The following is a 64,681-nucleotide window of genomic DNA, read 5'->3' as shown; positions in this document are numbered from 1 at the left end:
CCTTTTGGTGTTTGTGTTAGGTCAATTTTAACACAAGTATATAGCCAAACATAAAATGAAGATGGTCCTGACAAGTCACTCACTAGTTGTTGAGATGTCAATAGTGTGATCTGGATCAGTTTTACAAACTCAGAATAGGTTTTGGAGCTAGGGGAAGCAATCCAAATTCCAACGCCAACACCAAGGCCGACACTGGACTTGAAATCACCCAATTTTACCTTTTAAACAAAAAATCACATTTTGGAAATTCTTTCATTCAGTGGATTTAATCGAAGTATAACAACGCAAAAGGACAGATATTTAAATCATGGCTGGATCTCTGAAACGTTTCATATCAAAAGTGGTGCCCCTGTCACTACTTTTTATAATTATTGTTGCAGAAGTTTTGGCAATGAAAATTAAACATGATTGTAAAATTGAAGTACTCCATTTACCCATATTTAAATTTATCCCGTACAAATAAAATGTACTGAAGATCCAATCAAATACTTTGGTATATATATTGGGAAAAATGAGAAAGTTGAAGATTATAATTGGCAAAAAATAAACTAGAAAAGTATGATATTAGTAAAGTTTGGAAACTAAGAAATCTAACTTTTTTTTTTAATCATCAAAACTTTGTTGGTGTCTCAAATAATTGTTCCCAAAAATTGTATTAAATCTCTAAATAAAATGATATATGCTTTTATTTTGAATTCTACAAAAAGGTTAAAAGAAATGTTTGTATGAATAAAACAAATGAAGGTTTGAAACACTAAAGATTTTGTGGATGAGCAATTAGAGCACAGCAAATTAGTTGGAAATTTCTTTTTAATTACTGGTTATTAGTAAGATTTATGGAATTCATGTATGTATTGAATACAACAATATATCCTCAAAGGATATGAATTATCTTTGTATAAAAGCAAATCTACCTATTTTTTACCATGATTTTCTTTGTAGCTGGTCCGGGGGGGGGGGGCTTCCATTGACGAGTGGATACCAGGCACGAACAAAGAAACTCTTTAAAAAGATCTCTTTTTCAAGATTGGGCACGTTACGTACGTTACTTAATAAGGGTGTCAAAAGCACTAAAATACTGAAAAAGGGTATATATTTAGCTAGGAAAGCTGTGACGTGTTTACGGTCAAATTTGCGAGGGTATAAAAAGATTAAAAATGCTTTATAAAGAATGTACTTTTTGCCCCAACACGACGTGTTAGGAGTCCGATTTGAGGGAGGTGGGGCGGTACTAAACGCAATGGAAGTAAAGGTATTAAAGCCGACGTCCGTGACATAACAATTAAAATTTCATTGGAATTTCAGGGAATACTTGTCAAGGGTACCATTTTGTTTCCAATACTTATTAAGGGTAGGGTTTCACACGCCAATACAAATATGGAAAATACTTGTTTAGGGTGCTTTTCGAAACCCCATGGTCGCGCCTGGTATCCACTCGTCAATGGAAGTGGCCCCCTTTGGAGCTGGTCTAAGTTAAGGTACATTGATTTATTTGAAGTTAAAAAAACAAAAAAAACATTGAAAATGAAATCATTTGGAATAATAGTAATATAACATTTAAGAAATGGAAGCATGGTATGCTAAGAGTATAGGATGTTATAGCAAATTGTAAATGGATAGCACAGAGTATTGTGAATAAATCTATCCTCAACTTTATTTGATGTAGAATATGCTAAATTTAAGTCTTTCCTCTCTATTGCTTAAATAAGATGAGTTAGAAAAATTATTCAATTTAAAAAGTGAAGAAAAAAAATAATATTAGTAAATAAATGGAGTAGAAAAGTCAAGATTATTTGACTAGGATAAATTCAATATTATTTGCAGAGATATCTGAAGACCAGCTATGTATCTATTTGGTCCAATTTTTTTTTCATTGCCAGTTTCCTTTATTTGGAACCATGTCTTTTATTTTAGGATGCATACCATTGTAGATAACAGGATTTAGATTTAAATTTTTGAAGATTTTATACTCAATAGATAATCTATTTCAGTGTCACGTCGTAGTAAGTAACAACATATGCAATATCTGTGATAAAGTTAAAATCAATTTTTCTATATTGTATACATGCTCATTTATTTTGGCAGATTATAGAAAGATTTATATTTTTTATTTCCATTCATGAAAAGGCATTAATTATTGGTTGTGATTTGCAAAATTCCAGCTATGTTATAATGAATCTTTTTTGTGTTATTGCAGTATGAAAAGCATATTCAAAGGTAAAAAAAAATACAATGCAAATTCTTTATGGGTTGATTCCAGACTCACTATGATCGTTTATTTGGAAAGTATATGTAAACAAAAAAGCAAGTTTGGAAATTTGAAAATATGTGATATTCAAAGAATGATTCCATTGTTAAATTGAACTTTAATTTTTTATTGTTTGTATATGTGAATAAAACCTCAATCTGAGGATAAAAGGGAAAAAATATCTCAAATATTATATGTGTTATGTTGAAATATACACCCTCTCCACACAACATGTGCACTAATATAGGCGAGTGACTAATGAGTATACCCTCTTCCCGATTTTGGCAATTTTGATAGCCTTTTGAATTAATGTACATCCTTACATCGCCAATCATGAAATCCAACCCATTTAATGGGCTTTGTAAACAGGCATGTGTCTACTTAGTAATAACAGGTGCATCCCCCCCCCCCCCCCCTGGTCTCCAAAGGGCCAAATGAACACCTACTCGGGTTTGTGAGCATAATAGACAAATTTAAAACGGGAAAAACAATTGTTTTGAAATAAAATCACAAATTAACCCCTTGCCATTTCTCTAAAAAAGTGATGGTTTGGAAGTTAATTTTTAAAAATCTCCCAAAATCCCTCTAAACAATTACTAGTAGTCGGGGTTGTAATCGGCTATACAAAAGGAACGACAATTTTGTATTTTTAATAAAGTTATGAATTTGGGGGTTCGTCGAATAACTGCCCCAAACGCCCCTCTAAACAATAGGCGGAGTTATAATCGCCTTTCTGGATCGCCTTTCTGGATTGAGGGAGAATTGATAAACAAAATCATGAACTAACTTGCTATTTCTCTGAAAATTGACGATGAGGGATTTTTTCTGTAAACTGCCTTATCCCCGATCTAAACAATGAATCAGGGATGGAAAACTCTTTCTCAGATAAATAGACGAAAAATAAAGAGACTTGCCAATTTTTCAACAAAAAAAAGTGATGATTTTTTGGTTTGTCTGAAAACCCTTATACCCCCATACGCCTCTGAACAGTTGATTGGGGCTGTGACGGGGGCTTAGATCGTTGTTTGGAAGAGGGCAAAAAGAAAATTAAAAAGAGGACAAAGATTCAACATGTTTGATAAAAATCACTTCCCTTTGACATTTTCTCTAAGGAGTAACGATATTTTCATTCTTCCTATTTTTCTAACTGATCAACCTCTATATAAATAACTAGTCGAGGTTGTAATCGAATTTAGAGGAATGAGCAATTACAGGAGAACTATTAGACCTAATATTTTAAATAAAATCGTAAACACCTTGCCATTTGACGATTTGTCGTAAAACTTTCCCAAACCCTTTCTGAACAATTAGTCGGGGTTGTAATCATCAGGGGCGTGACAGGGGTCGGTGGCCAGGGGGGGGGGGAGCCAAAATTCTCCCGGTCATATCATGGTATGAACAGGATTTTTTTATCATTATGCCCCAAGCATTAGGGCGAAGCTCAATGCGTGATTAGTACAAAAAAGAGGGGTGCACATCATGGCGCACCCAGCAAAAAGTTGCTTAATATAAGTCCTGAGCGAGCGAGAGAGAAAAAAAAATCATCTTTTCATGAGAATCTAACTTTGAGATTGATTTTGACATGGTATTCAGAAAATAACATCATATCTTACATCTTCCTTTCCTTTTCTTTCAGATTTTCTTTTTTATTCTCGGTTGGTAGAACTTTTGGGAGCCAGTGCTATGCAGATCGGGTCCGGGACAATGACGGCAGCAGGATTTTAACCCAGGGGGAGGCAAACAAAATGTGGGGGGGGCAACACACAAATATTTTGCCTATTTCTCAAAATCGAGCGAGAAGCGCGAGCTATTTCTTAATTTTTTTAATGTAGACCCTACTGACTTGAAAAGGGACCTGTTAAGGATTAGCTGTTTGCATTGGGTCATGAAGATGATATCTCACCAAATAAATAATGCAAACGCGAAGCGCGAGCTGAAAATTTCTGATATATTGAGATAACTGGACGTTCTGAGCACTTTTTGTAATCATGAACTGGATAGCTATCTGATTAACAATTGATGGTAGCGCGAGCTAAAAAATTTTCAATTATGAAAATTATGAATACGCAGGATGTGTATCTCGCTAAAACGAATAATGAACACTCTAATCGCGAGAAGCATATTGACATGAACATTGGATGTTTAAGCCCCATGTGAACAGATAATTTACTTAAGCCAACAGTTACTGCGAGCGCGTAGCGCGAGCGACATTTTGAATTTTATATAATGACCTGAAAGATTTATCTTAGGGACAAAAATTGTTGGGAGCTAACAGTGAATGGATTAGAAAATTTTCAAAATTTAGAAGAACGAAAAAGCTGTTTTGATGCACATTGCAGCTTTAGTACAACATTTACTACACTTTTTTTTCTTCAAAATTTCGGGGGGGGGGCAACTCATTCCCCCGTGCCTCCCCCCTTGGTGCCGCCACTGGTCTGGGGCGGAGCACCCGGAACTTCGTGATATTTTAAATATTGCAGATGGCCACTTTTTTATGAAATCGCGGGTACATACACAACACAACTTCAACGCAGTTAAACGAAATATTTTGAGGCAGCAATATAGAAAAGCGAGCGAAGCGAGCCAGAAAAATTTGGCCTTTTAAAATTATTTTTACATTAAATTCTAATTGTGTGGTAGTAGCTTTGGAAATTTAGTCAAAGTAAACATTAAGAGGCTTTTTACGATAAATCTAGCCAGCGTAAAACTTTACGTAGGTTAGAACATAATATGGGGGGATAAAACTAGCCCCTGGCTTACTCTTGGATAAGGATTTTTTTTGTCCTGATTGCGACCATTATTGCACTTGCATACAGTTAAGCAAACTTATAGTAGACGCCATTTACCTCTCTTCCCGGTCTTTATATTTTTCAACCCTCGACAGCCCGGTGTGTTCTAGTCCCTTTTCTTCATATTCTGATTTTCCAATTTAGGCTTTGGCTCTACCTTCATTTCCCGTTTCTTTTTGCCTCTTTCTCCCATTTTCCCGCCATTCTTGCCCGTGCCATTGAGACATATCTTTTGATTTCATATCCCTCTCTTGCTAATGATGCTAATTTATTAGTATTTTAGGATATTTTGTACTTCCTTACAATGTTCTTCTTTCCTTCCTTTTCCCGCTTTCCTTCCACTTTCCCTATTTATGTTCTTTCTTTCCCTTTCTTTTCATTTTTCCCTTTCCATTTCCCCCTTTCCTTTCTTTATCTTTCTTTCCCTTTCCCTTTCTCTCTTTTTTTCTTTTTCCTGTTTTTTTTTTCCCGGTGAAATCCGCCAGGGGGGCAGCTTGCCCCCTGCCTGTTACGCCACTGGTAATCATCTGTTGAGGAATAATTGAGAAAGGAACGAAAAATTTCAGATTTTTGGTGAAATCATGAAGTAATTCCCTTTGGTATTTTTCTCTGAAAATGAATTTAAAAAATATTTTTGATAAAATTATGAACTTACTTTAACCAATTCCCATTAAAAAAATAGTTCATTTTGGTATGTTTCTGAAAACTACACAGAACCCCTATTAAGCCAGGGTTACACCAAAACTAAATTTTTCCGAATAAGGACTGATTGTGCGCGAATATGGCCTGATTCGGATGTATTCAGTATTTGTTTTTCTCTCTGCCTCTTCCTTGAGGATTTATTGTTTCAAAATATTTACATATACATATTTACATAGGAATAACTTTTTTTTTCAAGAGTCAAATGATATAATATTTATAACAGGAATTACAATATATCAATAATTTTCTTGACCTCTAATACACAAAATTGTTTAGATCCGTAATGATTTAAATAAAACTTCAAATATGAAACAAATTCCGTGATCAATCTCTTATTGCTATGATTTAGATTTTGAAGGTTGCATTTTACATAATGATTATAAACTACAAACTGGGCAACATTGATCGTCAAATTAATAAGATCAAATTTTGGGTTGTCTATTTTATACCCAATTAACAATGTTTTCATAGTTATCACAATTTCTTCTTTGAAAATAAAATAAATCATCCTCGATATGATTTTCCAATAAACTTTAATCTCTTTGCAAAAAACAGAATATGGCCAATGGTCTCGATTTGATTACAGATTTCGCATTGATTTGTATTTACAACTTTCCACTTGAACAAATTGTCTCTAGAAGGTAATATCTTATGTAACAGTCTGAAATTGAATTGCTTAATTCTGTTATCTTTTATCTTTTTGAATTTGAAATGAAGGATATCTTTCCAAACTAAATTTTCAGGCAATTTTAGTTGTTTTCCCCAGATGTCCAGAATATCAAAAAATCAACCTTCTTTTGTTGTAAAAACAACACATAATATTGTTTTGCTCTGGTGCAAGTTATATTAATACGTTCACCAACAGATGTATCAATTTCTTCTTCTTCTGGAGACTCATTTTGTTTTTCTTTCATCATACTTATTTTTCAAGCCAATGAGCAGGAAATGCATTTTTAATTTTAAAATCTAAAACTAAATACTAAATTATCAACATCAAAAAAGTTTCTAAAAAATGATATATCTTTCCATTTACCTTTATATACAACTTGTTTAACATTTAAAATACCAGCTTCTTTCCATTCCTGAAAATTTAAAGGTTGTCCATTTATTGTAATATTACTATTATTCCATAATATTTCACGATATATATTTTCAACATTCTGCTCATCTAAATAACGTAATTGAGCCCATGTATATAGAAATTCAATATAAAACATTGGTAAACCCTTTTTTCGACAAAGCTTTAACATGTGTTTTGGATGACAGTTCATTTGAAAACAGTAGGGGACTTCTCCTATGTAACTTAACCAAAACGAGAAAAGTGTTTTCCAGACTGCATCATAATTATTAAAAAAGGAATTTATCCAGGACAATATAAGTGATTTTGATTTCGAATATAGATCGATCATACCAAGACCACCTTCAACTATCGGTCTGACACAAATATTACGTTTAACTTTCTCACGCTTTGAATTCCATAAACATGATAAAAAGCAATATATTATCTAATGTAAACCCTTGCATATATAGTCTGGCATTGGAATAACCGTACCAACATAAACGATTTGAGGCACAATTAAACATTTTATAATAATTATTTTACCATAACATGTAAGCTGTCTCATTTTCCATGTTTTTATATGTTATTGACCTTTTCAATTTTCCCTTCCCAATTTAGCTTTCGTTTATGCTCTTCATTTTTTCCCACAAATATTCCTAAATACTTAACAGGATCATCTGTAAAATCGAACTCGCTTCTTTCTAAGTTAAATATCCCTATTTTTAACATCTTTGTCTTATTCCAATTTACTTTTGGACCTGCAATATTACCGAAATTATTTATCTCTTTCATAACATTATGAAGGGATTTAATCGAATCAATAAATATCGTCGTATCGTCTGCGAACTGTGTTATTTTTATCTCTCTGTGTGGTAAGCATAAACCAGAGGCGTCGATCCTGGGGGGGGGGGCAGGGGGGCGATCGCCCCACCAATAAAAATATCGTTTTGCACCCCCAATAATTCCGGATGTGCAAAAATAAAATAAGATTGTAATGTTCAGCAAGCGAGATTGAGATACACAACTCGTTCTCTATTTCAAATCGTGCTCAAAATTTCCGCTTTTCAGATTGGAATACAAAAATGTTCAGCTCGCGCTTCGCGCTCGCATCATTTCTGTAGCAAAAACCCATACTTTTCATGATTAAATAGGTGAATAGAATGTCCCGTTTTCAGTTCTAACCCTTAAAATAACTCCCGCTTCGATTTGCAATAATCTTTTGTTGGATATATATCTTGTTCTTTAAAAAAAAAACGTCCATTAAACTGTCATTTTTTCAGATCGAAATATCAAAATTTTCAGCTCGAGCTTCGCGCTCGCATCTCTTTAGAAATGCGAGCTGTTAGAGAGAGATTTGTTCTTTTAGATACCAATCTTAATCATTGGTACCAAAAATGCTTAGAATATCAAGCTTTCAGGCCAGAATATAAAGAAATTTCAGCTCGCTCTCGGCACTCGCATAATCTGTGTAGTGAGATATGTATCCTCCATATGAGTTACTATACAAACAGTCCTGCAGGTACGCTTTTCCAGTTTTAAGGTCAGTATACTAAAATAAATTCAGCGAGCGCAAAGCGCTCGCATTAATTTGTTGGTGAGATACATGTCTGTATCTCATGAGTCATATATACATATACATATATATATATATAATATGCCTATGTGTGTGTGGGGGGGGGGGTGTTTTGTACGATCGAGCGCCTTTGGAACGTTGATTCATGATTTTGCCCCCCCAATCTGAAAAATGGATCGACGCCCCTGGGATTCAGTATAGCTCGGAACAATTCGTTCCCTGATTCGGGGAGCTCCTCGAATCTATTCAGGAGGATTTGAGAGTATTCTCTTCTCCCTCCCCGAATACTAGAAAATTTGGGAGGGATTCGGCTCGTTTTGCCAATATTCAAAACCAGCCGAATATCCGTCCAAAATACTCCCGAATGTGGCCACGACAAATTTCATTCGGGCCTCATTTGGGATGTATTCGAGAATTAACAGACAAAGAACAAGGGCATTTTTCAGATTTTCGATAACGAACTAACACGAATAAGCTGAATAAGAAGAATAAGTAGGTTTCATATCTACCGATATAACCAGAATCTCGAACGAGCCCCCTGCCCCTTTTTTGGCCAGAAATGACTTTTTTCTTAATCTTGTGAAATCTGCTATTCGCTCTCTGAAACACAGTGTCCAACACTATATATACCGTCTTCTTAGCTATAAAGAATACTCCTCTTTTTAATTTTGGCCAGAAAGTGAGAATTTTATAAAGACTATTAAATATACATTGGAGATTGTTTCATTTCATTTAACGTTTTACAACTAATTTTAATCTCAAGACAAATATTCTTACAGAATATAGCTTCCTTAATTAAGTTCCAGAGCAACTTCATGTGGGCTACTTTCAATTATTCAACCCGAGTTTCGTTAATGTAAGTCAACGGGCATTATAATATATCAAGTTTCCTACATGCATTTCATTCACAATAAATTTTGATTAAAAGTCAATGTGCTCATGTACGTCGCTGATTTACAAACTAAGTGGAATATTACAACTGTCGTCCCCAATTCTCCCCATTTCTCTCTGATTGCTACTGTGTAATCCAGTGCTAAGCCATACAGCAGATCACTCCTGTACGTAAAATTCATTGGAAGAAATCCTAGCCTAATATATAGACCGGTTTTGAATTACCTCATGGGTAAGTTTTCTCAAAATGGCCCTTCCTTTCTTCAATTAGGATACTCAAATTCCAAAGCGAGATATTATGTAACCATGTCTTTACAAGTTGCAGAAACTATGACAGGTGACTGAACTAACACATCAATGAGCAATATTTATGAAGGTCATTGTGGCATTTCAACTGTTTCATTACAATGTACTTGCCCAACAAAGGGAAGATTACCAGCCATTAATTAACGCATTTAATCAGCCCGGGGGGGGGGGGGGGCAGTCAAATGTATTGCTGTACACACGCGTGGCCAAATTATTTCCAAATACCCCCTAAGCATAGCCCTAAGTGAGTTTTTCTCTGTGTGCAAAACAACCCCCTAAACAAGTTTTTAACGGGATTTATTTACACATTTTGGCCCCTATAAACAAGAAGAATTTGACCCCGGGGAAAAAGCTTGGGGGAAAAAACATACCCTAAACACGTTTGGCTAGTCTTAAAAAGAAAGCTTTGGAGAAAAAAAACATACCCTAAATATGTTTGACCCAGCGATTGACCATTGACCAGTCTTTCAAAACAACCCCTTTTAAAAAAAAAATCGGTGTCTTTGATACCCTTAACGAGTGCACGCGCGGCCCGCGTCCAAAATTGAAAAAACATCCCTTTCAACGCGTTTTTTTTTTGGTCACGCGTGTGTACAGCAATATATTTGACTGGCCCCGGGTTAATCAGGTCCGTGATTTTAATGAAGGCATCAAAGTTGGTGCTTGCCTCATTAATGTTAAACCACCTTGCTGTTTGAGTAAATTGATGACCCTCTTCTGATCATACGCTAAATGGAACTGCATGCAAACTGCTTTTTTCAAGTGGGCCTTATGTGGCATATGCCAGCTTCGTTTGCATTTTTGCACCTGGATATCTCATCAAACAAAAGCCTTATCCCTCGACTAAATGAATTAAGTCATACAAGACATGCAAAAAGCCACGTTTACATCTTAAGGGAGCGATTCCACACTAGAATTTCAAAAATATCATAAATTTCAACATGCTTTCAATAAGTCATAAGTAGTATAATGTTTTGCTATGATACCTAGATTTTATGAAAATAATGAATTTTAACTAAAAGTGAAGTCAGGTATATATATATATATTTTTTTTGGGGGGGGGACAATGGAATTTCAATTTTCAAAAATTTTGCTGATTAAATAGTCAAGTACAAACACTGCCTGAAACCATTGTTGGCAAAGCACGAGAATATTGAAAATATTGCAGGTAAATAGAATAATGTATCATTGATGGTTCCAAATAATATCTACATTTTCATGATCCATAATAGGGGTATGCAGCCCTGATTTTTCGAACCTATTTTTGCAACGTCCCGTACGACACATGAAAATGCAAAAGTTTTTCCTTCACTTTTATCTTTGATGATGCAATCTTACAATATCAGTTTTCTCTATCTTTGACCCATGGAAGATCGATTTATCCTATAAGGATCTAATTTCCTTCATTTTTCAATAATTCGTCCCTTATTTCACGAAGTGACGGATGAGCGCGCAACTTTTAAAAAGTTAGTTTTGAGTAAATCGCGTTCAAAGGTTTAGACCTCAATCTCAACGTCTTCCACGTATGCAGGGTGGATATATGTCATATCCTTGTATTGGGCATATTCTGGACAATATTCAAGACCAATCATTTGCATTTTACTTAAATATTTAAGAAGATAATGAGCTGTAAGCAGAACCATATTTTCGTGAAAAAAATATATTACGGTACGCGCTTAGATTTATTTTCACGAAGTGACGGATAGTGCTCCGCGCGCATAACCGTCACTTCGTGAAAATCCGAAATTCAAGGACGCGCTTCAATTTTGTTTTTACGAAGTGACGGGAAGAAGCTTCGCCTTAGTCCCACGTATAGCCTTGTCGATGCAATTCGATAAATAGGGTCTAGATATACATAATTTCTTTATTTGCTATTGTAAGAAAAATCAATTTCAAATGTCAGATCAATTAGGCCTACATTTACTTCTTTTAATAAAAAAAAATCACTTTAAATACTTTGATTTCATTTTTCAAGTAATAACAGGAAGACCAATTAACACACGTGTTATACTTATGCCTATTTCATTTCAATATTATCTTCATTTTTGAGAGATGAACTCTGATATAAGGAAAATTCCTAACAGGATATGAATAAAATGACTACAAGAGATACAACACATTTCGTCTTTGTAATTCTATGTTTGAGAAAGGACTATTAAGCACTGACTCCGTTGGAGTAGATAATGCGACATTACACATATTTGTCAGTTTACTAACCTCCCTACCCCCCTGAAAATATGAAATCCCAATTAAGTTTTTCTTAAATGTTGTTTATAATGTTAAAGGTATTCTCTGTTAAGGCCGAGTTAGCTATTCAAAATTATTCTTTGAGACTTAATTACCTCGAAAATGGTACAAAACTAAATGTGGAACTAACTTGTCAAAACGGCAACAAGAATTGTTAAATTATGACTGATTGTCACCCCCCCCCCCCCAACAACAAAAAATGAGAAGAATAAGAATTTGTCAAAATAAAGCGAGCAAATTTCGAGTACAACCACTCTTGCTCCCTTTCTTTCTCTCTCTACTCAAGTTTTCCCTTATCAAAATAGTCATGTATTCTCTCCTGAACATCATATTAAAATACCTTTATCATGCAAAATAAGAGTTATGACTTGTCATAAATCATTGAAAATACTAACTATATAAAATAAATTCTACAAAGTTAGCAATGTAAATAAATTTAGAAGAACTCTTTTAATTTTATAACATATGAAACCATAGCAGCAAGTGACAAATAGACAAGTAAAATATAACTTTTTTTCATGTCAATCATTATGATAATGGTTATGCTTAATAAATTCATTAAAATATCAATTCCATACAATGTTAACAATGGAAATATATTTTTGATTCAATAATATATCAGACCATAATCGCTAGTAACAAACACAACGACATTCATAATTATTATAAAGAATCTAATATTGCACTGTGAAATGCATAAGAAGTGAATTATCAGGTACACATTGACAGAATTTTGTCATTTTATATGCTTAACACAATCAGCAATCCTAGTCTGTGAATGCCACATTTTGAAATACAGAATTGCTAACTAGTACCAAATTCAATAAGTTACTCTACATTCAAAACATTCCAATGTCAAATGAATAAATTTTCCATCACAAGAATACTGGAATATAATCAATGCTAGTGGTGCAGGAAAGTTGTATTCTCTATGTCTATTTGTATTGACATACACATATTCAAGTAAAATGGTATATTTCTTTTCCATCAAAATAGAAGTAACATAATCACTATTACTTATTACATTCACTGCACTTTTTTTTTAAGAATGTCATAATTAAATCAGTCGACACAGTTGCCTTGAGAGTTATTTCATCTTTTTACACACTGTCAAGTACTAAAAAGTCTACTTGTGCTAAAAGATAATCTTTACCAAAGGAAACATGTAAACCTTTGAATAAACAATTACATGTATCAACTAATGAAACTCAAACATGGAAATATAATTTTAAATCAATTATTTAACTTCATATCAAACAGGATCATTTATTAACAAATTTATAATCAAAATCCCGAACGACAGCGTCAAAAGCAACAAAAAAATGCAGTAATAAAAATACGAATGACTAAGTAGATCTGTATTTTTTCCATCATTCTCAAGTTATTGGCTAAATACACTCATCAATACATTTTCCAATCAAACACTTGTTTTTTTAATAGCAAATTATGGCCCGGGTCCAAAAACAGAAAGATACAGTAAAATACACCTTAGTTCCAACTCTGAAAACTTTACAATAAATTGTCACGATTTTAGCAAGTAACATCTTTGAATTAGTGGGATCATGTAGAAATGAGTTAAATTCTTACTACAAATATACAGAAAAACATGTGCTGCAATCTATCTTTAACCTCAAGCTAATGTAAAATGTCTGCTAAAAATAATCATGTATTATTTCTTTCCTGAATATCATTCATTAGAAAATTCTAGAATAAAATGATGACACATCAACTGTAAAACTGCATAAACCAGGTGGGATGAAATTGAATGAGCTCTCAAACTATTGTACACAAAAAGGGATATCAAGCTGAAAATAAAAAACAAAAATAGCAGAAATCAGCTAAGAATTCTCACACCCCTGATAGACCAAAAAAAATTACCTCATGGAAGGGGGGGGGGGGTCTGTATTAACACATCTGGCTTTTGAAAATGAATTCATGAAAACTTAATATGATTTTCACCCTTACTAGTAATATATCCTGTAACAATCGAGTTTCACAATGCATGTCAGTCTAAATTGTATGGTTATGTTATTATAAGAAAGTATGAAGTATTAATACAATACATTTAAGCACAATAAAGCTAGTAACATTCTGTTTTACAAAAATGTAGACATATGCAGGATTTTTTTTTTTTAGATGGCACCAAGCAAAATGAAAACATGCCAAACAAAATGAATAAAGAAGGGTAATTCTTCTGCATCCATATGCGGACGATGTGTATTTATAAGCAATTTAAACATGTGGTAAGGATAGCAGATAAATGACTATTCTGAACTTTATATTTGACTGTATATATAAAACATATTTGAAGGAGTTCATAATTATATCACTGTAAGAGCACAGACTAGTTCAAGCAACATGGTTTCTTTATATAATACACTGCTCTAAAACTAAACTTATGTTGAAGTCAAAATCACAAGAAAGTTAAAACTGGCATCAGTTACCCAGCTGGAAACTAAAGAAAAAGTTAAGTGAGAGCCTTAAAAGGCCATGAGGCAGAGCCAATTCCTTCATACTTTTCACAAGTGTAGACAGAGTTTCATCATCAGAATCGCAGTCAGAGTTCTCAGAAGATGTTTCTAGTTTGGTTACTTCAACAATTCCAAACCAGGGCACACTGTTAAAATCCAGTCACTACCAATTCAACTGTCATGTCACCAAATCAGATCACATCTGCGGTGCTCAGGGAATTATCAATGACCCACCTGACAAGCATGTTGGCTCCTGGATCCAACCTAAGTATGTAGAATGAAATAATATACAAATCAACTGTTTGTTTTCAAAGTTTTTTGTCAATTCAATATCGAATTTGTAGAATTGATAGCAGACTCAATATTTTAAATTGCCCTTTCCAAACAAAACCTGCCCAGTCAGTATGGTACTACAAGATTATTAAGAATATATTTTATATACTCTATTTACCACTGATATTTACAGCAAATATTCCAATTAAATGTTTCCAATTTATAAGAAAGTTTCAGCTGAAAATATGATTACATGTCAAATTTCAATGCTCTAGGGCAGTACACAATGCACTTGTCAAAATAGAAATAATGTTCTTTTACAACTTAGAAATACACTTGTATCTGCTAAATGCTAACATATTCCCAAATTAATATTTTCTGGTTATTATAACTTTGAGTCAATATATTTTTATAACTTCATTATTTACTAGATTTGCAATTGAAATTAATTTTGGTAATGAGTGCAAATGAATGGATGGCTGATACTGACAGGATGTCATGTTGGATTATAACACTATGAAAATTCTCACCTGGAATTGTATTGTTAAATAGCAAGTGTACTGGTTCCAGGACTTCTCTCATTTGTTCTCTGAAACATTGCTTACTGTATATACTGCATCTGAAAAGAAATGAAAATATCTTCATCATGATTATGATCAGAACCGAGGTGCAGTTTATTTATGTAGATTCTTTCATTTTCTGTAAAATGTCATAGAGATAAGGGCGAGGGTGTGGCCACCAAACAACAAATTTTAAAGCTCTATCTACATTAGATGTAGACTGACTCTTGACTCGAGATGATTTATTTAAAACAGAAATCTCCAGTAATCCTCATTTTAACTAAGGACTCAACTTATTTGCACAAATGGGTTGGCCACTAACTTAACTGAATTAATTCATGATCTCAGCATTCTCACTGTCATTTATAGAAATCCCCCCCCTCCCCTGGGGAGGGGGTATCTTTCCATTACATATGTTTGAAAGTACTACTGAATTTAGATGATGAGTTAACTAACACTACAGTAAGGAAGACAATATAATCTATGTATTTATTTCAGATTTTTTTTGTGGAAATTTATTGCAAATACTAGGCACTTATGAAGACAAGTTAGAACATAACGAGTTAACATTGGACTCTTTTGGAGTCCAATGGCAATGCAATTCGTGTAAATTAATCTAGATCTAGGCCTAAACTAATGCCCCTGTAGATTTTTTAACCAAATCCTCAGCCTTCATTAAATCTATTTAGTCTTGATTAATGTTGGAAAAATATTCTTACCCTTTTAGTTTGACTAAACTTAACATTCAAGTTGAATTGAGGACAAAAAAATGACACGCAATACTCCATTCAATTTTCACTGACACGAAAATGAATATGTGGGGCAATGTATGGAAAGATTGGACGTTAATTTAAGGATTTTTGCGATCAGAGACGTTTAAAAGGGTTGAAATTACGCAAAATGACTTAAAGAGCTGCATTAAATTGATTTCCTTTCCTACATTTACAAAAAAACTCACCATTTCATGGTCTTCGGCTGTTCCAGACTTTGCCTTCCGTCACTTCGTGAAAAAACTCTTGAGTGATGAAGCGTATTCGTTTATTTTCACGAATTGACGGCTGCTTATCCGTCACTTCGTAAAAACAAGAAATCCTTAATCTGGGTATTTTCGTGTATGCACTGTTGTCATAGCAACGTAATTAGACATTTTTGTGATCTGAAACTTGTTGAGGTTCGAGATATGAATTAAAGATCTCCAAAAATGCAAAAAACTCAAAATTGAAAAAAATGCGATTTTTCTCGTATCCGTCACTTCGTGAAAACAGGGACGAATTGTCCTATTAAAAGTTGTCCCGTATACGACACACAATATATACTGCATTTCATTGCAAGATTTGGATTCAGAAAATATAAACAGTAGGCCTATTTTAATTTAAGCAATTGATTTGACATTATGTGAACTGATAAACGGTATTTTTTTAAATCTCCATAGAACATGAAATAGGTGATTCTAACCATTTTAATCGACTTCATGTAAGCCTATTCTTTTGTAAATCCCTTCAGCTAAACTGGTGATTTTCACAGGTCGTTGAGCATGAAAAGAAAACGTTTATAATTAATTCATCCTAGCATGGAAGATGATTTCCTCTTGCATACTATTGTGAAATTATTATAAGATGTAAAAAAAAAACGATTTCCATATTAATCACCTATTTGGACCTTCCTTGATGATCAGTATTTTTTTCTATATACATTATTAAAACTCCTTACTTTTCTCAATTTGTAAAAAAAATCTGGAAAATAAGACAAACCATATGATTTCATGAAATGCAGAAAAGTTTAAAAAAGTAAAATCGCATTTCTTTAGAAAAAAAAACATTTTGAGGAGTTACAAGTGACAGTTGTGACATCGTGTATATTCATTTATACGAAAAATCATAACATCTTAGCCCCATAATTTACACAAACACAGTTTCATTCTTTCATTGTTTAAAAAGTGTATTGAAAATCATCACTTAATTCACTAAAATTTAACTTAATTCACACAAAACCTCAATTCTTTAGCTCTTAAAAATGCTGTGAACCATTGTACATTTCACATCATGAAAAAATGACGATATATTGCTCCCAGTTGTATATATATAACGGATAAAATGAGGTTACTTAATTATATTGTCCCGAGTGACAACTTAAGGCTTTTCATTAAAAAGGAAGAATTTAGGGGCAATGCTCTTTTTCTGATTGATAAAAGTTCAGTTTTTACAGGCTGTCCAGTACAACACGCGCAAGTGTCTGTACAACACACAAGTGTCCCGTACGACACAGTATTTTGTTTATGATATAGTGATAGAAATATTCAGCCAATAGCGGTATCTAACACATAATAAATGCCTTTAGTTTGATAGGATCATCATTATTATCAGCCAAATAAAGTGATTGAAGAAGTCAAAGGGACATATAAAGTAAGAAAGTTTGGCTTCAATTTAGAGATGTCCGTACGACACATTTTGAGTGTCCCGTACGCCACAATGTTCTCGAAAATTTTAATTTGCTTTATTTATTCACGAATGTTTATTTTGCTTTTTTTCATATATGTGTTTGTTCTTGGGTAATTGAATATCAATTTGAGTTCAGTTTTTTTAATGAAAATTGTCTGTTCAACTCACAGACTTTAGACTACAAACTTGAGGTTTAAAAAAAGGCCACTTTTTTCTGCGCCCCGTACCACACATTGCTATTTTAAATCTGTATTATACAGGATGTGAATTAAGTCTTGGTCCATGCATGGTTTTCCTAACACTCTGGTAGTACTTGATTATCACCTTTAGTTACTGGAATATTTTTTGTATTTCTTGTCGAAAAACTGTCAAATGTTCTCTAAATGTCCCGTACGACATAAGGAATCACCCAAGGGTGGTAGGCCTGAAAAAACAGGGGTGTTACTACGGGGGGGGGGGGGGCATCTGCTGGCAAAAAAAAGCGGGCTTGGGGGAAAAAAGACAGGAGAGAAAGGAAGAGAAACGTAGTGGAGGAAGAAGACATTATTGTATATCATGTGATGTTATATGATTATATTAATTTTTCATAACTTTATGAAACATAATTTGCTTAGGGCCTATGTGTTCATCATTCCTGGTGCTCGCATTGTCTGTTTAATTAGATATATAATCCTGTTGTACCATGGATCCTAATATAGTTCTAGTAGGATCCATGGTTGTACGTTCTGAATCATCTCGTTTTAAAGTCAATATATACCCAATATATTTCCCTGCATTTCGCGTTTGTTTTATGCAGTGACATGCTTCTTTTTCATGACTACATAAAGAACAAGTCCACCCCAACAGAAAGTTGATTTGAATAAAAATAGAAAAATCCAACAAGCACAACACTGAAAATTTCATCAAAATCGGATGTAAATTAAGAAAGTTATGACATTTTTAAGTTTCGCTTAATTTCTCAAAATAGTTATACGCATATCCCGATCGATATGCAAATGAGGGAACTGATGACATCACTCACTCACTGTTACTTTTGTATTTTATTATATGAAACATTAAATTTTCTCCTCATTGTCCTGTGAAACAAAGATTTATTTCGCCCTGAACATGTAGAATGCCATTGTTTTACATTTTATGGTTCATTCAAGTTGGTCCTTATTGTCAAATCTGGAAAAAATGAAATATTGTATAATTCAAACAATAAAAAACAAAATAAATAGTGAGTGAGGGACATCATCTATTCTTTCATTTGCCTGTGATTAAATTGTGCATATAACTCTTTTGTGAAAAATAAGCGAAACTTTAAAATGTCATAGCTTTCTTATTTTACATCTGATTTAGATGAAAATTTTCAGCATTATGCTTGTCTGATTTTCCTTTATTGATTTAAATCAATTTTTTTGGAGGTGGACTTGACCTTTAAAGTGATTGCCCCCTTTTAAGGTCTGAATTTAAAACATTTCCAATACGTACTTACGTTCGCATTAGTGGATTGGTGAGATATGTTTGCTCTTCATAAATTCCTAAGATTAACAGTTCTTATAATGTCCCTTTTTATAGTCTGAATATCCAAAATTTTCAGCTGGGGCATCGCGCTCGCATCATTTGGTCAGTAAATTATGTATGGTCTTAGTGAACACCTACAAACATTTCTTAGAATAAACAAGGTTTGATTTTCAAAAATTTTCAGCTCGCGCTCGCAATATTTGATTGGTGAGATACGTATTATGTTTATGGTTACAATGACTTCAAAAAGTGCTTCATACGTTTAGGTGTAATTCTAACAAAATAAGCAAGCACTTGGCGCTAGCATTTGATAGCTATGGTGAAATACGTATGCTCTTCATGAATCCCTAAAAAATAGTCCTTAAATATATATACGAAAATTTCAGCTCGCGCTTCGCGCTCGCATTGTTTCTTAAGTGAAACAGGTGCGATTCATGATTACAATTTTTTTTGCTTATAACGTTCCTATTTTAGGTCTGCATATAAAAGATTTTCAGCTCGCGCTTTGCGCTCGGATTAGTTGATTAGTGAGATACATAATCGTTTAATGGCACAGTCCTTAAAATGTGTCTATTAGGTCAGTATACCTGGCAATTGATCGAGCGCTCTTCGCGCACCCATTCAATGACTCAAAATGTTTGCTGGTGCCCCCCACATGCCTTGACCCAGGGTACGCCACTGATATATGCTGAAAGTGGGCTGAACTCGGCGTCAGAGGCAGCTCGACTTATGTCTATATCCTGCACCTCCCTTTTATTAATTGCCGGATTGACGCCAGCTCGGAATGAGTTCACCTTTGTATGTGGTTTGAAGGCGCCTTCACGCCGGCTTCACTCGGTGGCAAGGCGGGCGGGCGGCGCAAGACCCGAAGATTTCCCGGTCATATGAAATAAGATATTTGTTGTGATTGTCAGGCACGGTTCTAGACTAAAAATTTTAAGAGGGCTTGAAAAATTTTCAACGCTGGTTCATTCAATACAATGGAAATGGCTACGTGGGAGAATACTGATCTGAACAAGCAGCTAGTCCCTCGTCCCTCAAAATGTTTCTAATATTATGCAATGGAGCTTATAGCGACCGAGAAAATAAGTCACATAGCCAAAATGCTTGAGAAAGTTTTTTTTTTATAACAATTTCACCTTCGTGTATAGCAGCCATCGATCAGGACCCAATCGGTGTTATATGTGGATGAGGGCACATGATTATATTTCACGATGAGGACAATTAAGAAGGGAGCTTGCGTTGTTACTTTTTCCATTAGCCAAGTAAACGAGCGAAACATTCCTTTTCAAGACTCTGGAGCGATATTTTCAAATATCAGAAAACTTTTTAAGTAAATAAATAAGCATCGGAAAGCACCATAAAACCAGTATACTTGACATTATATTATTAAAGGTCAAGTCCACCCCACAAAAATGTTGATTTGAATAAATAGACAAAAATCAAACTAGCAAAATGCTGAAAATTTCATCAAAATCGGATGTAAAATAAGAAAGTTATGACATTTTAAAGTTTCGCTTATTTTTCACAAAACAGTGATATGCACAACTCAAATGAGACAGTCTATGATGTCCCTCACTCACTATTTCTTTTGTTTTTTATTGTTTGAATTATACAATATTTCATTTTTTATAGATTTGACAATAAGGACCAACTCGACTGAATTATATAGTATTAAACAATGCCCATTCCACATGTTCAGGGAGGAATTAATCGTTGTTTCACTTGACAAGGAGGAGAAAAATAGGATATTCCCTATTTTATATAATAAAATACAAAAGAAATAGTGAGTGGATGACGTCATCAGTCTCCTCATTTGCATACCCAACAGGATGTGCATATAACTGTTTTGTGAAATTAAGCAAAACTTTAAAATGTCATAACTTTCTTATTTTACATCCGATTTTGATGAAATTTTCAGTGTTATGTTTGTTGGATTTTTCTCTTTTTATTCAAATCAACTTTTTGTTGGGGTGGACTTGTCCTTTAAACATCCAAAACAAAAAATTGTCATTTTTTACGATTTCATGCAAGTCATGTGCGAAAATTCTGTGTTAAAATTTGGCGCGCAGACCCCGCCGAAAACTTTGGATATTTTGTTTACCCCCCCCCCCCCCATCCGAAACATGGACCGACATCCCCGAATATATTATTTTTTAAGCTTTAGCCTCGGTCAGGGCGAATATAGCGACTGAACCATTTTCTTTAAAAAATATATCCTAAAGAATGACAAAAAATAAAAGCGATTTTCATAATCTAGAGTTAAAAACACATTACTATTTGATAATAAACTCTTAAATTCGTTAACTTGACTAAGAAACTTTTAATTTCTTATATTATTTGTGATATCCCGTAACCATCTCATGCAATTAAACTTTTTTTGAATAATAAATAAGATAAAAAAAATGTCTATATCCAAATTAATTGATCTGGAATTACCTTACTAACCAGTTACCTGAAATTATACTCATCTAATTTCTGATAACTTATGATAATTTTAAAATTATCTGCAAAAATCCAAAATCCTATCATCTTGCTGATTTTTTTTTTTTACATCACTGGTTTATTGACCCCTATGACCTTTGACATTCACCAAGTGACATAAAATCACATTCAACCATTTGCTGAATACTTCACAACCATTATGACCGTCTCATGAATTAGGTCCTTGATATTCTTGGTTATGGTGACATTTCAGTGAAGTTTTCAACATTATTTTGACCTCGACTATGTGACCTGAAACAAATGCAAGCTAATGAGTGATACTTGATTACACCATGGACCTAGTAGGTCCATGATTACACTTACGTCCAAGTTTCATTAACTATAGGTCCATACACTTCCTAAGTTATGAAGACAAAAACTTAACCTTGGTTAAAGGACAAGTCGACCCCAACAAAAAGTTGAAATGAAATATTGTATAATTCAAACCATAATAAACAAAAACAGTGAGTGAAGGACATCATCGACTGTCTCATTTGCATGTCACTGAATTGTGCATATCACTGTTTTGTGAAAAACAAGTGAAACTTTAAAATGTCATAACTTTATTTTACATCCGATTTTGATGAAATTTTCAGCGTAAATGCTATTTTGATTTTTCTCTAAATTTGTCCAAAATAATCAACATTTTTCTGGGGTGGACTTGACGACGCCGCCGCTGCCGTAGAAAAAACGGCGCCTGTCTCGTGCTACTATGCAGGCGAGACATACACTGGAATTACCACATGTACAATACAGTTAAGCAAAAGTTCCAGGTATAACATTGATTTTGGTATTCATTATGACATGTTTATGTAATTGATTTTCATGTTTGGTCGACTAAGACAGGAATTATTCTGTTGTGTACCATTCAGACATTTCCCCTCTATCATTCACTTTTCCATTCCATCTGGACCACATACTTGTGTTCTTCCATCATTCATTCTTCACTTATTCTTTACCTTTACATCTCTTTATCTTTCATAATTTCCTTCAGTCATTCAGATATTTCCTTTCTATATATCTCTTTTCTCTGTGTATCGTTCGTACTAACCACCCCATCATTCACACTATTTCCTTTTAATCACTCTTTCTTCCATATCTTCCTGCTCTTTGTGTATCTTTCTCTTTATCATTCACTTGCCGCACTTTGTAAACGTCAACTCGGGCTCGTAAGAGATTATTAAAAAAAGGGTCAGGAAAGCTGGCCCACCTATATATAAAGAAAGGGGGGGGGGGGAAGAAAGAAAAAGGGGATATCCCCATTCTTTATGGTAAGGTTCTTTCAAACAGACTCGATCACCACAATACCTGATAATATACCAGAAATTGTTCAGGCCTCAGAATACCAGATCATGTACAATAATTCAAAATCTTTAGCTCAGCCAAACAAACCAAGTGACAAGCTTCCTCTGGAACTTGCTCGATGGGAAAGTTCTCAAAACTAAGTGAACACCAATAAATTTGGAAAATCTCAGCAAAAGTTCTTATGATTTTGATGAGTATCTAGATACGATTTTTGCATGTATTTTTTTTCTGGAATATTACAATAAATTTTCTTTTACACTGCCAAAATAACCTGGCATTTTCTGATCCGTTAGGAGAATACCCATTTTCTAGAACTTCAAGTCTGTCTGGACCTACTGTATATCTTTCATTTCTTTGTCTACCATTTTCACACTGGCAATTATTAATTCTTAACCCTAAAGTGACCGGGGGGGTTGAATCACCCCCCCCCCTCAACATTTTCTGCGATTATTTCACCGTGCAAATTTTTTTTTACCGCGCCACTCAGAGAGTTTATACTTTCAAGTCTCGCGCATCTTTTAAGACCAAATTTGCGACGCCCGGGTACGCGGTTCCGAAATTAAGCAACATTTCGTAAGTGCATGTCAGACCAAAATTGTTCCAAAACGTGATTTTGTGTACAAAGTCAATGCAAATTGAGTTTTCTCATCTTATTCATAAAGATACGATTATTTTTGCTTTAAACAGCTGAAATCAATTGATTTTAGCATAAATATGCTTCAAAAAGTTTGTGCAATAAATCTGGTGTAAAAAACAAAGAAAAACAAAGAAATACATAAGAAATTCATAAAACAATAAAATACATAAGAAATTGATTTCCAAACTGAAGTTTTTTTCAATTGCGATTGTTAAGAATGCTACAAAGAATATTTTTACCAAAAATTAGCATTCTAGGAGCTTTATTTAGTGAATTAGAGCAAAAAGTATGATTTATGCATAAATTAGCATAATTAATTCATATAAAATAAAATCTTAATATTCTGGAAAATTTTACCATACAGCCTTGTAGATTACCTCCCACACTACCAGCGTGCAAATTTTTGCGGCGCTCGCACGACCGGCGGCCGAGATCTCAGGGGGGGGGGGGGGGGTTGAATCAACCCCCGGCCACAGAACAGCCAAAAAAGCCCGGCCTAGTTAGGGTTAACCCTGTAACAAGTATCAGAACATTATGAACACACACACCCACATCCACACACACATAATGATTTGATGCAAAAATGATGGAGTTAAAGTTTAATTTTACTATTCCTCTTGCTAATGGTACATACAAAATCAATTAAAGATAATAAACATCGAAAAGTGGAATAACAGGGAAATCTCTTGGTCATTTTATCATGAATACATGTACATTATGTACACATTTTCTTCACCATTAATTAACTTAAAAAGAAAAACCAAAGACATGTAGATTAATAAGGCTCCTAATTTTCAATCGATTCTGTTACATCTTTAAATACGATTTAAATACTGCATAACACATTAGCCATTTCTTATGAACACTTTACTCATCTTGCTGGACAAAATGAAGGACATATCATGTATTGTTGTTTTTAATGCATCAACATTAGGAAACCACTGTTGGTTATGGGAACGCTTATGACATTGTAAATACAATAACCCAACATTTCTCCGGCTGCAACAAAAAAAGCATTTCAAATAGGTTTCTAAAACAGAGCAATTTTGTATGAATGAACGATATAAAAATCCTAAATATGAATATATATAACCACAACCCTAATCACCAAAACTCCTTTTGCCGATTTCATTTTCTTATTGGAACTTTTCAACTTAAACTTGAAGAAAAGGAAATTCTGTGATGTTTCTATTTAAAAAAAAGTATTTTGATATGTATACCATAAAATAAAGAATTAATATATTAGAAGTGAAAAGATCAAAGCTTTGTAAATATCATGATGAATTATCAAACATAGAAATAGTTCATATGTCAATCATTCTTTAAACAAAAGATATATTTACATAACTACACCCTACCGTCTCCTTACAGGTAAAGACTAAAACCAACATCAACTTTCCAGGAATGATCATAATTCTCTCAGATTCCTCAAGTCATTATCATATGAAAACCTTTTTTCAATAATGCAGTGCTAGGATTCATGATTAGTTCAAATTCTTTTGACACCCCCTAACTGTAAGAAAACCAGACAAAGACCAGCCCAATTGATCATCAGTGGTTGGTAGCATAATGAGGCATTTATTTCTAGATAAAATAGCTCAATTGTAATGGGGAAAAAATGCTTATAAGTTTTATGAAACACTTTTGAAGTACTGCAACAACCTTCATGGGTTTACATATATATATAAAAAAGCAGTCCCCCAAAACTTCATACAACTGTCCACTCCACAACTTCAATGTCTCCAAGTTTCATAAAACCATCCTCTCATACAATAAGCAATAGAGCTTTTGCTCTTAAGCTGGAGGAAAACAATAAAAATCCATGGCAGACATGATTGAATACCTCCAAACTAGTCAATTTACTGTACACACATGAGCACATACTTGATTGCCTAATAGGGCTCTGTTCCTTTCTGTTTCCAGAAATGACAGTATTTCAACTGAATGATGTGAACTTGATGATAAAATGCATTTATTTTTGCATGGATTCTCATTGTGACCTGAGCTATGTCATGAACAATTCTCTAAGTTACCATCCTGTAACGAAAACTCTTGACTGTCTCTACCCCCCCCCCCCCCCACCAAGAATACAGAAATTGTGATTGTACATGTAACATGGATGTGTTCCATTGAAAATTAATTCAAAACCTGGCATCAACACAAAGGGTGATTTCAAGTTCAGTGTCTAAACACCACATGTGAGGTTATATAATGATCCTAATCACATCATTGATATCTCAACACCCAGTGAGATACTTCCTAGCAACAGCTTCATATGGCGCTGGGCTGAAGTAAACCAAAAGGTCAAAATCTAACCTGAAGTCACCTATTGACATGGTTGATTCTCCGGCCCCAATAAAGTATCTCTTCAATCACGAATATGTCAAATGTAATGATATAAAACAGAAAAATAGTGGCACCAATTCTCCATGTTTCTGCAGAGCGGCTACATAGCCATTGCAGGGCAGGTGCTTTATGATAAACCTTGTACAAGTCATAAAGAAATTGCTGAATTTTCTAAGGAGATAGCAAATGTTACACTTTTGAAATTGGTCCTTAACCTCTATACAAGTTATAATAATAGTAAACAGAGCTACTCCTCACTAATTATTACTAAGGGCCATTTGTAGATGAACAGATAGTTCTATTCATAATCACACCATATTCATTTTGTATGCAGTAGTGCACATACGCCTTTCTATTAGATGTTCTGGAATTGAAATTAAAAAAATAATTAACCCTCTTTGCTTTTGAGATTAGGCTGGAATCAGTTCTAGGGCCTGTGTATTTACTTGCCTTCCAATTCCTTCAGTACGCCCTCAAACGTCAATTCATCTGGGTCAGTACCAGGAATTATATGTGCACTCACAGAACAATCTTTCCTAAGTGTTTCTACACTGGATGCAAAGACCATCTTCTTGCCAACTTGCAGTGTGTCTGGACACCTGAAAAAGCACAATGACATGCAAATAATACACAGTTAAGTACATGTGAGAGAAACCTGAACAAAGGTAAATTACTGTTATGTCAATATCTCCTGCAAAGCTAAATTGGGAAACTGATTTATGCAAGAATAAACAATCTAAAAATGTGTGGAAATCTTTCATTTCTTAAAAAATGCATGATGGCTAAATTCTCAGGAATGAAAGTCTACTTGAATATTGAATTTTAATCAGGGCTTAACTTCAGTTTTTTCTTTGGTTGCCAGTCAGGCAACATATATGATTTTTAGTTTGCCAAGTTGACTGTTAGGTTGCTATAGGTAGTCACAGTGATTGTTGTTCACATAACTTATGAACAAGCTGAGTGTGCCTTCCAGCATGCTGGGTGGCCCACAAAAATACTACTCTCAGCACACTTTCTCCAGAATTCTCAAGGATTGCCTTGTATAACAAGAAAGGCAACTTACCATTTGAATGCGGCGATCTTGTAAGATTTAGCCTCCACAAGTGGTTTTACTACACTGAAATCATAGAATGCTAAGCAAGCACGTGCATCTGTGAAGTAAGTCTCGCGGAATTCTTCAAAATTTGGTTTGACCTGATCATGGTCCATAAGATCATGGGTTTTACCAACAAGTCTGCTGCTTTTTGCCTTGTCTGTTATATCTTTCCAGTCCTACAATACATGAAGGAGTAAAAATATTAATTTCAACACAGCCCTCTGGTCCTAATTCACTTGGCAAGGGTGTTGTTGCACTAGGAATATTTAAGTCTGACTAAAAACTAGCACTTCAATGATGTGGAGCTCATCTGGAATCTTGCAACGAAATTTAACACAATTTTTTATTTCAGTCCAGTTGACACTGTAGTGAATAATATTGTTGACATAAATTGAGGAAACAGAATTGAAATTGATGAAGAAATTATAAAAAGAAGCATTTTTTTGTGATTTATGAATACATTTCATATAAATTAGCATTAATAATTTTCTGGTCAAAATTTCTTAATTCTGAGTAGAACCTTGGTTAACCTCATGTAGCTCTCAGATGGAAAAAAAAATCAAAATCAGTCAACAAATAAGAAGCATATTTTGTGAGTTTTCAAAATTCTGCATAGAAGTTTTGAATACCCCACCTAGTGCTATAATATAAAGCAAACAGAAATGAAATTACGAAGAAGCATTTTGAAATTGTGGACGGACAACAGACGACGGACTGGATGAGCTAAAAATCACACTTAAATTCTCAGATGCAAGTGGTACATGCACATGTATATAGTGCAGAATCACATTGGTTAGATCTTGCATGGTACTACACAATCATCAATGAGGTAAAGTGCGATTGATACTGTGTGTGATAAGCTTGACCAAGTCACACTTTAACGCTTTCCAAAACATCCCCCAGGTAAGGTTTTTTTTTAAATTCTTTATAAATCTGAAGATCACAAATGCTAAAATATCATGATTTCAGGCTTGTTATAAAAGTTGGGTGAGTTACATGTACATGTAATTTTCAGGTAAATTCCTAAAGCTAGCCATATTATTCTTATGGTGTCTTTGAAAGAAAAAGGCCAACAAAGAATAAAGTATTCTAATTCCTATGGTGTCTCTTCTTTCATCCACATCATGGGAAAGGATGCAGTTTCATGCAAGAGAGTAATATAGTTTATAGCTAGGGGAAAAAGAGAAATAAGCAATCCAGAGTGAATTAAATGAATAATATATTAAGTGTATTGTAAAGTGATTGAATGTAATTAAAAGTACTTCAAAGTAATTGACATTACTTGAAGTCAATTACAATTAATTTCCTTTCAAAATTTTAATTAAAATTACTAAGAAATGTAATTAATTACATAATTTTAATTAATTATCTTGAAATTGAACCCAACCCTGTTTCATTCAGGCCAAAACTGACCACACAACCAACTTAAAGTGACCTGGGTACTAAGGTGTACATGAATGCCCCTGAAAAGGGAGTACTTACATATGTAGTATTACCCTTTTTTCCCTTTTGAGCACCCTGCAGAAGAAAAGAAAGAAAAAACACAAAATCCCTTAATTCAAAATAGATAACTTGAACAATGCTTCTTGATCTAATACATTTACATTAAAAGTAAATCATCAATGAACATAAAAAAACACAAAAAAACAAATGAAACATCAGTGGCATTATTGCCTGCATTATACTATATCATGCTAGGAGTTGACTTTTGAACAATTTTCCCATTACTTTTGTATATGTTTCACTTAAACTGCCGTTGTTTCATCACTTCTATCAGTAGATCATGTAATCTTTCTATAGGAGGGCATGTAATACAGATTTTTAAAGAATACATTATGGATAAAGAGTTTGTATCACCATTCAAAAGAGCAAAAAGAGACATTTTGTGGTATTTTTAAGTCCATCACAGGGAAAGTTGTTCATATGTGAAATCACACAAGTGGAACGCCTCTGACAGTCTCACCTGCATTAAGCGATTTAATATAGCAGCAGTACTGACTTTGAAAACAGCTATTGAATAAATTGATCACACTCATATGATAATAAAATAATATGTCAATTGACCCAGCATGACTTTTGACCATGATCATGTGACCCATTATGTCTATGTTTCATAAACTACATGTGTACATGTAGATCCATAAACTTATGAGTTTATAAAGTTATGATGCCAGTTCAACAAATACCCCCAACACGGCCAAAGTTTATTGACCTTAAATCTTGGTCATGTGACCAGAAATTCAGGCACGATCTTCAGTGATACACTATTACCCATATGTCTAAGTTTCATGAACTAGGTCCATATACTTTTTAAGTTATGACATTTCAAAAACTTTACCTTGGTTAAGATTTCAATATCGATTCCCTCAACATGGTCCAAGTTCATTGACCCTAAATGACCTTTGACCTTGGTCATGTGACCCGAGTCTCAGGCAGGATGTTCAGTAATACTTGATTACCCTATGTCCAAGTTTCATGAACTAGCTCCATATAATTTATAAGTTATGATGACATTTCAAAAACTTAACCTTGGTTAAGATTTCAATGTTGACGACACCGGCGCCACCGCCGTCAGAAAAGCGGCACCGATAGTGAATGAATTTTCAGATCTAAAGTTACAAAAAAAGTGAAATTCATGCTACTTTTTTTACAATTTCTAACTGTTCTTTACAGGGATATATTTATGTACAAAATACATGTCAGCATTGGGGCTTTGAGGAGCATATTTTTGCACGTTTTGCACTATTTTTTGCTTCTCTGTAATGTTTTGGAAGTGTTTGATACATCTTCTGATCACGAATTTAACAACCTGTGAAAATGTTGGGACCCCCACAATTCCCCAAAATATTAGCTAATATAAAGTACTTCATTACCCTTGTGTTTAAGCTTCATGAACTAGGTCCATATACTTTCTAAGTTATGATAATATATTTCAAAAACTTAACCTTAAGATTTCAATGTTGACACCGCCGTCAGAAAAGCAGCACCTAATATCGCTCTGTTATGCAGGCGAGACAAAATCAATATGGTTTTCTATGAAAATTGCATCAAATATTAACACCAATGCCTACAGAGAACCTGCCGATTCTATTGCATATGCTAGTATGAAAATTATGTACATATACTTACTTCATTTGCTACTAATTCAATAACTAAGAACTGGTCTTCTTTCTTTTGAAATCCCTTGGCATGCTCAAGAATAGTGAAATCAGCTTTCATTCCAGAGGACTGCAATTAAAACATACATTCAATACCAATCAGTCATTTTCAATATAATTCTAAAAAATAAAAAATTAACCCAAACTGATGAAAACTAGTTTATTTTTTTTTTTTTTTACAACATCAATACGCCATGTGGGAGGACTTAAAACCTCTTAGTTAGGTCATGCATTTAATAAAATGTCTTTCTTCAAATTGACCTGATTCTTTAAAGGGGATATCCAACCGAAATAAAAACTTTTTTTTAGAGGAAAAAGACAAATCAGAAAAGTTGATAGATGAAAATTTTAACAATATCGGATGAACAATAAGAAAGTTAAGAATTTTTACAAGTTGTAAAAATTGGTAATCACTATACCTATGGAGACTTCAAATTGACCACATAGTGATGTCACAGTGAAGAAAGACAAGGACTACACTTCCATGTACTCCAATACATAAAATGGCTAAAATGTTAGTTTTTCAAAAGATTTACTTCAAATAGTATTTTTCTTTCACGACATATACCATTGGTTGCGTTTACGCACAACTTTTTTACCCTAGAATCATGATTTAAAACCCTAAAATGGCCGGGGGGGGGTTGAATCAACCCCCCCCTCAACATTTTCTGCGATCATTCCGCCGCGTGAAATGTTTTGACCGCGCCACTCGCAGAGTATATACTTTTAAGTCTCGCGCATCTTTTGAGACCAAATTTACGACACCCGGGTACGCGGTTCCGAAATTACGCAACATTTCGTAAGTGCATGTCAGACCAAAAATTGTTCCAAAACGTGATTTTGTGTACAAAGTCAATGCAAATTGAGTTTTCTCATCTTATTCATAAAGATATGATTATTTTTACTTTAAACAGCTGAAATCAATTGATTTTAGCATAATTATGCTTCAAAAAGGTTGTGCAATAAATCTGGTGAAAAAAACAAAGAAAAACAAAAGGTTGAAAAACAAAGAAATACATAAGAAATTCATAAAACAATAAAATACATAAGAAAATGATTTCCAAACCAAAGTTTTTTTTAATTGCGGTTGTTAAGAATGCTACAAAGAATATTTTTACCAAAAATTAGCATTCTAGGAGCTTTATTTAGTGAATTAGAGCAAAAAGTATGATTTATGCATAAATTAGCATAATTAATTCATATAAAATAAAATCTCATTATTTTTGAAAATTTTACCATACAGCCTTGTAGATTACATCGCACACTACCAGTGTGCAAATTTTTGCGGCGCTCGCGTGATCGGCGGCCGAGATCTCAGGGGGGGGTTGAATCAACCCCCCCCCCCCGGCCACAGAACAGCCAAAAAAGCCCGGCCTAGTTAGGGTTAAATCACGATTCAAGACAATTCTGCAGAATCACAATTGGATTTAGTCACAAGTAAAAGTAATCATGTTTCAAATCACAAACATGAAACATGGAAAAAGGGGCATTTGGAAAGACGTTTCTGCAGAATCACGTTCGAAAGAGGTTGAATAAACGTACACTGTAACTGTCACTGTGATTTGAAACATGATTCTATGACGTCATTGTGTCGGCCTACTTCCGTGTTCATGGCATATCATATGCTGCCATTGGTATTCTTCGCTCTCGTTTCACACAGTAGCCGTGCACATGTATTGAAAAATAATGTTGTCTATCATTTGCAATTACTAGTAAACCCACTTGACCTAAACTGTAAACCCACAGTTGACCTATAATTCGGGGGTCAAACTGCACACTACGATGTGCACTGGCTAGGACTGAAGTGAGGAAGAAACGGCGTTGGAGAGAGGGTCGACTAAATGCAGATTCTGCAGTTAACGTGATTTGTGTTCGTGTTTTGAATGATTCTGGCTTAGGTAGCATAAATGCAGCCAATACCGTGTGAGTAAAAAAAAACTCGACACCTCACAAATCACCAATTTAAGAAAAAAATATGTGATGAATGCCTATTACCATATTTATGTGGTATGTGTTAACGCTTGGATGATCAGGAGGTACATGTATGACTGCAATGAAGGAATTCAGATGGCATAATCCTACAAGAGTTCCATTAAAATCCAGTTTTAAATACTTTTTCAGTAATTTACATTAAAATTGTTCAATAAATACTCTCAAGTATCGATTCTCATTTCTCAATTTAATTTCACTGAAATTGATTTGTAAATATGTTTACTAACTCATGTACTGTAGGATTATGACATCATTTGAATCTGGGGTTCATGCATTGCATTCATGCCCGACTTTGGCGAAAATCAAAATTTGCATCACTGCAAAGAATATCTCTGGATCATCCAAGCGTTGCCGCTAACACATATGGTATCAATCTTTTTTTTTCTTAAATTGGGTATTTGTCAGCTGTTAAGTTTTTTTTTACTCACATGGTACACTACCTGGGTTATATCAAGATTACTGCCTCAGGGTAATGGGTACTTAGGAGAAAACCACAAATCCCTGATAATTAAGAATATGGCCTATGGGAAATTTGTATTTGCCCCTGCCCCCTTGCCATAATTTACTTTACCCAGTTGCCAATTTAAAATCTAGTCTTAGGGATCTTAAATTTCAAGCAGCCATAACTTTCTCATTACTTGTCCGATTTCTGTCACTCTTTCACTGTTTTAATTTTTACTTTTCCAACACAACATTTTATGACCAAGACTGGATTTCCCCTTTAGAAACCTTCACAACTGATCCCCGATCAAAGCGACTACAATCCAAATTTGGTTGAAAAATGATTTATGGTTGCAAAGTTATCTGTCATAATGTTTGTGACAGATGGCAACGGACACCTCCAGTGGGCAAGACAAAATGCAAGTGCCATGATTCTCTCCCTAGCGTTTCTTCAAAATGTTTTTTTATGCATCCCCCCACTAAAAGAAAATATATGCATATGGCCATGATGTATCGCATTCACAATTAATTTCGTTTGCCAGGATGTTACATGTACACAATAGATTATAATTAAGGACCCCACTTGCAATAAGAATAAAGTCATGCAAAATAAAAAACTTTCACTACAATTTCACAAAAACATTATTTCCCAGATTAATGACTGTAGCATGAATATTACAAAGGTGTCATTTACAAAAATATATATATGAAAGGAAATAGTCAACTCACCATGATGGAATTCGGGGGTTGTTGTTACTGGTTTCTGTGTGAGAAACAAAATGACAGAGAAATAAATTACAACATAGTCGATCTACATGCAGGCCTAACTTAGCCGGTCTAGATCTACATATTACAAAAATATAGATTTAAGACTTAGATCTATAGAGGACTCTGTGATAATATAATTTTATGATTTTGATATTATGGCAATATCAAAATCATAAAAATATACCATCACGGAGTCCTCTTTATCTTTGCTGCTTGCTTCCCAGTTTAACCTGGCTTGGAAAAATGCTCCAAGCAAAATTCAAATTTCTAATTTCATCTGGAGAGCACACCATTAATACCAATTTATCACTAGCCACACACGCCTGCAACAATTTGGCTTAACTTGGTCTATATCTCGCTTGTGCATGGAGTTTGACTGCAGTAGAAGAGGAAGTGCCAGTATGAGTATTGTCCGTACGGTACACGGAGGAGCAGAGCGTGCCCGACGTTAGGTCACAGGTGGTAGTAAATAATGGTGGAAGGCCGTACGGTACGCATACCATACCCGAATCGAGTGCAGTGCCGTGGTGAACGTCAGGAGAGATCAAATCACTCCCGCTAAGAATACGGCTATTTTCAAGTCAAATTTGTACGATTATAAATTAGACATGGTAGATGCACTCTCTGATTATTATACATAGGCAACTTTTTTTTCTATTTATAAGATACATTATAATTCATACAAATTGACATTCTTACCGAGAACTACCGGAAATGCTAAAAGAAAGACCGTTCAGGCGCGCGCGCGCGGGCTCTAGTTAGCTAGCTGTATATTTCATATGCTTTCATCGCATGTGCATGCAGCATGCTGCGCGCGCGCGCCCACCCTGAATGTGTCGCGGGCACATTTATCTTGCTGCTTGCAAATACGTATGCGCGCCCGCCCTAGTAGACGCGGGAGTAGACGACTTGTGGACATGGATAAAAACATTTTTTTTCATCTGAATTTGTACATATTACGAAACATATTATGTATTAGGACAAAAAATAAATAGGGTATGCTCAGATAGATCAAACCAAAATAGATCCCACTGCTTTTGCCAATTTTACTCACCTTTTCAATGGAATTTCACCCTTTTATTAAAATGAAAAATAAATCAAACTCCTTTTGCAAAATAATGAGCCCTCCTTTGTATCTGATTTATGTTACAACGTCCATAAATTAAGTGACAGATAAAAAAAACACACACACTCATTTGAAATAATTGGAGCATAATATAAGTTGTAATTTTCTCTTTCTTCTCTTTAATGATTGTCAAACACTAAGCCATAAATAAAATAATATTTCCAAAGTGCAAAAAAGAGGTTAATAATTTAAATTTCATTTACATCAAACTAGAAAATACATTTGCTTTTATATAACCGGTACTTATTGAACTGTTTAAGATACATTTCTAGGCAATGCATTTATATACTATTTTCTCTCTCCCTCTCTCATAATAAAAAGCCCTACATGTAAACACTTCCTTTATCTTGTTATAAGAACAAGTTCACCCCAACAAAACGTTGATTTGAATAAAAAGAGAAAATTCCAACAAGCATTTAACACTGAAGCTTTCATCAAAATCTGATGTAAAATTAGAAAGTTATGACATTATAAAGTTTCACTTAATTTCACAAAACAGTTATATGCACATCCTGGTTGATATGCAAATGAGGAGACTGATGATGTCATCCACTCACTATTTCTTTTGTATTTTATTACCATATGAAATATTCTAATTTTCTCCCCATTGTCAAGTAAAACAAAGATTAATTTCTCACTGAACATATGGAATTAGCATTGTTTAATACTATATGGTTCAGTCAAGTTCGTCCTTATTGTCAAATCTGAAAAAAATCAAATATTGTATAATTCAAACAATAAAAAACAAAAGAAATAGTGAGTGAGGGACACCACCCACTGTCTCATTTGCATGTCACTGAGTTGTGCATACAGCTGTTTTGTGAAAAAATAAGCAAAACTTTAAAATGTCATAACTTTCTTATTTTAGATCTGATTTTTGATGAAATTTTCAGCATTATGCTAGTTTGGTACACATTCAAAGAGAGTTCTGTTTATTTTAATAATGCACTAAAACTAGAAATCTCCATGTAATGAGGAAACATGCTGATGTAAAAATGAAAAGCCTAATATCAATATACAATTAGGGCCTGCATGTATAATAAATATTCCATGGGTGTAGATATGAAAAATAAACCCTTAATATTTCTCTTTAAAAAAAGGATTTGGATATCTGTTCGGGTGCGCTTATTACAATACAACAATTTGTTTACAAAATAAACAGACTGGTCAATATATGAATTATCATGCAAATTGGAAGAACATGTATTGAATTTTAAATTCCTTTCAAACATAAAATGTATTACATGAACTACTTTTCCCACCCTCAAAGCAATCTCAACTTGCAAGAAATGATTGCACTATGCTTACTCAGATGGTTCGAGATACATTACAATTTTATTTGAAGCACAAAACCATTTAATCCAGTGACCTTCCCCACCCACCCCCTCCCTCTCTCTCTATCCTCTCTCAAAACTCATATGACCAGATGTACAATATGAAAATACAGGCTTTGTGCCCAATAAACTGGTCATTACTGTTCAGTTTTAGGTTTGATCCTACATTTTTTTCTCAATATCAATGGCAGTAGCCTGTATGGGGAAGAGGCACAAGCCTTGGGTGCCCTAACTTTCAAGGGGGCACAACGAAGGCCAATGTTTAAAACAAAATCTAGCAAGTTTGCTCTGATGGACAACATACATGTAAGCCACCAACGTTGGTAGTTAGGAAGGGGCATGAATTCAGCATTTCCCCTGCACTCTGTTTTCCTTTGTCATGCCAATGAGCAATGGTCGAATAATGAATCTCAAATTTAAACCTGTATTACAGCTCCATCACAGTTAAAAAAATAAAAACATTTTCATTGGTCATGTATCACTAGAGGAAGTACTGTGAATAACCTCATGGGTTTATATTAACTATCCTCTCAAAACACAAAGTTGCACCGGAAGAGCTTCAAAACATTTTGCCTGAGGTGCTTATGTATTGACAACTGCAATAGTTAATATCAGTCCACTTAAAATGTTTTCTTCTAATTCTATATGAAATAGAATAAATGGTGTTAACACAGGGATATTCATAATGATGGGTGTCAGTCAAATAAAGTGTTCTTTAATCATTGGTGATTGCATAGCGCGAGCAAACACCTTCATGAATATACTCAACAGTTATATATTATGATTCTGCACAAAAAGAATACTTAATTGCATAGCAGGAGCAAACACCTTCATAAATACACTTAACAGTTATATACAGTATCATGATTCTGCACAAAAAGAATTAGTACAGTAAAAATAAATATTCTAGATTGGTTTCAAAATATTAGCACACCAATCGATCAACTGACATGCAATCAAGATGGTTCTTACCCATCCCAATCCCCTCCTCTCCTATGCGCCCCCCCCCCCTGCCAAAAATAATTTTAAAAAAATGTTCAAATGAAATCAGAACCAAAAACCACAATATTTAGATGGGCTCAAACTGAATGCATGATGATAGTACATGATTCGATACAGATCAAAAATTGAAGCTCATACTGACCCATGCAATGCACTTATATGTTGTAATATGGTTACGTTGTGCAAATTCTGACAGTTCACTCAAGTTTGAAGCTTGTGTTTTTAATTTTACATTCTGAGCAGATGTATATTCATTATGTCATCCCATCTTATATAAAAAAAAAAATGAAAAGTGACTTGCAGTTTGTACATTTGAAATATAAACTGCACTCAGTTATTACCACATATGGCCTGAGCTATTTTAATTTCATAGAGCAATGCAGGATGATTTATGCTAATATCACTAAATAAAGCTTCAAAGAGGCTTATTTTAATCAAAATATTCTTTGTAGAATTCTCAACAAATTTACTGCTGAATTAACATCAATTTCTTATGATTTTATCTTTTTATGTTTTTCAACCTCCATATTTAACAGATGTAACAAATTTGAACCATATATCCACGTATCCTTTCCATCCCATCCCCTGGGTCTATAGGAACAAGATTTGATGAAACAAATAGCCAGCTTGTCAAAGGTTAAAATCCCATTGTAAAAGAAAATTTGTGTTGTGCATAAACTTCCATTTTTGCAAATATGACTCATTAGTATACCATAAATTTATAAAAATTCTAATAGATATTCAATCTATTAGCATATTTATCTACATGTATTCTGAGCCAGTCAGCTCTCATACAATCTAGCTATGATGCAAACTTTTGATCCCAGGGGAACTACTCCATATATACCTAGATGTGCCACACCAAAGTCGAAAATAGGGGGCTCTGGAACTAAATGTTGGTCTTGAAATTGGGGTCTCCGGAACGACTCTTGGATCAACAATTGCTTAAAATCCCTGAAAATGCAATGCTCTGGAACTGACCACATAAAAAATCTGGGTCTCCGGAACTCATTGTATCATAGCATGGTATAAAGCGTGCGCGCGCGTCTTATTAGATTCATATCGCATTGGGCTAGCACTAGCCAACTGCGGATGCGGGGAGCTTCGGCGGCCCGGCATATGGCTCCGCGCCGATCGAGCTTACCGGTCTAACCGGCTGAGTAGTTCATGATGGGCGATTACTGGAACGATAAACCACAAATTTGAGGATCTCTGGAACAGGAAAAAAAAAGGAATTCATATGGCTCCCTAAATTGGTGATGCTCTGGAACGGAAATTTCAGCTGAAAATGGGGGTCTCAACCGCGGCACATATGTATCATACATTTATACTAAGTACCCCCCCCCCCCCCGGGCTTTTGATACTAAAGCGAGTATATAAATCTGCACCACACAAAGATCCTCTGTGTACTCATACTGAAGTGGGTTACTAGTACTCTGGTGTAGATACTTTAACTGGTTCATGCCTTTGATCACCAGTGATATTACAAAGAGTTGTGTTTGACCTAATAAATCTTAAATATGGAAAGCCATCAATGTCATAATTGTTTATACAAGAAATGTAACAATGTCCATGTGAAAACGAAGAGGAGCACACTGATTGGCAATGATTCATGTAAGAGTATACATGATATTTAGAATCAATTTCATGTGTGTATTTTTAGATGTTGGTGCTGTTGGCTTTCCATACTTGTGATCGATCTGTGATTCGTTTCATAAAACTTGTTACGAATACAAACTTGCAATAACAAATCATTTGATTTGATTGGCTGATAATGAAGATAAAGATATTGTGCATTTATGAAATGGCACCCTGATCAGTCACAAATTTCATCATGTATGAAGATGACATGATATGAAGCAGAATAACGTATTTTGCTTCAGCTGCAATGCAACTTCATGATAGTTGATGTAAGGCTGGTGATCAGTATAAAATGTAAAGAAATGATAAAGAAAATTTGGAAAATTACCAGACACAAATGGAGGTAATCCATGAAATATATAATTTTAATCTTCATCTTGTTCCCTATTAAATAGACAGGCAAATGGGGTACCTCTTGCTTATTCTTACTGATGAACAGTGTCATAAGTTCCCAGTCATAGCATCCCACAACGAATATGACTTACATGTCGATGTTAAAAACATGTATGTCATGTTCATAACGATATATCCCGGTTGTAAATGTGCTTAATACATCAACATGATGTCTCCAAACACTTTTCAGATGTATATTACAGCTGATCATCTGATGGTTGTATTCTCATCATATCATATCTACTTTATATGTAGATGTTTCCTACTAAAAGTCCAATACTTAAGATCACAATTATTTAATAAACCTCCATGGATGTCAGGATGTTCAGTCTGTCCTTCTTGATCCATCCTCACTTATGACTTGACAATATCAATGATTGCATCAATATTCAGCTCCTCTATCTCCTTGACATTGATAATCTTTGCACTACCAGAGCAACATTTCTTCATGTCGTCTACACTGGATGCAAACAACATCTTCTTTTTTACTGGCATTTCGTCCTTACACCTGAAGAAGTATAAGAAAACGTATCAATCAATAGTTTTATATGTCATGAGATACCTGTGCATATTTTTTATCAATGCATTATTTTGAGGATGATTGAACTCATTTACTTTCAATATCATGCAAGTAAGATTTATCATGTAACTTGACAAAGCCTTAATCCAACAATAGAGTTTTCATTAGTTTATCTGTTTGAATTTTTTTTCTTCCAAATCTCAAAACCCAAAGTTTATTTTATTTGTACATGTACCTACATGTATTATGTGCAAGATACATACTGAATAAGATGATTTCATCAATCCATGATAAGTGCAAGCATTACATAAATCACCAAAGTTACAGAAATAAAAAATTGTCATGTACACCCAGTGCAAGCAAAACTTATGAGAGTCAGAGAGGGCAAGCAATCTAAAAATTTAAGAACACAATTGGCGTTTGCCTTGTTCAATGTTACATCAAACGGGCAAAGGGCTTAAAACAAAGGTTTTGTGCTCTGGACAGGGGAGTTCTATTACACACCAAATGAACTGATACTATTCGAGATTGATCTTTTATGGTCTGTGACTTTCTGTCATAATATGATAGATCACGTCTTAATTTGTGTATTTCATTTTTAATTGGAAAAAAAGAAAATACATCATAAGGGTTACATACCAATGAATTTCAGCAATCTTCAAATCTTTACCCGGTACTTCAAGTGCAGAGAAGTCAAATAGTCCAACAAGAGCATTATCAGACTTGATGTAGGAGAGAAAGTGATCATACTCTCGTTCAAATCGCTCTCTTGGTGCCCGATCATGGGATTTTATGTCTGGAAATGCATCACGCTTTTGCCTTTCAACTAACCTTTTCCAAGCCTGGCAACAATGAAAAGCACATGGAAATTACTGATTTTACCTTGAAAAAAAAATAACAGTACAAAGGGGTATTGAAGTTATCCCCCTCAGCCCTTCTCTGCCACTCTCATCCCAAACACAGAGAAATATAAAATGCATGCTATTATTTAAAATAAATATTTTGGCATTTCTTTGTTCATCATGCATTAGAAAAAAACCAGACCAGAACTAAAAGTGAAATTAACAGCTGGGAAATATATACATGTACATGTTACAACAATGTAAGCTTTATGTCTATTCACTGCTTGACAGCTAAGTATTTTGCATAAAACAACTCAAATTAACAGGTTTCGACAATAGGCTACAGCAAGCTTATTAAAAGGCCTGAACTATGTGACGTCATACTGTGTCAGGAGGGTTGTGAATGTGTTTCTAGACCATACTTTGCACTTTGAATAATTATTTCATACATGTATGAATGATGTCTCCCTTTGGCTTTGAGCCCCTTATATTAATATGAGTTGCAGAAATTAACATCTAATGCATTGAGTCAGTTATCATCAATCCAATTTTTTTAGTTCTTGGAGGAAATTTTTTTTAAGCATAAACAAAAAAAAATAACATACAAAAGAACAAATGGGGATATGATGAGTTTGCTCACTGAATACATGTATGCATAGAGGTATACTGTTTCACCAAAATAATGCAAATCCATCACAATTATAGTAAAATTTTCAGTATTTTGTTTGTCTAGATTTTCTTCACCTGTTCAAATCATATTTTTTCAGCCTTTTAAGCAAAATACTCACCTGGTAAGCAGTTAAAATGCATAAAGCTTGAATTGATGAAATTAGTAGTTTATAAGCTTTTGATTACTTTCACTTTTGGGTCCAGTCTGGATCTTAACCCAAGTCTGTGGAACCCCCCCCCCCCCTCCCCAGCCATCATTTTTTGTTTTCACAACTTTGCAAGATAAACATTGTATTTACAACATAGAGAAAAGTTGGATATGAATAGGTTCGTATTCATATTTGTTAAGAAGCCCTGAAATTATGATTCTACAAGGCTTGATTCTATCTCTTCCTCAATGTTTTATTCAAGTAATTAACAGAATGTGCAGTCAAAAATACATGATGATTTGATTTGTTAACGATTTCATTCACAGCATAATGCACTGTAATTATCTAGCAAAGGCAGTCAGAGATTGTACAATTAACTAGAATCCAATAAAGGGCGACAAGACTGAATGAAGAAACAACAATCAAATGTGTTTCAAATAAATTAGACTGAATTTACAAAAAAAATGCAATTGGAAATGTAAGTAATGAAAGACCTAATCAAGGTACCTCGAGAGGTGGTGATGGTGTCCTGGAATTTCCAATATGATCATATTTCCACTGGGTATAGTGTAATTTTTGAATATGTGTCTTTGTATTCTATTTTAAATATTTCCTGATCTCAAAAACATTAAATATTACATAAAACTTGGCATATGTGAACAAACTTCCAGTATGATTAAAAAACAAATTAAAATGATAATCAATATTATGACCAAAGACATATATATAAATACTTACCATAGAATTACCCTCTTCCTGTACAATAAATAGGAAAAAAGGGGAAAAATATTGAATCATAGAAAAAATTACAAAGTAAAAACATATTGTTAGTTTAGTAGAAGAACCAACTCAAATAAGTTTATAATGTCATGAAAGAAAATTCAATAGCAGACTGTTCAACATGGGAAATAAGATCATATCTACATGTATTATCTATCAGAGAAAACACTCTTGCTGACATGTTTGCAACAATTCTCTTTTTCATTATGATAATGAAAAATAATGACAGCCTCTTTCTATTGGTGTTGGAATAATTATGTAAATTCTTTTGAATTTGTAAATCCAATTAAAGATTTCATGATTATAAAGTTTGTGTAATTGAATTACCACATGAAATACATGTACACAGGGAATCTGGTTTTACATGAAGTCTACTGGACCCCACATCATTTTCTTACTTGACCTACAGCTTCCAGAAATTTATCAGTGACATGAAAAATGTGTTATGTACATGTAAGTGGGCAAGTCCAAGCTACTAGTATTTTGTGATGGTAACAAATGGGAATCAGAGCACAAAATAGGCCTTTTTTATACAAATACCATGATTAAACAACCATAGTCCTTGGGTATAATCTAATAGGTGCCAAGGACCTCTATCTAAAACATCAGCAATAATTGGGATGACTCTTTTCATAATTTATGGTAATTTATTCATCAGTAACACATGGGACCAGAAAAAAATTGTGTTTTTTAACCTTGATTTTTTTCACATAATGCTCTGAATTTAAAAAGCAAATTTAAATTTACATAGTGACATCTTAAATTAGCATTGAAAGGGTAAATTTTGATGTCTACAACTTTTTTTTCTTTTAAGATCAAGTTGAATGAAGACATGCACAGTAACACATGGGACAGCTATTCTCTTATGCATTTTCATTTTAAAAATTGTGTACCGGTAAACTTTTTTTTACAATTTCACTGATGAAAATCACTCTGTCAAGAATGACGAATCAGCTTATAATTTGAAGCAATATTAAAAAAGACAATAAAACACTTTAAACTGTAATACAATACTGATCACTTTTCTTTAAATGAATGATGTAAGATTTGTTATAGATAATCGATTGAATTAAAGCTAACAAGTGAAAACTGCTGAATTTTTATTGAGAGTATTTCTGTGACATTCTGATCCAATGTACATTTAAAAAAAAAGGTATCAAATTTTTGTATTTTAATGCTTTTTTAAATATCTTAATTTTTGTTGATGAAAATTGTCAGCAACACTACTGCATCAAAGACAAAATGAAATAAGTTCCTTTAAGTCATTAAAAGTAGAAATATGACACAATCAATATTAGCTAGAACATGATTTGTATTGGATTTGTACATGGAATTACATTTTTGAGCAATTCTGGGTCAGGCACTTTAACACTGCATGCCTGCAACTTTGAAACCCATGCACTGATGTAGCAAATTTTGTTCCAAAAGTTGCATGAGACTTGGAGAAAAAAATCATTAAAGGGAAATGAAACCTTTGGAACAAGTTGGCTTATGTCGAAACAGAAAAATCAAAGAATAAGAAAAAAGAAAGTTTGAGGGAAATCGGACAAATAATGAGAAAGTTATGAGCATTTGAATATTGCAATCACTATTGCTATGGAGATCCTCCCATTGGCAATGCGATAAGGATGTGTGATGTCACATGAGAACAACTTTCTCTTTGATCGACTAATACCCCCAAAATGTCTCTTTTTGCTTTTTCTTATGTTGATACAAACTCTTCATCCATGATGTATTCTTTAAAAATCTGTATTACATGATATCCTATAGAAAGAACACATGATCAACTGATAGATGTGATATAAGTGGCAGTTAAAGTGAAATATATGTATGTACTAAAGTAATGGGGAGAGTTGTTCATAAGTGACATCACACATCTTTGTCGCATTGCCAATGGGAGGATCTCCATAGCAATAGTGATCGCAATATTAAAATGCTCATAACTTTCTCATTATTTTTATGATTTTTCTCAAACTTTCATTGATCTGTTTCTTTGATTTTTCTGTTTTCACACAAGCTATTTTGTTCCAAAGGTTTCATTCTCCTTTAAGCAGTTGGATTCTATCATGGATCCTAGATCCATGATTCTATAGACTATATGTCCCTGCACTTCTTTGGTCACACTGAAAACATTTATAATAAATCAAGATTTGTAATATTTTTTCAGTCCCATGTGTTACCAGGAAAGACAATTCATGCAATTTTAGTCATTAATCACTGTCTATACAGTTCCTGTTGTAATTTCTTTTTGTTCAGATTACAAAATTTCAATGTTTCCACTGCAGAGTTGAAAAATCACCTCCTTGGGAACAAATACTGTAGCTTGGACTTGCTCAACTACAGGGAAGATGTACATGTAACTTCAATTCTACAGAGAAATAATGTGACTATAATGATTTGATGACTATGGCACTCAGTATTGTAGAGACATAAAAGATTAAAATATACTTACACAGAATTCAAATATAGCATATATGTACTGTTTCTTTACAAGGTCCTTCATAATTTTTTCAATCTCTGCAGGGACTGTGATACCTGATTTTGGCTGAAAAAAATAACAACCGATAACAAATAAAAGTTTTAACATTAACAACGGGGCAAACCAAGCTTGGTAATGAAAAGGGTAAAAGATGAAAGCTGAAAAGTTTGCAAATTCATATGACATCACACCATAAAGCTGAGTTCATACATATAGGAGTACATACTGATGGCACCAAAGGAACATTAAAGTAGGAATAAAAATAATGATTAAAAAAAAAAAAACAAGGACAGAAGAAAGAGTAAGATGAGAGGATCTAAAAGTAGTTTTATCAAAATCGGTTATTCGATAGTTATGGAAGTTTGGGAAGTCTTGTTGTATGGTACTTTCTGTGAAGGATCACATTTAAATTGGAAAACTTGCTTCAAAATAGCTAACTATTGTGGACAGCTCTCTTTTTGGTTTGTACACAAATTTTCTTCTTTCATGTCTTGCCTCCTTTGTGCACATCATGGGGAAATATACCGATAATTAACAACACATAGGCCTACACTGCATGTTTAGGTCAGAAGGAGATAATCAGAAATGTGTAAAATAAAGCAGAAAATCTCAAAATTTGTGTACATGTACAAACCAAATGGGGAGTTGTTAATAATATCAGCCATTTTGAAGCATGTTCTCCAATTTGAGTATCCCTGTTGAAAGTACAAGACTTTCAAATTTCAATAACTCCTATTCAATAATTTATTTCCATGAAACTTGTTTTAAATTCCTTCTCTCAATTAACTCTTTCCAATAAGATTGGTTCTCTTCTTGGGTTTTGGTTTCATTTAACAAACCAGTTTGACTGTCTTTATGTTATTCATTTTTTAAGATAATTTTTTGCCAAATCTACATTAAAATATTCCATTTATTCTGTTTTTAAAAACACCAACTTGACTTTAAGTTTAACAATGGTGAAATTTCCCTTAAAGTTATGGATTAAAAGAATTTATATCTTACTCACCATGGTGGTAACTTTAGGTTGATACGAGTTTCTGTTAAAATAAAAGGTAAAAGATTTGAGAAAACTTGCTGCCATTAACATAATAATTAACATTCTTCTATTATCAATTAATCTATTGGAAGTGGAGCATTCCACCACATGTTTTCAAAGTCAATTGCTAGGCATACTACACCTGGATGGACAATGACAAAATGTTGATCAACATCTTACCAAAGGTTTTTCAAACAAATGAGTCTTTGATTACAAGGCAAGGGACAAAACTGCTACAACAATGACACTTCATGCAACAGTATTTGTTGCAGAAATGTACATGTATGGTTTATTTACTGAAATTCAACATGAACATCAAATTGAAATTGTGTTAAGGAAATATATTGCAATATACTTTAATACAATTCATCTTGCAATGAATATTGACAGGCACGGTCCTCTGCAGGAGCATGTCATTACTTTACACTACAGCCTATCTTTAATTTTGGTATGTAAAAAGTACATGTCAGTATTTCAATTCATTACTACATCATGTGTGTGCCCTGAAATATTAATGATATCATTATCAAATAAAAATTTGTTCCATTGGATATATTTACAGATTTTTCATCCAGCTCTTATTTTTGTTTTGATTGAGTGCTTGATCAAAACAAAATACCTGCATATTTTGTCTAAGTACATGTATAACCCCCCTTCTTAAGTATGGAATGGGCTGAAAACTTCTAGATATATACATGAAGCTCTCTTGAATATCCAATTATTAAATTCCTGAAGTAAATGCACAGAGGGGTATTTTTCAAGAAAAATAAAATACCGACAAGGGATCTCTAGATGCCAAATTCAATTGTTACAGCTGAAAAAAAAAACGCCAAATATTCTAATGGCTAAAAATGGCCATTAAATTTCGTATTTGGAAAGTTAGTTGATACCTGAGTATAAAACACATTACTTACTCTTTACCAAAACTTAAAAGGTCAAGTCCACCCTAGAAAAATGTTGATTTGAATTAACAGAGAAAAATCAAACAAGCATACCGTAACCATGAAAATTTCATCAAGATCAAATGTAAATAAGGAAGTTATGCCATTTCAAAGTTTCACTTATTTTTCACAAAACAATTATACCCTTTTTACACACGCTAAAATTTCCTTAACCCCGTACTATAGGTGGGGCTAAATGGCAATTTAGCCCCACCTATAGTACGGGGTTAAGCTTAGCCCACTTTCTTTTTACACAGCATTTTTGCAAAGTGGGCTAACCCCACCTTTAGTACGGGATTATTTGGCCCTGCAAAAAAGCAGGGTTATCCCAGCAATTGCGGTGCTAAGAGCGATAGTACGGGGTTAAGATCGCTAGTGTAAAACGAAAGTGGGCTAAGCTTAACCCCGTACTATAGGTGGGGCTAAATGGCAATTTGGCCCCACCTATAGTACGGGGTTAAGGAAATTGTAGCGTGTGTAAAATGGTACGAGTGAAGTACTTGTACTACGAATGATCGACAAAAACCACTAGTCCGGGGTTAGCGAGTTTCGTGTGTAAAAAGCAAGCATTCCTTATCCGGGGTTAGCAATAACAATTTGGCATGTGTAAAAAGGAAAAAAAATAGTACGGGGTTAAGGATAGTACGGGGTTAGCGATAGTCCGGGGTTAAGAAAATCCTGTGTAAAAAGGGTATTAGATGGACAAATCAGTGTATGCAAATGAGAGAGTGAGTAGATGATGTCCTTCACTCACTAATTTTTTTTTATTGTTTGAAATGTATATTTCAATATTATTTACAGATTTGGCAATAAGGACCTACAAATGTTTAAAAAACAGTAACTTCGTTTCACAGGACAATGAGGAGAAAATTTGAATATTTCATATAATGAAATATAGAATAGTCAGTGAGTGATGTCATCAGTCCCCTCATTTGCATACAGACCAATATGTGCATACAACTACTTTGTGAAACTTAAAAATGTCATAGCTTTATTATTTTACATGATGAAATTTTCAGTGTTATGCTTGTTGGATTTTTCTCTTTTTATGCAAATCAACTCTTTGCTGGGGTGGTACCATTGAATTGTTGCTATAAAATCCCCTTTAACTCCAGATTCTAGACCTAAATTCTGTCACTTATCCAATTTATTACTAACCAAGTTACATTGTATGTATTTGTATTATTAACATTGTGTAAATCTCTTACAATCTTTATGGTGTGGATGGTATGAATTTTCATGTAAATTAATGAAATATTCACACATTTTTTTCTTTTAGAAAACCAAGTAACTTAACGATAGGGTCTATGGAATAACGTAGGCTGAAATTTTTCAGAATATAGACTTCTAATTATTGTCTTGATCTATATGTAAACATAAATTGGAGTACTTTCTTGAATTAGTAGACCCTCTAAACAGATCCTAGCATGATTAAATCTAAACAAAATTGCTTGAATTTGAATCTGAACCACTCCTGCCCAACCCCCCCAAAAAAAATCAAATAGGAACTTTAGGATGAAAACAAGCTAATGTACAATGAGAATTATAAAAAACCCAGGATTACCTCTATTTCAGCATGCACATGCACACACGTCGTCTCCTTAAACAAAGCACCATGCTCTATCAAATACACCACCAGCTTGTGAATATCCAGCTTCCGCACTTCATAACCCAGGCTCCATGCATCAGTAGAAGAGATCATTACGCTCAAACTCTCAGTACCGGAAACTAGTTTACTGGATATTGGTTCAGGAAACCAGTTTGAAAGATCACTTTAATTGCTTGCGTTCCCACCTGATCACCCGAAAGTGGTTTTCAAGAACAATTCATGTAAAGCAGTCGTGTTGCTACAGGAATGCTTCAGTGGGGTGTCACATGTTTCGCACGAAATTCGAAACCACAGCGTCGACATACATGTAGTACACACAGTGTGTGGAGTAGCATGCTCAAAATGTGCAAAGACCACTTCCTGAAGAATGGTTGTGTCCTCACAATAAAACCAGTTTAACGAGGCAAAGAAATTTTGAAAACGACATCGCGAGGTGGCTTCTAAACCGGTTTGGAAGATCGCTTCCATGACCGCTTTGACTGTTCTCATTACACATTAAAACTAGTTTCCACTAAACTAGTTTTAGGACAATAATGAGAACGGGGTCATTGTTTGGCTTTGTGGCATCACCTCCCCCATAGACCGAAGTATCACATACGCACCGCAGTAGTGGAGGTCAGCCTAACGTACATGTAGGAATTAATTTCTTTGAGGGGCTATTTTTTTTTTATATTGGGACTATTACTGAGTATCTTTGAGCTATTTTTGTTCTTCAAGGGTCTCCTATGTAGATCAGCAATTTAGCATTCTAATACCCCTTTCATAAACCCAATAAAACCTATCCTCCAATTAGCCGCCTAAGAGTAATGCGGATAATTCAATAAAAATTGCGTTCACAAACTCCGAAAATTATCCGCATTATTTTCACGAGCGCCCGTCCTGAAAAAGGCGGATAATCGTCATGACAACTGGACACGCCCCCTCCGATGCGGTTGTGTTGGAAAAGGGTGACCTTGTGACCGCACCATGGCAATTATCCGCATTATTTGGAAATACGTTCATAAACTCAAAATCTTGTCCCGATGCCGCTATTATGCGGATAATAGCAGCATCAGAATAATGCGGATAACTCTTGTCCTCCTGTGATTTTACGACCAAATTATGCTGCTATTAGCCGCATAATTGGGTTTTATTGGGTTTATGAAAGGGGTATTGGACTCACTATTATGCCTAAAAGCTTGGAACATTCAAAATGGTATAAGTTTTACATGTACATTGTAATTGTGGTCTGGATCTATTAATGTTCAAGTTACCTCAAACTTACATGTATCAGAGTCACCATACATAAATGCAGGGCTGTTGCATATCCCTGATAAATGTCAAGGCTTTGTTCATTCTTTTTGTCTCAACTTTGTATGATAGTGAATGAGAACGATATACAGCATTAATAATGAGATTATGAATTGGTGCATTTGGTGCAGCTGGCAAGCAGGCTACTCACTACAGAAAGACCAACAAGTTTGGTTATTGAAAATAACTTGGTTAATCTGTTTAAAGGTCAATTCCACCCCAGAAAAACGCTGAAAACTTCATCAAAGTTGGATGTAAAATAAAAAAAGTTATATTTTCTAAATTTGCTTATTTTTCACAAAACAGAGATATATACATGTACTCAGTCATATGCAAATGAAATAGTTGATGATGCCCCTCACTCACAATTTCTATTGTATTTCATTGTTTGAAATTTCATAAAATATTTCATTTTTTACAGATATATGAAAATATTGACCAACTTGACTGAACCACAAAATGATAAACAATGGTAATTCCACATGTTCAGTGAGGAATAAAACTTTAATCACATGACCATGGGAAAAATGAAAATATTTCATATAATAAAACACAAAAGAAATAGTTTGTGATGTCATCAATCCCCTTATTTGCATATGACCAGCATGTGCATAAAACTATTTAGTGAAATTAAGTAAAAAAAATTTTACAAAAAAACTATAACTTTCTTATTTTGCATGGAGAGCCGAGTTTGATGAAATTTGTCACTGTTATGCTTGCTGGATTTTTCTATTTTTATTCACATCAAATCTTTCTTACATGTAGGGTGGACTTGTCCTGTAAACAACATGCTTTATGTCAGTGATGTATACAGCAGGCATTTCTTTTGAAAATGTACATGTACTAGTACAGTATGTAACAAAATGACATGTCTATTGACACCTACAATACACCACACTACTGTCAAGCTGAACTCCAAAATATTCCATTTAAATATTTTTCCTGGCAAATTTGTGACTTACAGCAAGATTTATTTCATGAAAAAGAGTTGGCACAGAATAAGGGTTTGAGCATACATTGTACAAGTAGGCTGCAGGTACTTCTCCATTTCACATGATGAATCACACACACAATCACAATGCATGTACATGTACATGTAGTCTCGCTACCAGCTGGTGCAAACTAATTCTGCATGCTCACATAAGCCATGCATTGCACGACATTTAATAAACTTGCTTTTTAAAAACTACATGTATTTGTACCGGTACTACCAGGTCCAAATCAGTATCCCACATTGAATTGCACATTTATTTACAATTGCAGAGCTTCCAGTATTACCGAAGACTACCTTAGGCAGAGGCAGATCCAGGATTTTCCAAAAGGGGGCATTTTTGTACAGGAAAATTTTGACAACTCCAAATGAAAAAAGGGTCTTCACCACCAAATCGAGGTCACTTGTTCTATGCATGACTGTCAATTGAAAATTATTTTTTGTGCCTCTCAAGGGGGGGGGGGGGGGAGGGCACTTTCTCTTGTCTATGCATGACATATTCCATTGCAAAATATTTTTTGTGCCTCTTAAAAGGGGGAGGGGGAAGGCCGGATGTGCCCCCTCCCCCCTGGATCCGCCACTGACCTCAGGTCATGGCTTGTGTACATTACACCACACAAGCCATCAGGCTCAATCCTTGGGCAATTTTTTTTTCATTGTTTGCAATATTTTATTGGGGCGATTCTGAATTAAATAGACGCTGTAGTTCAATGTCAAGCACACCACCATGATTTCTGAATCCTATGGGAGTCTTCCCTCTGTGTGTAGGAGGTGGTGATTTGAAGCCGGTTGGCAGTTCCCCACACGTATTAATTCACTGCCAAATCAAAATAGGCGAAAGGGAATTGCGCATGGCCCGCACGCGTTCGCCATTTTCGTTTTGGCAAGGAGTGAGTCTGTGTCAGATGGTAAGTTTAGTCACTGTAAAGTATGATTAATGTCTTTTTTTTTTACATGTTGCCTTTTTAACCAAAAGTGACACAGTTTGTCACTGTTTTTTGAGAGCGAGTATTTATCACCCGACGGTTCGGGTAGGTGTAGTTGAGGGTAGCGGTAGTTAAAGGACAAGTCCACCCCAACAAAAACTTGATTTGAATAAAAAGAGAAAAATTCAACAAGCATAACACTGAAAATTTCATCAAAATCGGATGTAAAATAAGAAAGTTATGGCATTTTAAAGTTTCGCTTCATTTCACAAAACAGTTATATGCACATCTCGGTCGGTATGCAAATGAGGAACTGATGACATCACTCACTCACTATTTCTTTTGTATTTTATTATATGAAATATGAAATATTTTTATTTTCTCGTCATTATCATGTGAAATGAAGTTTCATTCCTCCCTGAACACGTGGAATTCCATTATTTTATCATTGTGTGCTTCAGGCAAGGAGGTCCTAATCATCAAATTCGTAAAAATTGATATATTGTTACTTTTGTATAATTAAAACAATAAAAAACAAAAGAAATAGTGAGTGAGTGACATCATCGACTCTCTCATTTGGATGTAACTGGCTCGTTCATATAACTATTTTGTTAAAAATAAGCGAAACTTTGAAAAATCATAACTTTCTTATTTTACATCCGATTTTGATGAAATTTTCAGCATTGTGCTTGTCTAATTTTTCTCTATTGATTCAAATCGACATTTTTCTGAGGTGGACTTGACCTTTAAGTGTAGGTAGTGGAGCCTACACGAACCATCGCCCGAGGTAGTCAGGAGACTCAGGACTACATGTAAGTTTCGCCATAATTTTGATATGGACTGAGTGCCCCAAATCATGCGAAAAGGCAGATTTTTTATTTCATTAACTTCAGTTACTAATGGTGAAGCCAAGTATTGGCAATGCTTGAGCTGACTGAGAATTCAACAATGACATCGAGATCTAGGGACAGTGATTTCTTGATTGCGGAAAACGGACGGAATTCACGGAAAGGGCATTTTGAAACGGAAAGTGGCATTTCAAACGGAAAATCACGGAAAACGTATTTTCCCTCAAAATACACAGAATAGCAACAGAAATTACTCCAAAATGAGAATATCAAATGGCCCCAAAAACCCAGAAAACACGATGTCACTTCGCTACTATCATGACAATTCACACATCGTGACTGCACTTGACATCAGCACACTCGATTTTACCCCGCACCGTGCCCGTACCCGGCGGCCGGCCGGGTTGGGCTTAACATGCACACATATCGTTCAACTCCTTACACGGTCGTGTGTTGCTGCCCTCTACGTTTGAAGATGTAACAACACGATATCGTGGTCTTAAAATCCAAGATGGCGGATTGGCAATAGCCGTTGACTGATGATAACGATGTCCAAAAACCCCCAAAATTATCGATGAAATATCATTTCACCGTGAAATAATGCTAATAATATGAAAGGTGAGGATGTATGCATGCAAAATGGGTGTGTAAAAATATTTTATGCACCCGCATAGATCCGATTAGAACGGATTTTATTGTGTTGTTGGTACGGTAGCAGATACAAATTTTGACCAGTGCGAGTGTGCGTGTTGTGATTTTGCTATTCAATGTGTAAACGGAATTGTCACTTTTCCGTGTGTACAAAGTCTATGGGGAAACGGAATTTCCGTTTTCTGACATGCTGAAACGGAAAAGGCAATTTTTTTAAACGGAAAATCACTGTCCCTAGAGATCCAACCAAAATACAGCCGTTCCTGATCGCGATATTGACCTTGAAATGTGATGAGAGACTTGCTATGTCAATGACAATTGTGAACAACTAGACTCTTAACGTTATATCGACTGGTTGGGAAATTCTCTCGAAGTTGGCTGCATTAACGCCTTAAAGATTTTACTTGAAAAAGTTGAAGTTGCACTTCACCAAATTATTGTATGGTATTGGTAAGGTGCCGGAGCCTAGTCTGTGCAGAGCCCCTTGTCTTCGCATATGCGTACAGTACATGTAGGATATGCACAATAAAAAAAAGACATGCAATGACCACAAACTTTACACATGCCACTTGCTCACTGCAATCATCCTACATGTGAGGAATCTACAGCAAGGACTATGGAGTATGGTATTGCCTATTGGTATGCCAATGCAATACACAGCACACACTTTAAAAAATCATTAAAATAACACTTTTGTGACCAAAAATACTAATTTCCATACAATTGCAATTTATTTTTCATTAGTAAGCAAAAATAAGCCAAACATTTATTTTTATTTTAGAAAAAATCAAAAGAATAAATTTACTTAAGAATAAGAGTCAATTTATATGATGATTAGCTGTAGGCCTAATGGGATCTGACAGTGTCAAACAATCAAGCATTTGATTCAAAGAAAGAGAAAATAAGCCAAACATTGCCAATCTTATTTTGCCACACATGGAGTACTAACAGAGAACAAAGTTATATCATAACCTTTTTCATTGAATGAGTGACACCTGCAATGCATTATGCATAGACTCTACACAGATATACACTGTAGTCAGGTTAGGTAGTGTATTTTAAAAAAATCTGACTCAAAATGGTGGAAAATATTGAATTTTAGGCATTTCATGTGACACCCTCAAAAATATGCAACCTTTACTAATCTTTCATCAAAATCCCAGAATCGTGTATAAAGTGAACGGGTGCGCAGCCATGCTTATGGGCATGGGGCACTATTCTTTGGACTTGTTTGGTTCAATCTGAAAATGATAGGCTGAACTTGAGTTTTTTCAAAGAAAATTAGGCCTACCGCAAACGTTAACTACTTGATTTATTTCTCTAAAATATTTATGAGATATTTGGTAGGGGGGAACGTTACACTCACTCAGGTTAAGGAACATAATATCAACTTCAATTTTTTGCGGAATAAAGAAAATTTCATGAATAAAGTCGACTTAACAAACATTATTTCAATTTCAACAACGTTGATGAATTTATGACTGTCAGTCATTGATCAAGTTTGTGCAGACATCATGACTAATTCATTTGTACCGCTGTTGTTGTTTGTAGACTAATACTGTACTTACTGTATAGATCTAACGTTACAGTTGTTAATCTACTCAGGACAGTAAGACTGTGACTGAGTGACTTTTAGTTTTAGTTGTGGCCCCGCCCCCTCCCCCTTTCTATATTTTTATCGGAATTCCAACAAATTGCATGAATTGTCTGACTCTGAGTCAATGTCCGAACTGTCTACCACCAGTCCTGTCACAGCACATCCCATCCCAGTTTAGCTTTGGAAGAGCTGCTTCTATTGTCCAGGATCAGGGTTCTCTTGACTACCCCCCCCCCCCCCCCCGATCCAGGAGCAACGCACCCCGGCCCGGCGGGCGGGAACGGCCCTTCCCCTCACGCTTGCTACGTGTGCTAAGCCCGAGGGCAAAAAATGGAGGAGAGAGAATTTCGAGAAGAGAATTTTGAGCGAAGACCAATTTAGTGACAAGGATTAACTGTGTAGATTCTAACTTAGTAAATTATTTCGATAAACTATCATTTGCTCATAATTCAAATGAATACATTTAATATCGTTCTTACCGTTATTAAATTCCAAATAAATTCCACTCCAAATAGGGAGGATGTAGTGTAGATTTCACGTGAGAGCACAATGATGTATCGAATAGAATCGGTTTGTATCGATCGCACATGCACGCCGTGCACATATGATATTACTACGTATTCTCAAGATGTGATTTATCCACGAAACCTAACTCGTATATATGGCCATCGGAAAATCTTGCTATTGTTATGCATAGATGTGTCATATCTCTACGTGTCAGAGCCCACTGAGCCGCTGCCGTATGCGTAGCACAACGTCCGCGTGCGGGGCGGAGTTTTGTCGCTGATCTCTCTATGATTTTCGTATGGTCGTAAGGTACGAGCGAACTACGCACGCAAAATGTCACGTGATATACAGACGCCCAATTAGGCCTTGGAATCCTTATATGGAATCGGGGTCTCGGCTACTTAGTCGTCTTTCCGGATAAGGGCATATTTAAAGTCCCCGCCCATTTGTTTCAATTTGCTCTGTTCCATCAGCATATAAGTTACGTCGACATAATTATGATATCAGAGTCCATGGCATTCTTTTTTTACACATATATTTTTTTAACTTTCCTTTCTTTCGTTGGCATAATGAGAGATCAAGTTGTGGAATCTTGTCCATTTCGTCATGTATGCATTATTCATGTTCCGGCTTATGCATATTCAACGGAGACTTTTCTTCGCGAATGGGCGCGGCCAATCGGGATCACCACAGATATACTACAAACGGGTAACGTGGGAATCACAAATCTTCTTCTTTTTATTTTTTTTCAAAAGTTTTACTTCCGGCCCAATCACATTTTTCTTTCATGATTAGGACATAAAAACAATATATTACATGTGTTATAGTTTGATTACCGCCCGAAGCCATAGACACTTAAAGGGATAGTCCGGGCTGATTTATATCTAAATAAAGTAAAATTCACAGAGCAAAATGCTGAAATTTCTTTATAATTGGATAACAAATAATGAAGTTATTAAATTTTAAATTTTATCAATATTTTGTGAAAACAGTATGTACATCATCATGAATATTCATTAGGTGGGCTGATGATGTCATATCCCAACTCAGTTTCCTTTTTTTCTAGGGATGTTATTACATGCAGAGGCGGTGGAACGTCAGGCTCATACAATGAAAACGGAGGGGCACCTATTGTTTGGCGGACAAAATGTGCCCCTCAACTTTCTCTGTCCGAGCCTGCTGATGTTCCGCCTCCTCTGATTACATGAAATCATAATTGTTTCATTTTTTCATACAAGTGTTGATGTGTCTCCATCATGATGAAATAAGTTAATGCACTTAATCAGTTGTCAATCCAATTATTTTAGTTCTTGGTAGAAAATTTTTGAATAAACCTAATTTCATATAGTGAAATACAAAAGAACAAGTGGGGCTATGACATCGTCTGCCCACCTAATTAATATTCATGAATAAATGCCTGAACTGTTTCATCGGAATGATGCCAATTTTAAAATTCAATAACTTCGTTATTTGTTATCCGATTTTGCTCTGTGAATTTTACTCTACTTATTGAGATATAAATATTTCCAGCCTGGACCACCCCTTTAACAGAACTTGACCACAAATCATGGGAAAGCTGTCCCTACCATTTGTCATAATCTACCTACCCAGTTTCCAAGTAGAAATTTACAAAAGTCCTGGGAATCTCAATAAAAAACTTTCTTATTGCTTAAATTTCTGATTTTTTTTTCTCAAACTTTAACCTTTCTGTGTTACTTTTTATCGCCTCTCTCACACAAAATTTTATCACCAAGGTCGGATTCCTCTTAAAAAATACTTACATTACTTATACCATGGTCACATTTACTCTACGGCGGCCGTACGGCGAGTCGAAAACAGTCGTTTTATTCATTTTTATACAAACCACCTCTATGTAGCTCGTACATAAAATGTGAAAACGGCTGTTTTTGACTCGCCGTACGGCCGCCGTAGAGCAAATGTGACCAAGGTATTACGCTGCGTGTACATTATAGAAAGAAGAAGCCAGTTAACTCCTGGGGTGAGCCCTATACGGGGAGCCCTAGCTCTCCTATTCATGGGTGTCGATCGGTATTCTTGGTTGGGGGGGGGGGTGAATCGGGTGATTGACACAAATTATCTTGTGGATGGGGATCTTTCAACATTACAACATTACCCCCACTAAAATCACAAGTTAGGACATTTGGGAGTGGTTGATATGCATGGTGTTCTTGGAAATTCCTTCATTGTTGCAATGTACTGTACTTACATAATTTTTTTGAAAATTCAATTTGTGTTACAAGTAAGCCTATTCTAAACTCATACGAAAGAAAAATGACAAAACTTGTCTGGACCATGTACAAAGTGATCTGTTTATTGAGCATGATGTATACAACTTCTCTCTTAAATCTAACCCGACTGGCAATATCTTTTTTCTTCTGAATGCATGATGATAAAATGCAGGAGCGTAGCCAGGGGGGGGGGGGGGCGGGCGGTGGGGGCGGTCGCCCCCCCCAAAACGTCCCCAAAAAGAAAAAAAAAGGGGGGGGGGGAAGAGAGGAGAAAAGGAAACGCGAAGAGAGGAAAGGAAAGAAAGGTAGCTTTGTGGGTTTTTCTTTTTATTCTTTATTTTTTTTCTAAAAAAGAAACTCCGTGACTCTTGCTCTAAATTTATATATAAGAAATATTGACAATATTGCAGTTCTCCTTTGTTTCCCTCACCCTTTCTCTAACCCTGTTTTTCCACCTCAGCGATATGTGTTTCTTTCCCGTTAAAATTCAATAGGTCCATGATTAGAGTAAGGTTAGGCCGAAGTATATGAATTTATCTTTTTTTTTTAAATTGATCGCGCAACTTCTGGTCGGGTCGGCTCCGGGCGGGTAAAATCTTTATCTCAATTTCTGCCGTCACCTCCATCTAGGCAACTTCTCCCGCTTTTCAGCTCATTACTAAACAACCATAATTTGGGGGCAAACAAAAGAGGAAGGTATAAAATTCGTGTCGTATTAAATAAAAAAAAGTGCAATATTTTTTTTATCAAATTCTATTCAACTTCATGTCATTTCCCTGCACATTCATCTCCTGTCCTGTTTTGCGCCCTCAGTTTGAAATTTTGAATGACACTTAAGTTTCTTTATAATTCAAAGTGAAGCGCATCAGGATAAGTGAAATAAATTATACATCATCGTGTTTTATATAATTCAATAATCACAGAAGTTTCAACTTTTTGCGCACTATTTTCCTTGTAATGAAGTTCAATAATCTTAGAAAATTAACTGAATTAGAGATATCTGCATTTGATGAAACGTCCGCCCGTTTGAAATTTCAGAGTTTCATTGCTCTTAGCGGGGAGGAATATCTTCCTCCCGGCATATATCCTTCTTCTCCTCTGTTTTGCGAGTTAAGATATGCACTGTCGCTAAATTGTTTGTAATCAAATCTGATCTTTCCAAGGGAAGTATTCAATATAACTTAGAAAATAACCTTTTCTCGGGACCATTTTCTTTTCAAAAAAATTGAAAAAAAAATGCTTTAGCTTCCGCGCTTCGCGCGGGGTTAATATTATTTTAATTTCCTCCATTTTATCCCTTTTTTGTTCATTTTACAATCACTTTTGAAAATAAGGTTCTGTTATATATTGATAATGATGTCATACATGATGTCATACCATGACTCACAATTGTAGCTGCGCAGGCGCAATGCGGAATAAACTTGCTTTGGAATCATATACCAAGAGTATCAGACGTGTGCTTATTTATGTGCCTTAATTACTAATTACTGTAGGTTAATTAGGAGTACATAACAACAAATCTTGCGACGAGGATTAACTTTTGTGTTTGTTCTTCACTTTGGGAAAGTTCGAGTACCTGAGGATGGCTACTTTTGGAACAATTGGTGAATTTCGGGAAGACGAAGGGAGTTGGTCCGAGTACATTGAGCGTATGGGACACTACTTCGACGCCAATATCATCATTGATGAGGGGAGGAAAAGATCCATTTTACTTAGTGTTTGTGGAGCCTCAACCTACAAGTTAATGTCAAGTTTGGCGGCACCAAGGAAACCAGGTGAAGTTGAGTTCAAGGAACTTGTGAAATTAATGACTGATCATCGAGATCCAAAGCCATCGGTGATCGTCCAACGATTCAAGTTTAACAGCAGGTCGAGGAGACCAGATGAATCGTTGTCAACTTACATTGCTGAACTGCGACGATTGGCTAATGAATGTAAGTTTGGTACTATTTTAGAGGAGATGTTGAGAGATAGGATTGTGTGTGGAGTGGCGGATGATAGAATACAAAGGAGATTATTGGCTGAACCAACTCTAACTTTCGAAAAAGCTAACGATATTGCATTAGCAATGGAATTAGCTGATAAAAATACAGTCGATCTCAGAGATCAGAACAAAGGCGAGATGGTGAACAAAATCGCTCATGGTGTTCGTCATCGTAAGTCGTCACAACGTCCTAATTCCAAGAAACATTCCTCATGCGGTCGCTGCGGAAAGGGACAGCATCAAGGAGAGGCTTGTCCAGCAAAAGACGGAGAGTGTTTCCACTGCGGGAAAAAGGGACATTTTGCCGTGGTATGCAGAGCCAAAGGAGAGAGGAAGGACCAGAGAAAAGTTTTCCAGCAGCAAGGGAAACGGACCGCCTCCAATAAATCTCGAACTCTGCAGATCGAAACAAGAGAGGATGATGAAAGCGAAAGCTACGGGTTGTATACACACTCGACTAAAGCTTCCAAACCTCCTCCGATTATGACTCAGCTAACAGTGAAAGGGAAACCTATAAACTTCCAAGTGGACACGGGCTCGGCAGTAACGCTCATCAATGAGAAAACGTGGCTCTCTCAGTGGAGTGACAAAGAGAGGCCTAAGCTGAGCGAACCAAAAACGCGGCTTCGTACATACACCGAGCATTTAGTTGAAATTATCGGAGAATGTGAAGTCGCCGTATCCAAGGGCAACAAGGAGGAACGCTTGCCTTTGATAGTTGCGAGAGGCAGAGGGCCGAATCTCATGGGACGAGATTGGCTGCACGAAATAAAGTTGGACTGGAGGGAGATAAACTTGGTCAGGGTCAATGACGCAGTAGACAGAGTGTTTTCAGACTACGCGGGACTGTTCACACGAGAACTTGGAAAGTTGAAAGGTGTAGAAGTAGATCTGGATATTGACCCCAATGCATCACCAAAGTTTTTGAAGGCCCGTCCAGTTCCATTTTCTCTTCGAAGTCGTCTGGATCAAGAGCTGGATCGCCTTCTAGCAGATGACATAATTGAACCAGTTCAATATTCAAACTGGGCAGCTCCAGTGGTCCCAGTCGTCAAAGGAGATGGATCCATTCGCATTTGTGGGGATTATAAAACCACGATTAATACAGCAGCTCGATCGGATACCTATCCGATCCCGAGAGTAGAAGAGCTATTTGCCAGGCTTGCAAATGGAAAGAAATTCACAAAACTGGATCTGTCTCATGCCTATCAACAGCTAGTCCTGTCTGAGAAATCCAGGGAGTTCGTCACCATCAACACGCATAGAGGGTTATTTCGATACAAGAGACTGCCTTTTGGAGTTTCAACTGCGCCCTCTGTGTTTCAGCGGACGATGGAGTCATTGCTGGCCGGTATACCAGATGTGGCTGTCTACCTAGATGATCTTCTCATCACAGGAGAGTCAACAGATGCCCACATGAAGAACCTAAGAGCAGTCCTGGATGTTCTTCTGAAAGCTGGACTAAGACTAAAGAAAGAAAAATGTGTGTTTCTCAAGGACGAGGTTGATTACCTCGGACACACAATCACTGCCAAAGGTCTTCGTCCCACGGGGGACAAGGTGCAAGCAATTACAAATGCGCCGGAACCAAAAAGCGTAAAGGAACTCCGCTCGTTCCTGGGCTTGCTAAATTATTATGGTAAATTTCTACCCGACCTTGCATCAAATCTAGAACCTCTTCATCGGTTGTTGAGGAAAGACGCAAGATGGCAGTGGGGTAATGAGCAAAAACAGGCTTTCGTAAGAGCCAAAAAGTTGCTTAATTCAACTCGAGTGCTAGCCCACTACAATCCGGTAGAGCAACTGATACTAGCTTGCGACGCTAGTCCGTACGGTATCGGAGCCGTACTCGCTCATAGATTTTCGGATGGGACCGAAAAACCCATCGGTTTCGCGTCGCGAACACTGAATGTTGCGGAACGCAGATATTCGCAATTAGATAAGGAAGGTTTAGCAATCGTATTTGGGGTAAAACGGTTTCACCAATATCTGTATGGCCGCAAATTCGAAATAATCACGGACCATAAGCCGCTACTTGGTCTCTTTGGAGAGAGGAAAGCCATTCCACAGATGGCTTCTCCGCGCGTCCAACGGTGGGCGATTACACTTGCGGCATACGAATATGAAATAAAGTATAAAGCGGGAGAGAAAAATTCAAATGCTGATGCACTCAGTAGATTGCCGCTAGAATCAACCATTCCGGATCCTCCGATCCCGGGAGATATCATACTTCTCATGGATACGTTAGATAGGACACCGATAACGCCCTCGCGCGTCCGTTCTCTTACCGACAAAGATCCGATCTTGTCGCGGGTCCGTAACTTCATCTTACACGGATGGCCTACAGCAGATGAATTACAAGATAAGGCATTCGGTCCGTATTTGAATAGAAAAGATGAATTGAGTGTCCATGAGGGAGTAATATTGTGGGGAGCTCGCGCGGTGCTTCCACCGAAATGTCGAGAAGCAATGATGGAAGAATTGCATGATGCACATCCGGGGATAGTGCGTATGAAGGCAATGGCGAGAAGTTGCGTATGGTGGCCACAGATTGACAAAGATTTGGAGCGTAAAGTTAAATCTTGCGAAAAATGTCAATCACACCAGCGACAACCGTCGAAAGCTCCACCCCATCAGTGGGAATATCCAAGTAAACCGTGGTCGCGAATTCATGTCGATTACGCAGGTCCAGTAGAAGGGAAAATGTTACTAGTAATAGTAGATGCGTATTCAAAGTGGATAGATGTTCATATTACGAATAAATCGACTAGTGAAGCGACAATAGACAAATTGAGGGAAGTCTTTTCGGCACATGGTCTTCCTCAAACGCTGGTTTCGGATAATGGGCCCTGTTTCACGAGTGAGGAATTCGCTATGTTCATGAAAATGAACGCAATCAATCACATTCGAGGTGCACCATATCACCCAGCCACTAATGGTCTCGCGGAAAGAGCAGTGCAAACTGTGAAAGGAGCCCTCAGAAAAATGAGTGGACCCCTTCAGACGAGATTATCGAGGTTCTTGTTGAGTTACCGTACAACTCCACAAGCTACCACAAATCAGTCACCGGCAGAATTGCTCATGAACCGAAAGTTGCGTACTCGCATATCTTCTGTTCTGCCTGATGTGAACGCAACCGTTGAGAAGAAGCAATTCTCACAGACCGCTCACACTTCTCGCATACTTCGCGAATTTAAGATAGGAGAAGAAGTCCTTGTGAGAAATTACGGGCGAGGTAACCAATGGCTACCCGGAAAAGTAGTCGAACGTAACGGTCAGGTATCCTATGTAGTAAATGTCAATGCCAATGGCTCGACACTGAGATGGAAACGTCATGTTGACCAACTGCGAAGTCGAATCTCGACTTCATCAACCTCGAACGACGACACCGTCCCGACACACGAAGATGACGTTATCATCCGTGATAACGAGAATGATGATCGCGATGTCGATGAAGATCAGATTGACATTCGCGTGGATCGTGAAGACAATCCTGAAGTCGAACACGATGACGGTATAAAGCATTATCCTAGACGAGAGCGGAGAAAACCAAACTATTTTGGATTTTCATAAATTTGGACGCAACTATAATTTTAATAAGATCTTGTCTTGGATTATTAACTCAAATATTTTTGGACCTTGTCAAAATTCCTGATTTAATGGTTTAGTTCACTCAAACAGAAAGTATCATTGAATTTATTAGTTTTAATTCTAACTTCAGTTCCTGACTGACGTATACCAGTTAATGTTTGATAAGTATCAAAAGTTTATCGAGGTTAAATTTTAATCCGGGAACTGCTATCAAAGAAATTGTTAAATTTCATCTGCTATCAAAGAAATTGTTAAATTTCAATATATAGTTTCATGACCAGTTGAATATTTACTGGCACAGTTATTAAGTTGCAAATTGAATTGGGATATTTAAAAGGTATGTTTAATCTAAAGGGGGAGAGATGTTATATATTGATAATGATGTCATACATGATGTCATACCATGACTCACAATTGTAGCTGCGCAGGCGCAATGCGGAATAAACTTGCTTTGGAATCATATACCAAGAGTATCAGACGTGTGCTTATTTATGTGCCTTAATTACTAATTACTGTAGGTTAATTAGGAGTACATAACAGGTTCAAAATCACAATATAGTCAAATGAATTGGAGCTGATGTAGGTACTAGAGACAAGGGAGGCGGCTCCTTTTTATTTCAATTTATGAAACACCGAAAGCTTCACGCTTCGCGCGGGAGGGGGAAACTCCCCCTCCCTGCACCACCCCCTAGGGAGCGCGCTTTGCGCGCTGGTTGGCACCATAGGTTGGCACGCTTCGCGTGCATTTACCGCCCCCTCCAAAATGAAATCCTGGCTACGCGGTTGATAAAATGCAGATTCGGACAAGTTAAGACTAGCACACATTACAAACTGTGTGGCTTCTCGTGCGCCATCGGGCTTACCGTCATTCCTTAGACGATTTTAACCCTGAATTTTAACATGTTTTGAATAATTTATAAGTGCATGAAACAAAAACAAACATAAAAACAATCAAAACTCAACTGTCATGTTATGATATTTCTACAACATTTTCTTGAACCATCAGTGTGTAATATCAGCTAATAAATGTGTTAAAATGAAATTTACGTACCGCATGAGTGTGCTCATAGAATGCAAAACTGTCATCCCTTTGAAACCATTAATTGCTTTCACTTATTAAAAAAATTGTAAAAATATGATCATATTATATTGAGCTCACTGAACCTCAATATTCTCATGAGAGGTATCTGATGGGGTCACATGATAAAATGTTTAATATTAATTACATCCAACCGCATACAACAAAAGCACCATACATATGAGCTATACTGATCACCAAACGACCATTATGACTTTTTAAAAGTGAAATTTTGCATTTGATATGGGCTCACTCTTTCATGACTATAGGCACCTCATTTCCACATAGATGGGTAATGAGGACATCAATGCTCTCCTGCAAAATATTATTGACCAAAACTTATCGTTCAAGTCAAGGTATTTGGATATACAAGTAGGGGTGACTTTCGTTTTTTGCACATCTTCCTTTTGGTATATTTTCTTGTTCAAAGGTTTACTGAATGCCGAACTTAATATATAACAATACTACCATGACATACATCGGTAAAGTGTGTATAACCAGGCAAATAAATGAAGTGATTAGCCTATACTCTATAGAAACGCAAAGGTATTTTTCTTTTACTTTGAATTTTCTGGGAATGAATAAGAAAAAGGGTAAAATACACTGGCGTAAATCCCGGGGGGATGGGGGGGATATATCCCCCCCACTTTTCGAGGAGGGGGGGTGGCCTGTACAAACATCCCCCACTTTTTACGAAAGAAATGAAGAAAAAAAATCACAAGAGATAATTGTTTTATTGGTGAAAATTCTTCCTAAAATACCGCTTAACAAATAAAACAATATTATTGAATCATAAAATGCAAATAAAGAGCCATTTCACCATTTCCAAACGAAATGTCCTTATTATAACATTGAAGAGAAACCCCCGTTTCTTACAATTCATCAATGTTGGGGTCTTTGGGAAGGGATTAAGATGGAATGTCAAATTTTTTTTAATGTAATCTCTAATAAAACCATTAAACCATCATGGGGTAAAAAAAGATAATAATATTGGAGGGGTATTTGCCATATGGACATACAGTGGCGTAACAACGGGGGGCATGGGGGGAACATCCCCCCATCGGCTGACAAAAAAAAACGGGGAAAGGGGGAAAAGGAGAAAAAGGGAGAAAGGAAGAGAAACGTAGTGGGAAAGAAGAAAATATTATTAATTATAC

The 64,681-nt window shown here is 35.4% G+C and overlaps 3 protein-coding genes and 1 long non-coding RNA gene across 10 annotated transcripts; 1 reads left to right on the top strand and 3 right to left on the bottom strand.

Annotated features, from left to right (window-relative positions):
* Window positions 1–12,249: 12,249 nt before the first annotated feature.
* On the bottom strand, window positions 12,250–16,196 carry LOC135154721 (uncharacterized). The gene is made up of 3 exons (XR_010294093.1): window positions 16,079–16,196; window positions 15,091–15,179; window positions 12,250–14,551 (listed from the first exon to the last, which is right to left on the bottom strand). It is a non-coding gene; the product is annotated as an uncharacterized LOC135154721 (long non-coding RNA).
* A 7,878-nt stretch (window positions 16,197–24,074) lies between these two features.
* On the bottom strand, window positions 24,075–34,126 carry LOC129264895 (uncharacterized). Of its 6 annotated transcripts, none has more exons than XM_054902855.2 (6): window positions 33,991–34,126; window positions 33,253–33,286; window positions 30,062–30,160; window positions 28,415–28,450; window positions 26,900–27,108; window positions 24,075–26,435 (listed from the first exon to the last, which is right to left on the bottom strand). In XM_054902855.2, exons 2-6 carry the CDS (start codon window positions 33,253–33,255, stop codon window positions 26,279–26,281), a joined length of 504 nt encoding a protein of 167 aa, XP_054758830.1. In that variant the 5' UTR covers window positions 33,256–33,286; window positions 33,991–34,126; the 3' UTR covers window positions 24,075–26,278. The 6 variants fall into 6 exon arrangements, with proteins under 6 accessions (XP_054758830.1, XP_063958105.1, XP_063958106.1 ...); XM_064102035.1 differs by lacking the exon at window positions 33,991–34,126 and adding an exon at window positions 33,797–33,970; XM_064102036.1 differs by lacking the exon at window positions 33,991–34,126 and adding an exon at window positions 33,710–33,848.
* A 387-nt stretch (window positions 34,127–34,513) lies between these two features.
* LOC129264897 (cofilin/actin-depolymerizing factor homolog) lies at window positions 34,514–54,685 on the bottom strand. 2 transcript variants are annotated; one of them, XM_064102037.1, is made up of 6 exons: window positions 54,595–54,685; window positions 45,233–45,263; window positions 44,200–44,292; window positions 41,706–41,723; window positions 39,947–40,149; window positions 34,514–39,295 (listed from the first exon to the last, which is right to left on the bottom strand). In XM_064102037.1, exons 2-6 carry the CDS (start codon window positions 45,233–45,235, stop codon window positions 39,142–39,144), a joined length of 471 nt encoding a protein of 156 aa, XP_063958107.1. In that variant the 5' UTR covers window positions 45,236–45,263; window positions 54,595–54,685; the 3' UTR covers window positions 34,514–39,141. The 2 variants fall into 2 exon arrangements, with proteins under 2 accessions (XP_063958107.1, XP_054758832.1); XM_054902857.2 differs by lacking the exon at window positions 54,595–54,685 and adding an exon at window positions 47,768–47,835.
* Window positions 54,686–58,453: 3,768 nt separating this feature from the next.
* On the top strand, window positions 58,454–62,428 carry LOC129265467 (uncharacterized protein K02A2.6-like). The gene has a single exon (XM_054903458.2). It carries the CDS (start codon window positions 58,454–58,456, stop codon window positions 62,426–62,428), a length of 3,975 nt encoding a protein of 1,324 aa, XP_054759433.2.
* Window positions 62,429–64,681: the final 2,253 nt, after the last annotated feature.

This window comes from Lytechinus pictus, chromosome 7, assembly GCF_037042905.1.
Source record: "Lytechinus pictus isolate F3 Inbred chromosome 7, Lp3.0, whole genome shotgun sequence".
NCBI lineage: Eukaryota > Metazoa > Echinodermata > Echinoidea > Temnopleuroida > Toxopneustidae > Lytechinus > Lytechinus pictus.
This window is presented reverse-complemented; position numbering and strand designations above follow the sequence as displayed.

Excerpts from the sequence above, each read along its gene's own strand:
- LOC129264895 (XM_054902855.2), bottom strand. Across the intron at positions 27,109-28,414 it reads AAAAGGGTAATACTACATAT|GACTGGAAAGATATAACAGA; the intron begins GTAAGTACTCCC and ends CATGTATTGTAG. Across the intron at positions 26,436-26,899 it reads AAGATCGCCGCATTCAAATG|GTGTCCAGACACACTGCAAG; the intron begins GTAAGTTGCCTT and ends GTGCTTTTTCAG.
- LOC129264897 (XM_064102037.1), bottom strand. Across the intron at positions 39,296-39,946 it reads AAGATTGCTGAAATTCATTG|GTGTAAGGACGAAATGCCAG; the intron begins GTATGTAACCCT and ends ATACTTCTTCAG.
- LOC129265467 (XM_054903458.2), top strand. The coding sequence starts at position 58,454 with ATGGCTACTTTTGGAACAATTGGTGAATTTCGGGAAGACGAAGGGAGT.